Source organism: Myxocyprinus asiaticus, chromosome 34, assembly GCF_019703515.2.
Source record: "Myxocyprinus asiaticus isolate MX2 ecotype Aquarium Trade chromosome 34, UBuf_Myxa_2, whole genome shotgun sequence".
In the NCBI taxonomy this organism is placed as follows: domain Eukaryota; kingdom Metazoa; phylum Chordata; class Actinopteri; order Cypriniformes; family Catostomidae; genus Myxocyprinus; species Myxocyprinus asiaticus.
In genome coordinates this window covers 26,817,485-26,878,432 of record NC_059377.1, presented here as the reverse complement: position 1 = coordinate 26,878,432, position 60,948 = coordinate 26,817,485, and the positions used below count along the sequence as shown (strand labels likewise).

The window sequence follows — 60,948 nt, the reverse complement described above, 5'->3', positions numbered from 1 at the left end:
TTCAACAGCATCAAAATCCTCACATCACACAACACCTGAGCTTATCAAGGGTGTAACAGAAATGTGTAATGCTCACACACGCATGCACGCACAAACAAAATAATTATAGAAAAACAAAACAAACGCATGACACATGAACAGACAAAATTATAATTTACTTAAATAAATGGCTATAATGTGACTGATGCAATAGTTTTGGCAAGTAACCTGACAAATTACATAACAACCACTCACAAAAAAAAAAAAAAGTATGTTTCAAACACGACAAGCATAAAACATCAGATTCACTCATCATGGCATAAGCACACATGAGTAAAAGCCTAATGATAACCCACGCAAAACATCAAGGCAGACTATGCAAAACCACTGCTTTTAAAGAAAGCAAGTTGGTTTGTATGGTGTTGGTTTGATATGTGTGTTTAAATGCAGCAGAGAAGAGAGAGCTGCCTTGTGTCACATGATACACAGGTGTGATATTACAGCAGGAGAGAAGAATTGTGGGTGAGACTTCTCAGTGGAATCTGCCAAACAGCAAAAGGACAGTGTGTTATGAAGAACAGAGTGCTCTTTAAAGAATTTGGATGGCCATACAGATCACTTTGGCATGCAGTCACTTGTCTGCAAACTTCAAGGTTGCAAAACAAACGTGATCTCAAACATACTTTAAACATATTCTATCTTGTTCACTCACAATAAAACCTTTAGCTGAAAGGCATAAATTTGTCTTATAAAGAAAATGCCCCTCGGCTCAATGTAGACTGTTTGAGAAATGTTTTCCTGAATGTTTTTTTTTTTTAAAGGTAATTTTGCTTGAAAACATTTTCATTGCAAATATACAGTATCTCTATAGCATGCAAGAAGTGTTGGTTCTTTGTCCTCCTACTTGTTTATGGGCCTGTGTGTATACTTCTGAGACACATGTGAGTCACAGGCAGGTATGTGAGTGAATGAGTAATGGCTATATTGTATATTCACATACAATGGCTATCTTGGCTGTTTGCAGAAGACATATTTGTGGTAAATTACAAATAATGATTTTTTTTTGTGATGCGATTTGAGTGACATCATGTGAATGTGTACAAAATGGCGAGCTTATGTACACAGCATAAAAGGTAAGTATGCTGCTGTGAATGTGCTTATGAGGAATGACTGTGCCATAGGTGTGGTGAGTGAGTGTCTCTCAGTTGCTGGCACATTCTTCAGGAGGCCGCACCCTTTCTCACACCCTCCCTTACCTGAGCGGTTGCTAAGTAAAACAACACAAGTATACGCACACACACAAACACAAACACACACACACATCCTTACAAACATTCATAATCAAACACACAATCATAAGCATGAAGAAGGAAATTTTTGCAATTTTGTGTGAACAGGAGGGGGAAAAATCTTCAGTTCAAAGAAAGTTTCCCATGGTATGGGTGAATGTCTGACAGTCTGTGGATGTGTTTAAACCTTTTCCTTTTAAGGGTGGGGCAAAATGTCTTTAGACTTACTCCACCCACGTGCATTTGTGCACCTGCTTATACAAATTGCAGTTAAATGACCAATAATTACAAACTCAAGTATGTAAGCTACTTTTTACAAAAGAGCTTGCACAGCAAATGGTGCTTTGATCACTTCAAAAGAAATAACATATTAACTATATTAACTAGTAATATAAATGCATTAAGTGTATGCATTTATATATATATATATATATATATATATATATATATATATATATATATATATATATATATATATATATATATGCACTGCAACACGTGTTATAATGTGGACTTTAGAGACAAAATAGGGAAATAATGTAAACAGGAAGTGTTAAAATATTAAATATTAAAGGTGCTATATGAAAGATTGAAAACAAGCATTTGAAATGGGTACTGCAGTCCAAATTCAAAATATTGGAGAGTTGTCTGCCCCGCCCAAGACTCTAAGCTCATGCGGATTGCCAGAATGTTGACACACAAATTAGCCAACTCAGCATCCCTTTTAAAGGATTTCTGGGCTTTAAGCTGTCTCCATCTTCCAAAGGCATCTCCAGTATTTATCCTTGTTTTACTACGCCTCTGGTCATGGTGGTTTTTAGATGGATGGCGAGGCTTTTTAGGTTGGGTGGAATCTGTTATCTCTGATCCAGTTCGTTTGCTGGCTTCCATGGCTGCAGCACGCACTGTTGTTTGCCTGTAAACTTGTTCAAATCTGGCAACCCAGTGGTGTCGAAATACTTTTGGGAAATCGGCAGTGGGCGGGATCACACAGGCCAAAACATAAACAGAAATTCCGGCCCGGAATGGAAACTTCAAAATAGAACATACTGACTGTAACATTGTTATCGGAGAAGCCAGTATTTCAACTTAGCATGTTTCTTAATTCTCTAATGACATATAATGGTCATTTTATGATTTAGTACAGTAAAAATATTACATTTAGAACCTTTCATGAATAATTTATTATAAATGCTGCTTTTGCCATCAGCAGCATTTATACGGTATATACACTCACTGAGCATTTTATTATAAACAATATGGTCCTAATAAAGTTCCCAATGTGGTCTTCAAGGTTTGATGTGTTGTGCATTCTGAGATGCTATTCTGCTCACTACAATTATACAGAGTGGTTATCTGAGATACCATAGCCTTTCTGTCAGCTTGAACCAGTCTGGCCATTCTCTGTTGACCTCTCTCATCAACAAGGTGTTTCTGTCCACAGAACTGCCACTCACTGGATGTTTTTTGTTTTTGGCACCATTCTGTGTAAACTCTAGAGACTGTTGTGTGTGGAAATCCAGGGAGATCTGCAGTTACAGAAATACTCAGACCAGCCCGTTTGGTACCAACAATCATGCCACGATTGAAATCACTGAGATCAAATTTTTTCCCCATTCTGATGGTTGAAGCTCCTGACCTCCTGATTTTATACATTGCACTGCTGCCACACGATTGGCTGATTGGATAATCGCATGAATAAGTAGGTGTACAGGTGTACCTAATAAAGTGGACAGTGGGTGTATATATACATATATACAGTGTTGGGTTACTCAAAATATTATTCCATTACAAAAAATTACTTCTCTAAAAAATTTAATATGATTACTTTACCAATTACTCAATGGGAAAAGTAATCATATTACAAATTACTTTGCTTTTATGTTACTTTATGAAACCATTTTCAAGGAAAAGTTTTTGTTTTTCCGATCAATGATTTCAAAATAATGTCTATTTTTCCTCCTCCTTCACTGTCATTGTCCCATCAGCTGTCACAGAAACACAAACAGAGGTAGGCCAACATATGAGTGTTTTAAATGGTTTCTATCCACCTTATTTTACAACCTTGAATGTGGACCACTTCTACCGGAAGAACCACTTCTACCACTTCTATAACAAGTTTGTGACCAGTTTTAAGAGCTCATTGATTTTTGATGTACGTAAGTGCAGCCAGTGCTGGGTAGATTACGTCTGAATTGTAATCTGGTACTGATTACAAATTACATGACTAAATGCTAAGTAAATAAATGTAAACTTCCAGCTATTTTAGCGATACAAAAATACTATATTATGCTGCTTTATATTACAGGCTGGCAATATATGTCATCATATTATTATCATTAATTATGATTTTCATAAACTCATTGGTTTTGAACGCATATAGTTTTACCGTATATCGCATTTTGCCATCGTTTTATCACACTGTTGCACAGGCAGAATGAATGAGAGATCAGGTGCTGACAGGACAGTCCTCCATGCCGTCTGACATGTCTCCACAAAATTTACATAACCAGCAGAGAGAAGAAAGCTGCTGGGAAAATGCTGCTTTAACTTTGGACCAAAACTGCATCTTGTTTCATCTTGGTAAATTAATAAACGCATTTTACTCTCCGTTCTTGTCAGAGAGCATTCTCTCTTTCTTAGCAGTGTATAGTAAACAGACACGCAGATCAGCATTCAGCATGGCTTATGAAACATCACCTTTGGAAATAAACAAATAAAAACATCATTGGAGGTTATACAGGTACATATAAATGGAGGTTTACATGGAGAAAAGAAACATAGCATCGTCATGTTCTCGGTAGAGTATGAAGAAGATTTTATTACCATCTCTTCAATACAACAACACAGCAACAAGTGAGCCATTTACTTTTTTACTGTGAATGCTGATGTTAGAAAATTATCCGACATTAGGCCATCATTCTGCTGTACATCCTGTGGTTGTGTGATAGTTTATAAACTTATATCACTAAATTCTGGTATTATTATCCTTCTATTTATTTGTATTGCAGTCAATAACAGCTGAACTTTAACACATTTGCCGGAAATGCAGCTGCTGCTTACTTCTGCGTTGCAAAATAAGGTGGATATAAACAATATTATTTTAGAAATGTGTTTCCCAAGTGATGTACTTTAAAGTAATTAACTTTGAAAGTCACTACGTATAATCTGAGTACATTAATTTAAAATGTAATGCATTACACTACTTTTTTTATCTGAAAAAGTAATTACAGTAATTACACTCAGATTACATATATATATATATGTATATACACTACCGGTCAAAAGTTTTGAAACACTTGACTGAAATGTTTCTCATGATCTTTAAAATCTTTTGATCTGAAGGTGTATGCTTAAATGTTTGAAATTAGTTTTGTAGACAAAAATATAATTGTGCCACCATATTAATTTATTTCATTATAAAACTACAATTTAATAATAAAAAAAGTTTTGGAAATTGACGACTTGGACCAATTAATAAAGAAAAGCAGCCAATAAGTGCCCAACATGGGAACTCCTTCAGTACTGTTTATAAAGCATCTCAGAGTGATACCTCAAGAAGTTGGTTGAGAAAATGTCAAGAGTACATGTCTGCAAATTCTAGGCAAAGGGCGACTACTTTGAAGATGCTAAAATATAACACAGTTTTGATTTATTTTGGATTTTGTTTAATTCCCATAGTTCCATTTATGTTATTCCATAGTTTTGATGACTTTACTATTATTCTAAAATGTGGAAAAAAATAAAATAAAATAATTAATAATAATAATAATAATAATAATATTATATATATATATATATATCAACTTAGCAGTGTGATCTGGGTGTGCCTTTGTCCTCTGAGTAACAATCCACCATCTGTCTGTACTGAAAGAGGAAGAGTGGGGTAATCTGGGATATGGAGTGCTATCGTGACACTCTACAGGGCAAATTTGTACGTTTTGGCGGTTATGCAAACTGACTCTAACAACTAATAAGACTGCTCCAGAAATAGTTTCTTCTATACATCTCAGGCGGTTTTATAACTTTGTGGTTTAAAGATTTTTATTTTTTTTTAATAGGAATTGTCTTCAGAAGGTGAGCGGTGACGCTGGGGATAGTTGGGAGGAGTTACACAACTGAAATTCAAAGAGGTTGAACCATTCTTCCCGAACGGAGCGATGTTATCTTAACGGCACATAGAAGTTCGGGCTGGCAGGTCTCAGCCGAAAGCGAACAGGTTTCGCCAGGGTTGGTTTTCGCCTTCAAGCTGAATAAGCATTAAGGGTGGGGTTTCCACCGACACTAGGAATGTACCGCGAATGCGTTCGCTGAAGAAGGGTTGAATATAGCCGACTTTTTAGGGACAAAAAAGCTTATTCACTGGCGACTGCAAACTTGTTTTCACATTTAAGGTAAGAACGAGCCTTTAAGGGTCTCAACTCCATACACAGACAAGTTACAAAGTATGAAAGAGTCCATGACGGTTGACAGTTCATAAAGCTGGCGCCAACAACAGTAGTCTGCTGGTTATAGTTGATGACCGAAGGGGCCGTTCACACCGAACGTATTTCTGCTTTGACCGCTTTGCCGCGTCTCGCCGTGTTATTTAGTTAAAAACAGCGTCTCGAGACATCAGCATTTTGCTCTGTTGCGCTGGGTCTATTTATTTATTTTTTTTAGGTCTGAACTGCCCCTTAAACGCCATTATCATTGTTAAACGTTGTTTGCGCTTTAATATAATACACAATTGAGCTCGTATACTGACCAGCACCTATTTAAGAGTACATTTGACTAACATCAACAATTGGGTAACACTTTACAGTAAGGCTCCGTTTGTTAACATTAGTTAATGCATTAGGTATCATGAACTAACAATGAACAATACATTTTCACAGCATTTGTTCATATTTGTTAATGCTAGTTAATACAAATACAATTGTTCATTGTTAGTTCATGCATTAACTAATGTTTACACATAATGCTTTTAATTTTAAAGTGAAATTAAAATTAACCAAGTTTAATAAATGCTGTAAAAGTTTTTTTTCATTGTTACATCATGTTAACTAATGTTGTTAACTAATGCTAACAATGGAACCTTATTGTAGTGTTACCAACAATTGAATAGTATACAACCTGTCATTTTGGAAAGCTTTGTGGCGAGACTGGAGAAATGAAGACATTGTGTAAACTAAACAGGGTGGTCAGGTCATGGTTTTCAATGGACTTATGAAAAGTTATAAAAACATAGTATATTTTATCAAAAGACTTAAGTTTTAGACTGCTATTGATCTTTGAAGCGTGAGTGATTGTTGGTGAACATAATTCTGTTCATTTGTTATCGGGTAGGACTTTGGTTAGGGATTGGTTTGGGATGTCCACTCCTTATAGTACCACCAGACTTAATTGGATGAATAGTCAGTTGGTCTTAAAGCGTTGCATAACTCCAAATATAAAATTATCAATCAGTGTAAATCTTTTCTGTACTCAAACTGATTCTTGATGGGTGAGGCCCAGGTAAACACACAATGAACTGACAAACTAAATCTTATTGCTAAAGAATCATCCAAAATAATTGTATCTGTTCTCTGAGCTATTTTAAAGTTATATTCAGAGATTACTGTAAAGATGATAAAGGATTCTTAGAGTTTGCATTAATGCATTATTTCAGATAAAGCATATAACAACGTTATAGTCGACTTAAAGTAATTCTTGTACATGTTTAGGGAAGAAGTAGTTTGGGAAAGATGTCTAAAATTATTTCCATGTTTGTATGAGATTAAAATCTCTGAAACCGTATATGATCTTTACATCCAACAAATTGAACACAGGTATTATTTGTAACATATAAAAATGACAACACTGGGAAACATTACAGAAACATTACAGAAACATTCAAGTAAGATTCTACACGGTGTTTATTATCAAGGAAATCGTTTGAATGGCGGCCTAACACTTTACAATAAGTTTGTACTCATTAGCATTAATTGACAACATTAGTTAACATGAACTTACTGTGAACAAATCATTCACAGTACTTATTTATCTTGGTTAAAGTTAATTTCAACACATGCTAATGTATTTTTACAATGAAAACTTGTATATGTTAATATTAGTTAATGCATTATTAACTAACATGAACTAACAATTGTATATTCAGAAATTAACATATTCCAAGATTAATAAATGCAGTAAAAAATAAAAAAAAAGTTCTTTGTTAGTTCATAATCCGTAATGCATTTACTAATGTTGACAAATACTAACAGTAATGTCATATTATAAAAAAAATAATTTACTCAATTTAATCTTTTAGATTTATATATATATATATATATATATATATATATATATATATATATTTTTTTTTTTTTTTTTTAATTTTCTCCCCTTTTTTCCCCAACTTGGAATGCCCAGTTCCATCTACTTAGTAAGTCCTCGTGGTGGCGCGGTTACTCACTCAATCCGGGTGGCGGAGGACAAGTCTCAGTTGCCTCCGCTTCTGAGACTGTCAATCCGCGCATCTTATCACGTAGCTCATTGTGCATGACACCGCAGAGACTCCCAGCATGTGGAGGCTCATGCTACTCTCCGCGATCCACGTACAACTTACTACGCGCCCCGTTGAGAGCAAGAACCACTAATCGTGACCACGAGGAGTTTACCCCATGTGACTCTACCCTCCCTAGCAACTTGGCCAATTTGGTTGCTAAGGAAACCTGGCTGGAGTCACTCAGCACACCCTGGATTTGAACTCACGACTCCAGGGGTGGTAGTCAGCATCAATACTCGCTGAGCTACTCAGGCCCCACTCAATTTAATCTTAGGTTTTTAACTATTCTTACTAGTTTTAATTAAGTTACTGTTACTCTCTAAATCCTAAAGTAGTCATTAATAAAAACATTTAAGTGGTCCTAATTAAACTACTTAAAATGTCACATTTTGGAATCATAACTCAAATACACAAGTTCTTTAAACTTTGGCTTCGAGTACTGCTAACTCAGAATTACCAAGTACAAAATTGTGGCTATGTGGAATACCCATAAACCCTTGCGATTGAATAAATTATGTTTGTTTGGTCAAAACAAGGGAACTTATGCAGTAAAATAATATTTTTGTATTTAAAAATGTACTTTGTTTTAATTCTTATGACTATTGTTGTTGTTTTGTTGTAGCTGGTTGATAATTGAGATTTTTGTGAAGTCACCATGAGGGTGATTAGTGTTACCTCTGTTAAGATTAAGCCATTCTTCTTTACTCAATTATACTTTACCAATTACCCCCCAATAATAAAAACAAGCAACTACAACCCCCACCCCCACGGTAATGGGTAATGCTTCATGCTGCAGCCCACCCAATGTTCAAACCGAATCTACCCCCTTGGCTAAACTAAACCATTAAAAAATACCTGTTATGTATCAGTTTTTGTGCCTATCGTTAATGATATCCCAGGAATTTGAAGCATCTTTAGCCTAGGTAATTCCCAGTTCTGTTTTGAGTGCAAAAATGTCATGCATGAGTGAGTGTCTGTGCAGAATGTGTATGAACACATAACTTCTCAGAAAGTAAAACTGAATCATATCTAATGATTGGTATTGTATTGGCAGTGCAGAGTCAAATCCTCACGTTCCAACACTGGATCAATAGAATCGATCATTAATTACAAAATATCTATGATTAATTACCATGTGTTTTTTTTTTTTTGTTGTTTTTTTTTTGTTAACCAGCTGTGAAACAAATTCAGCATGGCTAGATGTCAATTGTTATAACATTTTCACAACCCCAAAGATTTTAATAAACAAGTTCAGTCTTAATAAACAGAGACATTTAAATTGAAGCAATGCAATGTCTGGTGAACTTGGTTGAATCTGCTCCAACATGATTTACTGGTCTGGGTGTCACCCTTATAAGGAAATATGCTGACTGCATTGGCTTCAGATTAGTTAGCAAAATTGAATTTTGATAGTACTTAAGACTATACATAGGCAGAGCATATAAATGTCATGTAGACATTCGTTAAGAGCATTTTTTGTCTTTTGATAGATGCAATCAGATAAAATTCTACTTGCCACTTTTTTTCCTCAAGTTTTGAAAATCTTAAAATAGTCTACTGAACTTTCTTTTGAACAGATGGTGAGTTTACAATAACAATATTATCAATATGCAATGAATCAGCCACAACATGCCTTTTTGTAAATTTATGACCTGCTCAATGTCTAATTCCAACTTGCAGAGTTTGAGCTCATGGAGTTTCTTTCACAAGAACATCAGCATAACACTCCCTTCTTTGATTCAGTCACATTTCAATTTTCTCTTTTCTGTTGGTGTCTCTTCTCTTCCCCTCTTGCCCGCAATGAGTCATCCACCAATTGGCTGCCACTGTTTCTATGGTGATGTCTAAAATACAAACAAATGTACTTAAAAGTGTTCACAAGTTTTGTATGTCATACTGGATTCATGGATCCTAACCTTGCTGAGGGGTCATTGTCTGGGAGATCACAGAATGGATAGGAATTCTATATGTACACAATGAGTCAAACAGTTCCTAGAGTTTTGCAGCAAGTGAATCAAAACCATGCCAAGATGCAACACTACAGTAGAGGTTAAGCAACTGAATTTGGATGGTATAAAATGCTGAAGAATTTGCTGTTGATCAAGAAACATTAATTTTTTACATCAACATTTTGGGATAAACTTGGAGTCATTTGTCTGATTCCTGATTTTACTTATTTGTTTGTGGAACATCTCATATGCAAATGTCAGACAGATTTTGCCTTAGCATGCATATTTTGTTTTCCTTCCTGATTGCTTCAGTAACATAGTACATATGGTACACAATTTTAACATGGGTCCAAACAGCGTTATTTTTATTTTTGTTAAAATCAGAAGTTAATCATTTATGTATTTCAGTCCCTGCCCCTATAACATACTGTAGCTACACTACAAACCTGTTTGTACTAAAAATATTAAACTTTTTTTTCAGTGAAAATATAGCACAACAGTCTGGTCCTGGAATACCATTTATTTTTCCATAGGTGAATTGATTATTAATGATAACTTATAAACTTTTAAAGACAGACCTACCATGAGCACCGAGGTTGTTAATTGATGGTATATGCTTCTGCTGAAGCCACCAGTCCACCTTATTTCAACTTTTATTTATATTTTAAAAATCACATTTAATTGCGGAATGCCTTGTGAAGAACTTCAATACCCATGATCCAGAGGGGAAAAGTCCCCAATCAGAGAAATGCAGCAAACAAATAATTTCCTAATGGTGTGAGAACAAGGCAAATAATATAAGATATACTCTGTAAAAAAAGTCATAATATAGCCTATAATTATGATTCTCAGGTAAATTAATCTTGTTTAAAGGATATTTCCATATTTTGATACTAAAACAAGAATTGATTTTTTTTTTTTTTCCAGCACCATCTATTCACATGCAACATGTTGGCTTCAGTGTGTATTTTCTTCTATAGTTTCTTGTACCGTTAAATGCGGTAGTATCACATGTCTGGATGGCAATATATATATGGTAATAATATGCAGGTGAGGTTATTATAGTAAAAACAGGCATTGTAAGCTCCATATATGGTTATTTCGGAAAGGAGTCGGTGTGGGGAATGAAGCTTTTGCATGTATGCACAATCTTCAGCTAACTGGGATTTATAAAGAGAACTTTGTGCAGGTTCTGGCATACGTACAGTTTTATAAATCTGAAAACTTTTGTGTGTATGCAAAATCCGACTTTTCTGTGTACGCACACTTTTAGGATAAAATCTATGCCAGGTTTTATACATGAGGCCCCTGGTTGATTTGGTTCATTGCTTAGAACTAGAGATCGACCGATATTGTTTTTTTTTTTTTTTAAACTGATATTATCATCACATACATGATCATTTGTATGTTTACATATCCGATAACTGATATGCAGAACCAATATTTTAATAAATGTAATGATTTTTTGATGATCTTTATTTTACAGAGAAAATATGAAAAAAATGAGAAAATGTTTTATATTACAATAATAATGACATACACTTTATGGCCAAAAGTTTGTGGAAACCATATGTGCTTGATGAACATTTGATTTCAAAACCTTAGGCATCAATTTCCCCCTTTGCTGTAATAACAGCTTCCACTCTTTTGGGAAGGCTTTCCACTATACTGTATGTAGTATCATGGCTGCACAATTCAGACACAATGCTATCAGTGAGGTCAGGGACTGATGTTGGTCGATGGGGCCTGACTTACAGTTGCTGTTCCATTTCATCGCAAAAGTGATCAGTGGGGTTCAGGTCTGGGCTTTGTGCAGGCCAGTCAATTTCTTCCACGCCAGACACAGTAAACCATTTCTTTATGGACCTCACTTTGTTCACAGGGGCATTGTCATGCTGGAACAGAAAAGTGCTATCCCCAAACAGTTGCCACAAATTTGGAAGCACACAAAGCCCAAGCCATTACATAAAGAAACATTAAGATTTTTCTTTACTGGATTTAATGGAGTAACCAAATTCATGAAGCAGAAGAGGGTGTCCACAAACTTTTGGCCATATAGTGTACCATGTTTTTTATATAACTACTACTACAACAACAACAATAATAGGCAAAATAATTTGAAAACATTTGATTTCAAACGGAGAACATAAACAACAAGGGAGTCTACCAACATTGCATGAATGTAATCTTCGATTTTAAACTGCAGTTGTAAAAGGTTTAGGTGTTGTTTAATAGGCTAAAGGCAAATAGTTTGCTGGAATAAGTAAACATTCTCAGGAAAGTGAAAAAACAATAAATAAATTGCTGCAATTACAGAGAGGTGATTGTAAATGAGATGGCTGGTGGAGTTCATGACACACACTTGTCTTGTGTGGGTGCCTCGTGCCGCAATCCCTGTGGAAAGATTGACTGGGAAAAATATTTCGTGAACGAGACAGCTAAAAAAGGGGGCAGACACTGTTGCACTCAATTACAATGAATAAAACAATATTTCTAGATGCTCTGTTAGATTTACATTTATTGAAAATGTTTGTTTATTAGGTTGTTTTCCCTGCTCCATAATGGCCCATCGGTCCCAGAGTTCTTCAGTGGGAGACAACCCTCTGGATCCCAATTACTTGCGCCCCCATTACCGGGAAGAGTATCGCATGGCTATTGATGCCCTGGTGGAGGAAGACCTTGAGGGCTATTACAGTTTCTTACAAAATGCTAATGTAGTTGACTTCTTGTCAAGGCCAGAGATTGAGCATATTAAATGCACAGTACGGTCACCTCAGAGTGCTGGAAATGTACCAGAACTGCCCTATCATGAAATAGATCAGGATGGGTCTTCTGACACCTACTGGCCACTGCACTCTGATTTGGATGCACCAGGACTAGACCTTGGCTGGCCTCTACAGCAGCACTGTTTTGTAGGGCCAACAGAAGTCACAATGTTGGTAAACCCCTCTGACCCTGAAATGCCCAGCATTAAGGAACAGGCCCGGAGACTCATCAAAAATGCTAATCAGGTTAGTACTCATCTGAAATTTATATGTAAGGTTGGAATTAAGAAAATAATGTAAAATGTTCACGCAGTGAAAAAAAACATGGATTATTCATATGTTGTGTTGAATCATTAGACAAGTTTGGCTGGTTTGTAATGGAAAGGCTATGACTTGTAATTTGGTTAGTTTTAATTGGCTACTCTCCAAATAACCTGATGCACAGCCTGAAGTGTTTCCTTAGTGCTATTTTACATTTTTATTTCCTTTTTCGAACAGGTCATTGCAGTGGTGATGGATATTTTCACAGATGTTGATATATTTTCTGATCTTTTGGATGCTGCAGCACGTCATGTGCCTGTCTATATTCTGCTAGATGAACACAATGCCCATCATTTTGTTTCCATGGTGACATGCTGCAAAGTGAACCTGGATATGATCCATGTAAGATTAACTCATCAAATTGTTTTTTAAACCTCTACAGTAAACAGCTCCCTGGAGTTAAGTGCCATGCACAATAGAACAATGACGTACCCTTGGGTTGTAGATTTAAATAATTGATGAATATTTAGAAACCACAGGCTCATTATACTTATGGTGACTTCAATGATTACAGATGATGCGGGTACGGACAGTGGCGGGCGTTACCTATTTCTGCCGCACAGGGAAGTCATTTAAAGGTCAAGTGATGGACCGTTTTCTTCTGACAGACTGCAGAGCAGTGCTCAGTGGAAACTATAGGTGAGCTCAGTGATATTTGAATGCAGATAAGAACTAAACTCAGTCAAACCCAAGAGAATGTATTGTAAATGCATGCCCACTTTGAAGTGACAGTGATGACATTGTAAACTTTTATTTCCCTCTTTCTTCAGCTTTATGTGGTCTTTTGAGAAGATCCACCGCTGCATTGCCCACTTGTTCCTTGGAGAACTAGTTGCCACTTTTGACGAGGAGTTTCGTATTTTGTTTGCTCAGTCTCAGCCGCTTATTGTTGAAAATGCCCTTGTGCCCATGCCACATGATAAAACAAGTAGTTACCTTGGCAACCAGTTTGGCTTAAAAAGGACTCAGTCACTGAGGAATCCCAGAGGATTTCTTCGCCAGCCAGAACTTACTGCTTACCCATTTGGGGATCGTGTTGAATCTATACTGCCTTTTCGGAGGGATGACCCATTTCGCCATACTCTTGAGCCAGGTGCTATGCAGGTCACAAAATATGCATCACAGCAGTTCAGAATGCAACAGTCATTCTTGGATCAAGGCCGCTCAATGTTAGCTTCCAGGCAGATGGAAATGAATGCATATAAGAGGCATAGTTATGCTGAGGGCACACATGAGACCTACGCGTCCTCTCGGCAGTATATGAAGCATCGTGTAATGAACAATTTGGAGGAGATGGAATCACAATACCAGAGAGAACAACATTACTATCAAAGTGAAGGTATTGGACCTGATCCAGAGCATGGACGATATGATCGCCTAAACTATGGATTGAACCAGACAGATCAGTACTCTGATTCTGCATATGCAACTGAACTCGAAGCACCAGGAAACCTTAATGTTTTATCGTCTGATGACCTCAGACACGGTTCAGAAAAACAATATCATTCTGGAGGGGGCCGCTATGGCCTGCAAAGCCACAAGAGGCCTTCTGTGGGCCACGCATATGCCTGTCAGAGTTCGCCAACACAGCCGCATCCTCCAGATCACAAGCAGTTATTCCCTACTGGAGAGCAGACAAGGCAATCCCAGGACCCCAGTGCGAAGCAGGGATTACGGAGCTGGAGAATCAACTCTTACCTCAGCACCTATGAAGATGTAGGGGAGGAGGGCCTGCATCAGCCCATGGGTCCAGATGCCTTTGATGAGCCACAGCAACAACCTGACCGCAGACCTTATTACCCAGAGGGACCAGGCTCTCATTTCAACACAAGAGAACCTCCAAATATCCCAACTAAGTCAAACTTTGACTTGTGGCCACGCTTCAGTAAACCCATCTTACAAGAGAGGAATCAAGTAAAGGATATTAGCTCTGATCTGGGGCCCACAGGTACTGACACTCTGAAGCCAGCAATTTCAAGTTCATCACTAGCATCATCAACAGATAATGAAAAAGAGGTGGAGTTCAAAGAACCAAAGGAGATAAGCATTACCAAACACGAGTCTTTCCGAACTCGAATTAATCCAATGCTGCAAAGGAGCTCAAGACTACGCTCTTCATTAATCTTCAGCTCCTCTAAGCTGGAGCAACACAGCTCCTCACAGGCTAAGTCTGGTGGGGAGTTGCAAGAGGAGAAAGAGGAGACAGAGCCTATTCGTTACTCATCCATTGTGGCAGAGATTCTGGAGAAGAGGAGATCATTGTCAAGAGAGCCATTTGACTGGAGTAAGCATAAAAAAGCAGACGAAAAAGATGGCATTAACTCTTCAACAGTAGATCTGACAACAATCCAAGACACCACAAACAATAAAGAGGAGCATGTAAAAGAAAAAGAGAAACCTGAAGGTCCTGTACCTGTGGACCAAACCAAAGTTACACAGCCAACAGAGCATGACTTGAATGATCCAGCAAGCCGACTTGAGTACTTCAAAGAACTAGCAGCAAAGAGAAAGTCAAATTTACAATTAAATGTAGTTCCTAAAAGTCAACAACCATCCATGGTGAAGACAGACCTCTCTAATACACAACTAAGTGCAACAGCAACCCAAGTTCAATATGTGTCAATTATTTCAGAGGAGTCCACTGCCAAGATACAAGACCCATCCACTGCACAAACAGATCCCTCTGCAACGCACCCATTGATCCCAGCAAAACCAAAACCTTTTGAGGTCTGTGTTGACAGGCCATGCACAAACAGCAAAACTCTAACTGAGAATACAGCTAATGCAGCAAAAAAAGAGCCAGCTAAGGAACTAATTGTCACTAAGTCTCATAAGCCTTTCTCCTCAGCAAATTTCTTCAAAAAAGACATATTAAGACCTTCCAAGGGCTCTCAAACTCGACGGATCTCATGCGGTGAGGAGATTCACACAGATGCAACAGATGCTGAAAAAAGTGAGCTTAAGAAGTCGCGCAGCCTCAGCTCATCAGGCATATCACGCACAGAGTCCAAAGAAAGTCTGAGCCTCACCCGGCAGGGCTCCAATGCATCCATAAACCTTGTGGGCTCTGAAGGCAAAGATACAAAAGCCCTTGACTTTCTCAAGAAACAAACACAGAGATTGAAGGGTTTCCTTGGGCCAAAGGGAGAAAAAAAGAATTCAGGAGTGTCAGGCTCACCAGAGGACAAGTCGATGAAAACCGTCACTGAGGTACAAGAGGAGCCCTCAGACAAAGGGACACATTCAGAATCCATATCATCTTCAACAACAGTAGAGAACAAAAAACCCAATAGTAAATCAACCCAATCACGCTATCAGTCCTCTACCTCAAATGTGCTGTTCAGCAGCAACCTCAGGGACGATACCAAAGTGATCCTTGAGCAAATCTCTGCAAATAGCCAGAAGAATAGACAGGAACTGGTAAAGCAGTCTGAAGAGTCTGGGAAAGGTGAAGAGGACAAGGAAGATACCCTCCGGTATCAAAGCCATAACCGGTTCAGTCGATCTCCAGTCAACCCACAGGAGAGGGACAATCTGCTGAAGAGAATAGAGAGCATGCGCAAGGAGAAGAAAGTATACAGTCGCTTCGAGGTACTCTTTCATAGCCAAGAAGTGTGTTGCTTGGAACAGGGAAGTGTAGAGAATGCAGAGCAAAGTCCTATTAGATCAATCACATAATTTTCAGTGAACTTTTAGTATTGGACTTGTGAAATATACCAATTTTAGGCAAAGTAGATGATATAGATGATGATGTTTAATTGTACTTATTGTAATACAATTTCCCTTTATTTGTTTATTTATTATTTCACTTAACTTTATTATGTGGTTTGATGCACAAACTATATCTAGAATTTACAAATCCCATTTCATTTAAATTTCAAGCATATTCTGTGCCATTTAATTATCACTTTGTTTGCCACTGACTCCCCACCTAACAGGGAATGTTCAAACAACTTTGGCTAACATTATTTAAAGGTTTGGAACAAATGTTGTACATAAAACGTTACTGGAACATCCTTATAATATTAATAACCCTAAATAACTGGGCATTTTCATGTTCCTACAATCACAATGTAACGTTTGGACATAAATTTACTATCTGGGTCTCCAGTCAAATTCAATGAATTTCATGTTGTTTTAATTCAATTAATATACAGTAGAAATAAACAAAACAATTTTTGGGGATGGAGTGGGTAAAAGTTTGGGAGATTGGTAAGATCATGTTTCACTCATATATCTGTCATCTACCTCTCAACAGATGGGGAATAACCTGGGATAAAAAACATGGAGGAAGGGGCCAGTGTTCCTCACAAAGAACTTTAAAGAACCTGAAAATGTCCTAAAAAATTTCCCCAGTACCGAACATGGCCGATACTGCTCAAAAGACACAGAGAAGCAATTATGTCCCTTCAGATAAAAGCGTCTGCTAAATGACTAGTAACCTAAATAGTTCATGGATCTCATAAAACCAGACCACGAAAATAGCACAACCTCAAATATGAGGAGTCTTGCTGCAGCAAGAGGAATAATTCTCACTCTGTGCCAATCTGAGCCCACAGTGGATTCACTCTGCCCTTATAAGGCATCAGGGCATACCTCATAATAATAATCGGACACCATCCCTGCAGAATAGAAAAACAGAAATGGGGCCAAAGGAGGCTTTGAACTTTGAGAAGCTTTTCACAACTTTTCCTTCTTTTTTACTGGGCCTTTTCTTTCTTTATGATGCATATGTACATGTGAACTGTTGTTTGGCACCATTTCCAACTCTGGTAAAGGAAAGTAACATGTCTGGACAGAAGCTTAGATAAGCCATGCTGAAGGCCCTAAAACACACCCACATTAACATGCACCCCCCCACCCCCCAAGGACACGTCATGCTGAAATTATGCTTTGACATGACTCTTGTGCCAATGGATCACAAACATAAAGGAAACAAGACATAGCTGGAAGACTGGAAGGTAAAGAACACAGAAAATCTGCAACCTGAAACTGTCAGAAATCAATAGCAGGAAAGTATGCAAGGAATATATGGAAAATGTCTTTTACTTTAACAGTATGCTGTCAAGGATGTGGATTGATACCAGGTAATTTTTCTTGTTTTAATTCAACAAGAAATTACAGTATAATGCTTTCTAGACATGCTAGACGTTTCTGCATTAGCAACTTTATGTTGGCAGGAGAAACTGTTAAATCTGGGTTTGATAAAGATGTTCTCAGGACTGGGCTTTGCCCTGTATTTTGTCAATGCAAAATGTAATTAACAGATAGAATGGTATTACTGAACACCAAAGAATTCCCAGAGTGCCATACTGGATGTGTCATAGGACTGATTTAAGCAAACTGGAAGCTGATCAAATGCTGTATATCTGATCGAAGAGAGTGATGAAATTTGACTTTGGTAGTCTTTCTAGTCACTTGTTAAGAAATTAAATGTGTCATCACTACAGTTTATAAATACAAATTTTGGAGGATCTAGACATGTTTACACATTTTTATTGTGTCATAAATTCTGAATAAATGGTCTAGAACTTTTATATTCCATGTATGGGTATGATTTGATTGTAATTTATAACAATATTCATTCATTTTTATATTGGCAACATCAAAACAGTGCAGTTGGTAAAAGTTAAACAAGAAACAACAGGAGAGAAAAGAATATTTGAGGTGCTCTTCTAATTAACTTCTGTAAAGCTGCATAAAATTGGTATTTGTTGAAAGAGGTAAGAACTGATCATCACACAATTCAGGTATGCAAAACGTGTTTGAGATATTCATGATGCTTTATCACTGGTATCCATTTGCATCTCTCCAGTTTGGGTGTGGCTTAACCTGCCCAGCAGCTTGGTCAACTGCTCCAGCTTCTGTTGCTCTGTATGGTTATACACACAAACAGAAAAATATATGATTACTTAGAGTTACTTGTTTGACTGTCAGTTCAAATGTTAAGATGTTCAGTCTCAAGTCTAGGGAGAATTGGGTACCAGGTTATGTCCCTCTACAATCCCACTGTTGAAAGTCATCAAGCCCTACAATGCTGAAGATCTGAATAACTGAACAAATTCGTTTTTGGGAAAATTACAAATGTGACCTGAATGTCTGAATAAAGCAATGAGGTATGGAAAATGTCACACTAAACATGCATTCACACACTTGTCATATTGGATAGGGTCATGAAATTTAAGAGATGAAACAAAATTAACACACCAGCTTTTAGCAACTGCTCAGTGGTATACACTGCAGACTCTATCTCTGCTGGTAGTCTCTGTGGAGTCTGAAAAAATTAAGAGTCAAAGGAGAGAAAGAAACTATTCTCAAATGCTACTCTAGAAAGTGATGAAGACACGGCTGATCTATAATGAAGTAAGCTGTTTACTTTTAACATCCATCCCCTTCATTTGAAGGTCACTTACAAAGACAGTGGACAGGCTTTTGTGCTGCTCCATCAACTGCAGAAGCTGATTCTGAAATTTCATCCTGAAAAGAGTTGTCTGGATTTATAATTGACCTCATGATATGAAACTTTTCAAATATCAAATAAAATACACTCATGTTCATACACATTCTTTTGTTCTAATGATACCTGTGCATGCTGAGGTATTAATAAAAAAAATAAATAAAAAAAAACATCTATTTCTGATATCAGAAAAGAAAATAATAACAAGATGCTAGGGGTTTCCTAGTTTTGTTCTGTGTTAAAATAATGAGTCATACCGAATCTTTCTGTGTTTTAGTTTGGTTTCTTCGATCTGACAGCAGTACTGATTCATCAGTTCCTCTTTCTGATGGTTCTGCTCAAGCTGCCTACAGTACATTGTTACAAGTTAGACTTTGAATCAAATACTATTATGACACCCAGAATGTGACATTTAATTGATGCTTCCACATGTCTCTTTCAGTAGGATATCTCTATTGTTAAATGTACTCACAAACAATCACACATTGCTGTGTTAACAGTACTAAGTAGTAAAATGACACAACAAAATGCTGCTTTTTCAACTAAATTCTATTCTAACATGCCTTGTGTAAGTTATCGAGAGACAGAATACACACCCTGTATATCTGACTTGAGAACAAAGCTCAGTCATGTATAGGTGACACATGTTCTGATTCTCATTCGAGCAACATTCACAAGACATGCAGAGATTCAGAGCAAACCTAAATAAACACAATAGCCAACGTGTCTGATTTGATATCTACAAATATACTAAGGGATGGGCATAATTGAGCAATTTTGTAGTTGAGTACGCAAACCTATTAAGAACGAGTAATCGATTAATTGTAAATTAAAATGTAATTTAAAAATATCACACAGCCTATGATATATGTATATAATATATTTACAAATGTTACCAAGAGCAGTTTCAAAATAAGAAAACTTCAACAAATTTAGTGTTTCTTCTGGAAATTTTTTATAAACAATAAGCATTTTATTGATTATTTCATTTCATTACAATTTTCAATGCAATGACTCAATTGTAATTGCAAGATTTGTTGAGAGATATAGAGAGATGGTACAGTGTAAGTCAGCGTTGCTGGCAGGCCAATGTGCAAAGGAAAATCTATTTGCAAAATTCAAGTAGTATTTTTAACCAGGGAATAAAAACTGTTCAAGGAACGTTAACGAACTAAATTTTTCGCAAATCGTAACCGAAAATGTGGAGGGCCACAGGGTGGCTCAGTGGTTAGCAGTCGCCTCACAGCAAGAAGTTCCTGGGTTCGAGTCCTGGCTCAGCTGGGCCTTTCTGTGTGGAGTTTGCATGTTCTCCCCACGTTGGTTTCCTCCAGGTGCTCCAGTTTCTCCCACAAGTCCAAAAACTTGCAGGTTAATTAAACTGGAGACTCTAAATTGCCCCGTAGGTGTGAGTGAGAGTCCCCCAGCCACTGGGGGTTGTGTCAGGAAGGGCATCTGGTGTAAAACCTGTGCCAAGTCAAATATGCAGATCACAGATGGTCCACTGTGGCAACCCCTAACAGGAGCAGCCAAAAGAAGAAGAACCAAAACCGGGAACAAAATCCCTTTCAAGTGTTCCGAAGTTAAATTTTTTTTTTTTTTTAAATGTTGGCAACCGGTCAATAATTTTTTTCATGAAACCAAAGGGTTTTTGGTTTTCCAGACCAGGTTGCTTGTTTCTCTTCAGAGATCTGGCAACACTGCAACTGGTATATGACCCATCCTTAGCACAGAGTACTGTCATTTTAAAAACAATGTTATTAACTGCTCTTTTATTTCATTCTAACTGTTTACCAATTGGAAAGGAAGTGGCAAATAAATAAATAAATAAATAAACAACAACAAGGTTTTTGCTCAGAACTAACCTAAATGAAAAACATTTCATTTTTAGTCCCTGTTTTTAACAGTTTTAATTATTTGGTGCTGAACAGGTACTAAATTAGTTGATTACTTGTTCACATCCCTAATGCTTACCTTTGTGCCTTTTGCTTAAAGTCCTCGCATGTGAGCTGCAGAGATCTATTTATCTCTATATAACAAGAGTAAATGTGTTAACACTATACATCTGAATAAAAATATCTAGCCTTTTATTTTCACCTAAATAAATGCAATTTATGGGTGATTTCATACATTGTAATGAGCAGTCTTTTAGTATGTTAACAAGTTAGATTATTGTACATTGTTATTTGAATGCAAATGTCAAGTGTATGATTGTCAGATTTTGGTTTTGGAATTGTGCACCTTCCTTTTCATTCAGTAGTCCTTCCAAATGTAAGGCTTCAGCATTTACTGTAACAACAAGAGTACCCTGGTCTTTACAGTCTTAATCTCACGTATAAACTCAAAAATGGTAGTGCATGATGACACAATTCATACTCATTCAGTATTTCAGGGTAATGTCAGTATACATACAGGCATCCTCCTCCTCCATCCTGGTACTTCGGAGGAGCATGGTTTCCATCAGCTCATCTTCAAGGTCTTTCTTGGCTGTAATCAATATATGGGTGTTAATTTCAGATTTTGTAAAAGTACTGATTTACAATTTATAAAGAATCAGCACATAGGCTAAGCCATTTAGGTGGAGCAATCTGGAAAGGACAAATTCACCTTGTTGCAACTTCCTGAGTTCGATGAACAGCTCGTCTGGTTTTGGTTCTGTTCGCCTAACTATAAAAGAGACAAAATGTGAATTAAGAAAGGATGTAGCTTGACTGGGCAGAGATTAAAGATATGGTTTTATATTTGGGTCACTTAATGTATTGGAATATAATGAAAGTTATGAGAACGTACTGAAGTAATTAAAGGGATATTTCACACAAAAATGAATATCCCAGACCATCAAAGTTCTGGCCACCATTCACTTGCATTGTATGGACCTACAGAGCTGAAATATTCTTCTAAAAATCTTCTTTGTGTTCAGCACAAGAAAGAAAGTCATACACATCTGGGATGGCATGAGGGTGAGTAAATGTTTAAAGAATTTTCTTTTTTGGGTGAAATATCCCTTTAATATCGTCTGTTTACTCTACAGTCAATAGCACAGGCCTGTGTTATTTTCATTCAAGTCAATTAACCCGATTCCTGAGATGTAATAAAAATAAATAAAATAACTTGTCAATGAATCATTAGTCATACCTTGACTTTTAGGTATCTTTAAAATGTCCTCCATGTTAAAAGATGACTCTATAAAAAAATAAAAAAATAAAATATTTAACTAGCTGCAGTATTCGAAAATCACCTTGCTTGCTTAGTCAACAACTTTACAAACACACACACACACACACACACAATGAATAAACAAAACAACAACCTACCATGTATCATACTCATTGCGACGTCAGTACTGTATTAAATAAATATATCGTTAAAATATTGCCGTTTTTTTGCGGCAAACTGAGAAGTCGGTTGGAAAAATCTTCCTCGCGCAGTTTTAAACCGTCGTTCACGCGCAGATGTTTCTTTTGTATTCTCTTCGTAAAACTCCATAGCAACGACTATCCCTCAGAAAATAACATCTGATTAATTGTATCTTGAAACATTTCAAAATATATAAACTGCTGAACACGTGAACTAGACGTCACTTGAGAGTAAAAATGATCAGGGAGAACCGTCACTCAAAAAAAAAACAAAAAAAACAAACAAAAAAAAAACACTGGCGCCATCATCTGGCTAAAACGAGAAGCAAATCTGTATAATCATGAAATAAATAACGGGATTAATAAGTGAGGCTTTCTTGAATAGCCTACTTTTGATACGCCTATTTACCTGTGGCTGTGATTGACATGTTTTTAAATTCAAAGCTACTGTTCACCTAAACTAAAGTTTTGGATCAGACTTCTAATGGGTTCGTGTACACAAAGTTGTACAAAACTCTCATTAACGTGTGAATAGCCTTAATGGAATATTTCAGGTTCAATACAAGTTTAGCTCAATCGACAGCATTTGTTGCATAAAGCTGATTACCACAAAAAAATACTTCTGTATTGCCACTCCTTTTCTTTAAAAAAAGCCAAAATCTGGGTTACAGTGAGACACTTTCAATGGTAGTGAATGGGGGCCAATCTGTAACATTAAAATACTCACTGTTTCAAAATTATAGACAAAAGACATAATCAATATGTGTGTTAACGTGATTTTAGTGTTATAAAAACGCTTACTAACCTTTTCTGTGTTATAGACAATTTTACAACTTCGTTGCCATGATGATGTAATGTCACCAAACCCTAAAATGACTGAAAATGACAATTTAAACAACTTTACAGCTCAATTAATACACGCGTTTTAACATAAGAATTAATGTAAGTGCTTTTATAAAATTATAAGCTTCACATTTCTGCCCTTAAACCCTCCAAAAATTGGCCCCATTCACTTCCATTGTAAGTGCCTCACTGTCACTTTATTTTTAAATAAAAGGGACGAGACGAAATTTTTTTTTGTGGTAATTAACATTTTTCCACAAATGCTGTCGATTGAGCTTAACTTGTTTTGAACCTGGAGTATTCCTTTAAGACGTGTCTGTACCCGCGCAGCCTTTTAAAGACTAGTGTAGCCAACATGATAAAATAACTGTCCGTGCTCAACCAAATTTACAGTACAGTATTACACAATACAAATTACTGGTTTTCTAGACCAAACATTTTATTGAAGCAATAGTAATTTACTTTGATTAGTAATTCAGTTACAATGCAAAGAATTTGATATTAACACCTTAGATAAACTGAACTTAAAATTCAATTCTGATAGCCATGACAAAAATTGAGAAATGCTGCCAAAATATTCCTGGCTGATTCACAAGACCTAAAGTTATTCAACTTTCAATAATACAATAAAATTAAACTAATAAAACTTATTTTGGCATATCACCAATATTATATAATGAATTGTGTAGCTAAGTGAAAAGAAACCAAGTGTACAAAACAAAGTAATGCTAATGCATTGTGCTTCTTTGGTGGGGACACATGCCCTGTATTGGATTAAAAAAAGAAGCAAAAACAAAACTGAACATTCAACACCGCTGCTGTCTCCCCAAATACAGTACTACAACAGTCTACAAAAGTACTAATTTTATAGGGGATTGTTGTAATCCAAACCAGATCCATGCCATTTTACATTCATGAGTTCTTATGCATGCATTAATATTTTTACATGAATAACCATGAATTTTACATGAATAACCAAGGCAATGACCATATACAGTACACTTGCTTATTATCAATGACAATAAACAGCTTGTTTATATTATGAAACGGTGTACCAGAAAAAAAGATCTATGTCATTAAATACAGATTCAAAGTCAGGGTTACTGTTTGGAAGTTAACAGATATATATTCACTGGTTACACAACACGTAACATAGAGAACACCTGTATCTGTGAACTGCCATACAGCAATGTTGGCTTTGAATATTATCGAAATAATTGATACAACACAGCTGAGGCAGATTTTCAGCTATAGTCATGCAAAAAATTATCAAGTCTTTATGAAGGAGAATGTTTTTTAAAATTAATAAATGTTAACTAATGAAACAGTGAACTGATGAAAAATCCAATTTGAACAAAATGATGAACATTAAACCGTTGGGGTTTTTTTTTATCTCAAAATATGCATTTCAGTGGATTGGATTAAATAATTTTGATTCAGTAATGGTTTAGTCTCGTTTAATTTTTTATCGACTGTACGAGTTTTGCTGGTTTGAAAGTAATAAATTCTGTTCGGATCAAATCCTGATTAAAAAAAAATGTTGTAGCTTTTCTATGCCAGCATCTTTTGAAAATCAAACTCTGACAGTATTTTGCTACTGGAATACACATTATCATCAGTACTGCGTGTAACTTGCAAACTCAGGGTGATAAATTGTACTGTCTCCAGTGTTTTGTCTCTGCAGGACCCATTCACTGTTATTGAAGGACCAGTCCTGCACTGGCCAGTCAGCACATGAAACAGAGACCACCTCCTCCAGTGAACCATAGTTCTTATGTCTGCGAGAAGGTTCGACCACTGGAATGTCTTGTGCATGGTCACATTGTCCTGTGTATGCATACTGAGACGGTCTCATGACCTGATCCTCATACATTCGACCATCTATGTGTGAGATTACCTCTGTGTGAGTATAGGTCAGCGTGGGTATGTTTGCCTGTGCGAGCATGTTTCCATCATGCTGTGTATTCCAGTACTCGTAGGGGTCACATCCCATGTGTTGGCATCCCTGAACTTCAGTATGCGTGTTATTCCCTAGATCATTCTCGGTGTATGTGGACTTGGGGCTTTGGTGCTCAATCTCAGGTGCCACAGTGGCTGTGTGTCTTAGAGGCATTCTCTCAATGACAACGGGCCCCTCCTGTAGTGACAGGCTTACTTTAAACACAGGCTCCTTTACTGTGTTAGCACACATTACTTTCTTAGCACAACCTTTCTTCTTCTTTCTGGACCTTTGATGGGTTAGGAGTGGAGTTCCATCATTATGAACGGGGGACAGTATAGACTCTGCTGGGCGTTTAAGAGCTTTATTAGGACCTTTAGAAACAGAAGTATCTGTTAATATCTGTCTGTGACGCCCAACATAAAGAGATTTAACAAAAAAGTGGACTCAAAAAGTATCTGGACACTTAAGCCACACTTAATAATGTATGAGTGTTTTATATAACAAAATATCAAGGCAAGTGCCATTTTTTTAAAGCAAGATCGCTGAAAACATTTTAAAATGACAAAACAATAGATACACAGCTCAAAATGAAGACACAAAATAGTAAAACATAGTTTAAGGTGCTGCAAATGATTTTCGTCGTTCTGGAACAAAACACCGCCCTCCAAAAGACAGCGAGGATCATACGGAACCCCTTAGAGGACAGGGCAGGAATCTTTTTGTTTTGCGTTCCCTTGCAATAAATTTACCATAGTTTTATTACAGTAACCATATTATAACAATGATATTCATAGTACAAAAATAATTTTAGTGGTTATGGTTTTACTACAAATACCATAGTTTAACTATGGTTTTACTATAGTAATATTGTAGACTGTAGTAACCATAGCTTTTGCAGAAATACATTTTCTATAGTAACATTGTAGTAACCATGACTGTTGTAGGCCAACTATGATTTGTTTTGTGTTATTTGGCGGAAACCATGATTTTAATACAGTATACTGATATCCATATAGTAACCATGGTTTTACTATAGATTATGGTAATTCTTGTGGTTACCATGGTTTTACTACAAATATCATGGTATTGGTAGTAAAACCATAACCACAAAATTATTATTTTTATTACCATTAGTTTTCAATTTCCTGTATTATTACTATGGTTTTACTACGAATATCAAGGTTAAAATATGGTTACTATAGCAAAAACCACGATAAATATAAATATATAAATATTTGCGAGGGAACGCAAAACTATTTCAGAAAAAACCGCCCTGTCCTCTAAGGGGCTCCTTAAGATTGTCACCGAGCAGTGCCCCCTCTCACGGTTGTCAAACACAACAGTAGCAAAATAGCGCCCTCAGCTGACAACTGTTATGAATCTGAGTATGACATTTAACATGAATGTTTCCCTTTAACTACTACACTATGAGAATGTGCAAAATGATTGACAGGCACAAAGTCTTCTGATTGGCTGATCAAAGAATGTGTCCACGGCCAGCGGTCACATTTTTGTTTGCCGTTTACACAGTCTAGCGCTGTCACCGTCGATATATCTCAGAACACTTATTTCAGCTATATCTTTCAGTGAAAAAGAAAAGTTCATTTTGACAGCATAATTTGCTTTCAGATGCCATTTCATTTGATATTTTGTTTCCAATGCAATGGAAATCATACTTTTATTATAGGGTTACCCAAGTATCCAAATACTTTTTGTGGGCACTGTATATAGGTAGGCTCACCAGTGGTTTTGTCTGTTCCTCCAGTGAAAGACCCCACATTGGCTCCACAGTTCAAAATCTTCATACCTTCGTGGTAAAGTCATGACAGATATAATAAAGAGATGAGAAATATTATAAGACATGGGTTAAGACTTAGTCCTCCCTTAGTCCTCCCCTTTGGTGCTTTCATCTGCTGTACTTACACCAATGATAATCCCTCTGTAGTACTACACTAAAGAGACATGCAGACAACCTCATCACCTACAGAACAACATGAAGTTACCAAACAGCTCTGGAATAGCATGTTTCAGACACAATCATACAACTCCCAAATGACCTCAGACTGTGAAAATCACATTAGGTCATACAGTTGAAGTCAGACGTTTTACATACACCTTAGCCAAATACATTTCACAATTCCTGACATTTAATCGTAGAAAACATTCCCTGTCTTAGCTCAGTTAGGATGACTACTTTATTTTAAGGATGTGAAATGTCAGAATAATAGTAGAGAGAATGATTTATTTCAGCTTTTATTTCTTTCATCACATTCCCAGTGGGTCACAAGTTTACACACAATTTGTTAGTATTTGGTAGCATTGCCATTAAATTGTTTAACTTGGGTCAAACGTTTTGGGTAGCCTTCCACAAGCTTCTCACAATAAGTTGCTGGAATGTTGGCCCATTCCTCCAGACAGAACTGGTGTAACGGAGTCAGGTTTGTAGGCCTCCTTGCTCGCACATGCTTTTTCAGTTCTGCCCCCAAGTTTTCTGTCAGGCTGAGGTCAAGGCTTTGTGATGGCCACTCCAAAACCTTGACTTTGTTGTCCTTAAGCCATTTTGCCACAACTTTGGAGGTATGCTTGGGGTCATTGTCCATTTGGAAAACCCATTTGCGACCGAGCTTTAACGTCATGGCTGATGTCTTGAGATGCTGCTTCAATATATCCACATAATTTTCCTTCCTCATGATACCATCTATTTTGTGAAGTGCACCAGTCCCTCCTACAGGAAATCACCCCCACAACATGATGCTGCCACCCCAATGCTTCACAGTTGGGATGGTGTTCTTCGGCTCTCAAGCCTCACCCTTTTTCCTCCAAACATAACGATGGTCATTATGGCCAAAATGTTCCATTTTTGTTTCATCAAACCAGAGGAAATTTCTCCAAAAAGAAAGATCTTTGTCCCAATGTGCACTTGCTAAATGTAGTCTGGCTTTTTTATGGCAGTTTTGGAGCACTGGCTTCTTCCTGGCTGAGCAGCCTTTCAGGTTATGCCGATATAGGACTCATTTTACTGTGGATATAGATACTTGTCTACTTGTTTCCTCCAGCATCTTCACAAGGTCCTTTGCTGTTGTCCTAGGATTGATTTGCACTTTTCGCACCAAACTACGTTCATCTCTAGGAGACAGAATGCATCTCCTTCCGGAGTGGTATGATGGCTGCGTGGTCCCATGGTGTTTATACTTGCATACTATTGTTTGTACAGATGAACGTGGCATCTTCATGTGTTTGGAAATTCCTTCCAAGGATGAACCCGACTTGTGGAGGTCCACAATTTTTTTGATTTTCCCATGTCAAGCAAAGAGGCACTGAGTTTGAAGGTAGGCCTTAATATACCTCCACAGGTACACCTCCAATTCAGTACACCTCCTATCAAAAGCTAATTGGCTAATTGTCTAAAGGATTGACATCATTTTCTGGAATTTTCCAAGCTGCTTAAAGTCAAAGTTAACTTAGTGTATATAAACTTCTGACCCACTAGAATTGTGATAGTCAATTAAAACTGAAACAATCTGTCTGTAAACAATTGTTGGAAAAATTACTCGTGTCATGCACAAAGTAGATGTTCTAAACGACTTGCCAAAACTATAGTTTGCTAATATTAAATCTGTGGAGTGGTAAAAAATTATTTTAATGACTTCAACCTAAGTGTATGTAAACTTCGGACTTCAACTGTATTATGATACAGTGGAGTTTAACTGGGACAGCTAATTCTATAGGAAGTACCTTTATTTGTCCTCTCCCATCCTCTTTCTCCAGCTGTATGGCAATATTCTCCAGCATCTCATTTATTTTGCACTGTTTATGCTTTTTGTTAGGCAAGAGCTGTGGATGGAGAACTTTCTGCCAACATAAAGATTGTTCACATGAGTAGTAAACTACAAATCTGGTGCCAGTTTGAATAATTCAATGGTAATGAACTCCAAAGACATGCCAAATATACCCAGATGTCAGCAAACCGGAGCATGCAAAATGTTTCAAAGAGCGTTTCTGATTTGGTTAGTTTTCTGTTTGGTTAATTAAGTGTGGGCGGCCCCCTGACTTTTTTATTTTTATTTTTTGCTGTTTACAGAGGGTCTAAGGCCGTCAAAGTGACAGGTTTGAGTTTTCAGCATGTCTATTTTAGCGATATTTGTCAGTAGGGGTGGGTAAAAAATTGATTTTCCGACGCACTGCGATCTTCATTTGAACAATCTCAATATCAATCTTTTACTCTATGTGCAACCCTACACTACAATGAGAGGAAATCGCTCGAATTCGCAACCAAATTTTATGCTATACGACAAAATGTATATATTTAGCAACTGGCTGGTAAATGTTTAGATTTAACTCTCCAGTAATTGTTTAGTATAATGGTGGAGTATTCAGCAGCGAGATCCTTTCACTGCATGTTGAGAGTAAAAGTTGTTCTGTGTAATGTGTGTGTCTCCAAAGACGAGATCCATGTGACCCATTTTTCATTTAATAATCTCTTTTAATACCCCAGGGTTTTACCTATATGCATTTTGCAGCAGCACTCTTGGGATTTTCGAATTATGAGTGCCGCTCTTGGGATTTCACATGGTTCATTTAATATTCTTGATGCAACATAACGCTTGCCAGCCCCAGTCAGCTATGCACTTTGTACACTGTGAAAGAGACCCCACCACACATACACAAATACACGCTCATACTCACAGTGACATCACCGGATACCACTCGTCAAACTCGCTTCAGTTCTTGTGGCCCGCAAGCTCATTTCTGAAACGTAGGATGGCAGGGGATCGCAACATTTCACTGAACAATCAGTTAGCGCTTTCCTAATGAATATTAGTGAGCCTTCCCCTGTCATCTGTATGTTTTGGAGTGTATTTTGCTCGCTTCAAAAGCGCAATGAAACAGCACTACATGGGTCAATTATCAACACAGCTCTATCATGGATAAAGCAGCACAAGCGCATAGCAGGTGCGGTAATTCACGGAGTGGCCTCAACCGCAGACTATTTTAAAATGCACTTGTGAACCAGTGAGATGCGTGGCAGAGACTGCGAAACTCATTTGAATTGTTTGTTGCAAAACTCTTATGTCTTGGTGATGAAACTAGTTTAAAACAAACAGCCCCCACATTCTAAATGACACTGATACTTCTCAATTCTCAAATCACAACACTTACAAAAATGTACCATGGATACTTTAGTAACACTAACTGTATTAATTATGGTAGTTGTGGCAGAAAAATTTCCACATTTATTTAGACTGCTGTTTTTCATTATAAAAATGCCAGAGTTCTTTATATAGAAACCATAGTTACTAATCATGGTAATGAGGAGTCATGCAAGGTTTTGCCTACGGTTACCATCTACATATTACAAATATCATTGTTAAAACTATGGATACTATGGAAGAACTATGATAAATTTTCATAATTATTATGGACCAAGCTATTAGTTTTCCAGCTGTTTAAAATGTGTTCTCTTGTAATGCTCTCTGATTCTAGGAAAATATAAGTTGTTTTGTTTGCCTTCAGAAATTCCAATAGATGACTGTAGATTAATCAATATGAATCTGATGAAAGGAATCTGTAAAGAAGACCCAACTTAGTCACACTGTCAGAATATTTCAATTTAGCCATATAAAAATTAGGTGCTCATTTTTTCCACAGATTTTACTGTTGTTAATATCAGAATTTTTATCTGCATCCCAACCTCAAAATCAATACTGTACTGTCAAATGTGCCTTTCAATGCACATAACATGTAATATTATTGGTAATTTCATGGGTGCTACCAAAGCAGGTGCTGGTGCCACATTTCAACGGGCCCTTTTAGGGCACAAATAAACCCTAATGTGGCCCAGGCTGAAATTGAGTTTGACACCCCAGTTTTAAGCTATTCTTCGCCCAATACACACCACTAATAAGGGTCTGGCGTTGCAGGCTTGCGGACGCGCGCACAACAGCACCACTGCTGAAAAAAATCCAAGGGGAAACAAAAAATAAACATTTAATTCCAATCATGTAAAGCACAGATGAGGTAAAGCCATTCGAGTCCTCTCTCATTAACATGCGCTCATTTACAGATGCTTTTACAGAAATGCCTTAAAGAGAAGGTTTTCTTAAAGAGGCAGTACCGGTTTTTAGCACATGTTCAACAGATCAAATGTACATATCAATGTACAACCTGTAAATAGAACAAATTATATAATTAAACAAAAAACATGTAACAAAAAATAATATATGTAAAATAATATCATATTTATTGACTGAATTAATGGATTTGTTCATTTTTAAAAATCTAAAATGTGACCAAAATTATTTTATAAAAAGTTTATAAAATATATTTAGTAAAATAAATTTGTACCTAGTAAGAAAGTCCCCTGTATAATTAACAACATTAGCTGGGAGAGAATTTCTTTCATATGTAAGCAAAAGGTACATTATAACTGAAATATACCCATATGAATAGATACCGAAATCAGAATCGAATCCAATCAAGAGTATGTGAATCGGAATCGAATCGGGAAATCTGCATCAATACCCAGCCCTATTTGTCAGGTAGTTGGTAAATCGCTTAAAGAACCTTTAAGTATTTGACTGGTGCAAAAGTTTAAAGTTTCAAGAGTTAAAGGAGGCATTATAATCACTCACTAGGTAGATACGCTGGTGTAGACAGCCAGTCAGGTGACTGATAATTTTCTTTTTCTTCAATTTCACTGAACACAGCTGACACAGGTAAAAGCAAGGAGGAGGATCTCCATCCACACTCTGGCACTTAATAACAGCCTGTAGACCTGAAGACAAACATGCTCACACAAAGTTATGTACAGTGAATCTGAATGAGTGCATCATCTTTGATGTTTTCTATAAAGTGATTATAGACCTTATTCACAGCAGCGCCATCTTAGATTTCTGACATGAACGACAGCAAGGCTATGAGGGATAGACGTATAATCTCTTCAATGGGTTGAACAGTTGTTTAAAGTGTTTTTGGATCGTTTCGCTGACGAAACATTGAAAAAATATCTTTCCACGAAATTTCAGTACACAATAAAACTCCAGACAACGAGTTGTGGAAAATTACATGTGGTCTAGGAGCTTTTTTGATAGCTTGCAGTGCATGTTATTGAAGAGATGGTAAGTCTATCCCTCACAGCCTCGTTTTCCTTTCCGTCAAGAATCAAAGATGCCTCTTCTTTTGCCCTAAATTAAATTTGAAGTGTTCAATTTTTTTACACTAGCATCACCAAACAGAATTGCAAAAATAAACTTTGTTTTCAAACAGATTTTAGAATACACCCTCTGTCTTTCATTGGTCAAACTAACAGATATTACCACCCCAAACTCACGTCACTGGTTTAGCCAATGTTGTTGTTTGTTTAACCGACGGGTCGCAGATCAATATTTAAAAGCGCCACAGAGGCAGTGTTTAGACTTATCGGGGAAACCAACCTATGAATAATTTACTTATAGTTGTCTCCACATATTAAACTGGGATAGAAGGTATGTTAACATTCAAACAAATACACATTATCTTTAACTATGTTAATTCATGCAATTCATTATCCTTGATTTCAATGGGACTAAGATCATATAGTTATACACTCACCGATAAGAGGCTTTCTTCCAGTGTAGTTTTCTGGAGAGTCTTCTGAGGACTGAATTTGAGCAGAAGGGGTTTGAGACTGAGTAGATGGGGACTGGAGAATTGAGTTTTGTGAAGACAGAGTGATGTTTTCTTCAGCAAGACTCTGTGATTGAGCCTCCACTGTTACTGTAAATGAGAATGATACAAACACCAAATATAATTATTTATACATTAAATTATTCGCTCATGAAGAGCATGTCTTCGTATTCAAAACTCAACTAGAGAGTGCTACATGTACACTACCATTTGCTTCCCAGCCAGTGCTGATTGGTTCCTGAAAGTCTGGATCAAGGAACTGATTTGATTCATGTGTGAAAGCTGGTTCCAACGCTTCTGTAATCCTTGGCGTTATGATCGGCTCAACAACTCTGGCTAGTTGCAAGGCACTGGTAGGCTCTTGGCTATCAGATAAACTCTCATTTCTGAAAAGTTCTTGCCTGATGGTCAGATTCTGGATTATCTCTGGCACCGTGTGGCTAACAGTAAGAGGTGATGTTCGCAGCTGGGCTTTGTATGGATCAATGGTTGTGGCTAGTTGTAATGAATGCATGACTCCATTCCCATCTTCTTCACTTAAATGTGCAGTGTCATTCTGGCAAGCAATTCTGATGAGGGTCCTGTGTCTTGGTGGTCTAACAACACAGATGTTTCCTGAGATGTGTGGACTCCTAGTTTCAGATGGCATCATACATCTTTGTGAACTCTGGTTTCTGTCATGGATTCCAGGCTGATACTGATTTGTGTGTTGACTGAAAGTTGGAGCCAGTAAACTTTCTAGATTAAGCATTCCAGCTGTAACATGAGAATCCACTCGATTTTGGGGTGTAGATTCCTCCTGAGAAAAGGATAACTGTCGGACAGGACTTGGGGTTCTTGGAGGTGATGGAGCTGGTGTGGGATTCAGAGGTTGAGACAGAGACTCTATTATACTTGAACACTTTGACCTCAGTGGAGTTGTAGGTACACACTGTGTTGGGGTTAAACTTTCCAAGGTTGGGGGTTGTGTTATCTCATGTCTGTTTTCAAACTTTTGCAGCGCTTGAACATTGGTTTCATTACCTTTTACAGAAAAACACAGATGCATTAAAAAATATGAAATACATTTTGAAATCTTATTACCACAGTCTAATATTTCTAAAAATAACTGGAATAACTAAAGCCATATTTAATATTTATAATTAATGGGAGCATGCATACCTTTAACTGGGTTATGAACAAGAGACTGAAGCACATTGGGGTTTTGTTGATTCTTCATACTCTTCAGTTTAGCAAAAGCTGAGATATTGGAGGAAAGAGAATGTGTAAGTTAATAAGTAGATAAGTTAAAAACTATTCATTAGAATGCCTATAAATAGCCATATTTCCATACACTGCTTAATTTCCTCCAGCATTTCACATGGAGACATCACAAACTTGTACAAGTGAAAATATAGTTAAATTTAAAAATAAAACCAGAGATGTACAATACATTGCAATGCTCAACTACACCACATTACCCCAAACTGCTGTTTCAAAAGGCTCTAAATAATATTAAACAAAATAAACAGACATATACTTCTGAAGTAAATGTAACTCCAGAGATTTGTGGCACTATGAAGGTGTAACAAAACAATTGGAAATATAATACAGACCAGCAGGGACAGGACATGATGTCATCTCCCTGTAGATGACTTCATCCACACATAAAACCTTATCAGAGAAAGTACAAGATTAGATGGGAGAACTACTAAACATTTAAAGTAAATGTAGACATGTCACTTTAAGGGCATTTTAATATTTAACATAACTTTTATATTTTCTAGTTGTTTTAACAAAACAAAAAAACATTGTCTTTTTACCTGTACATCACCTGTTCCCTCCCTCTGTTCTAAGGTTTTTGCGAGATCCATGAGAGGGCGAGCCAAAAGAGTGAGATCGATATAGGATCTCCACCCATGAGCATGATGAGATTTCTGTTAAGAAAATGGACAAAGCCAAAACCAAAATAATATTTTAAATTCTCAGAATTTACTGGATGCAACAATAGAAAGATAATTAATCTCCCAGTCAATTTTTAGAGCAGTGTTTCTCAGCCCTGTGCCTGGAGGACCCATCCATGCACATTTTGAATGTCTCCTGCATCTGACCAGACCAGGTTATGGAGCTTTCTGTTTATGAACATATGTAACAGTCATCTCAAGTTGAAGATCTTTTAAAAGAAGAAAAACAGTAACTTACTATGTAATTGTATCGGTGAAGGCTGCCCATGATGTGGTTTCTAATGTCTACCTTGCTTATTCTCAGAAAGCAGACATCGCAAAAGTACACTGCAGGCTGATTGTAAATCCACATCTCTGTTATTGAGTTAAGGCCTGAAGTGGTCAAACATAAATAAGAGATGTTATGTGATATCTTTAATCCAGGGACTAAATTCTAGATGTCGGAATCTTTCTTACCAATGATGGGCTGTGCTCTGTTTTGATTGTGCAGATATGAACGTATGGCATTGTAGAGGCGGCTGTTGCAACCTGGAATACAATCAATCGAGTGGGCCAGTAGGACACAATGACATCATTTTACTGCAGAAGTGTATTTGTGCTTTAAAACGTGACAGTGCAAACCTGCTTGGCTGCTTGCAGAGAACATGATTTGGCTGCTGGAAAGAGAACAGAAAATCCAAAGAAACAACGAGAGAGAGAGAGAGAGAGAGAGAGAGAGAGTGAGAGAGAGAGAGAGAGAGAGTGAGAGAGAGAGGCTACTAGCTGATGTAAATTTACAAGTTTAGCTAAATCCATAAATGACGAAGTATATTTATGAGTTAGGGAAAGCTTACATGCGAACTGTTACACGTCAAAACTTTCACTTCTCACTAATCCTCGTAATATATCAATACTTTCAACTCAACGCTCATAAAATGGCAGGTGAACTCAGTAATTAAATAAGTGTAGATTCAAATTCAGTCTATGTCTCTAGCATACTACTACTCATACCTTTTAAGTTTACTTGTTTGACGAGGCTGAATCCAGCTACAACACGAGCTATAAATCCAACACGACCGCCAATTTTCGACGTACAATCATTACATTTTCATCATAAGAGGAAAAACATCATTAACTTTTTAAAAGTGACATGTTTGTTAGTAATATGACTATCATGAATGAAGTCTTATCGTTTGTAATGGTACCGTTCGTCCAGGCACATGCGATTAGCATATCAATTACATCTAATAAACGCTCAAACTGAAGAACGTTAGAAAAAAACCCAAAAGAAACTGATTAAGAATTGGTTTAACAAAGGGTATAAATAAAAATCTGTTTGCCTACCTGTACTTAATTTTTTAGTAAGAGCTGAAGTGAATACACGTTTGTCTGTCTTCTGCGGGGTTTTTTTTTTTTTTTTTTTTTTTTTTTTTTTTTTTTTGAGGTGTTTTATGTGAATATTCATGAATACGTCTCCATAGCGTCATGAATATATTCATAAAACGTCACAATAGCGTCGTGAATATTCATAAACTCTGGAAATGAAACGTAATGGAGAAACGCAACTTTTCTAGACTTCTCAGAGCAAATAATAAAAAAAAAAGATTTTATAAATATGATTAATAATTAAATAAAGCATTTATGTCAAGGTCATTTAAGGCATCAAAAGGTCAATAACCCTTAGACACGCTGATGGACACAATAGTTTAAAAAAATAGTTGTATATACAGTATATATATATATATATATATATATATATATATATATATATATATATATATATCACACACACATATATTGTGTGTGTGTGTGTGTGTGTGATATATATATATATATATATCACACACACATATATTGTGTGTGTGTGTGTGTGTGTGATATATATATATATATATATATATATATATATATATATATATATATACTGTATATACAACTATTTTTTTAAACTATTGTGTCCATCAGCGTGTCTAAGGGTTATTGACCTTTTGATTATATATATATATATATATATATATATATATATATATATATATATATACACACACACACACACACTACCAGTCAAAAGTTTTGAAACACTTACTCATTCTTTATTATAATTTTTTTCACATTTTTGAATAATAGTAAAGTCATCAAAACTATGGAATAACATAAATGGAACTATGGGAATTAAACAAAATCCAAAATAAATCAAAACTGTGTTATATTTTAGCATCTTCAAAGTGGCCACACTTTGCCTAGAATTTGCAGACATGTACTCTTGACATTTTCTCAACCAACTTCTTGAGGTATCACCCTGGGATGGTTTTTAAACAGTATTGAAGGAGTTCCCATCTATGTTGGGCACTTATTGGCTGCTTTTCTTTATTATTTGGTCCAAGTCATCAATTAAAAAAATAAAATAATTATTACATTTTAGTTTTATAATGAAATGAATTAATGTGATGGCACAATTATATTTTTGTCTACAAAATTAATTTCAAACATTTAAGCATACGCCTTCAGATCAAAAGATTTTTAAGATCATGAGAAACATTTCAGTCAAGTGTTTCAAAACTTTTGACCGGTAGTGTACAGGTGCATCTCAATAAATTAGAATGTTGTGGAAAAGTTCATTTATTTCAGTAATTCAACTCAAATTGTGAAACCCATGTATTAAATCAATTCAGTGCACACAGACTGAAGTAGTTTAAGTCTTTGGTTCTTTTAATTGTGATGATTTTGGCTCACATTTAACAAAAACCCACCAATTCATTATCTCAAAAAATTAGAATACATCATAAGACCAATAAAAAAACACTTTTAGTGAATTGTTGGCCTTCTGGAAAGTATGTTCATTTACTGTATATGTACTCAATACTTGGTAGGGGCTCCTTTTGCTTTAATTACTGCCTCAATTCGGCGTGGCATGGAGGTGATCAGTTTGTGGCACTGCTGAGGTGGTATGGAAGCCCAGGTTTCTTTGACAGTGGCCTTCAGCACATCTGCATTTTTTGGTCTCTTGTTTCTCATTTTCCTCTTGACAATACCCCATAGATTCTCTATGGGGTTCAGGTCTGGTGAGTTTGCTGGCCAGTCAAGCACACCAACACCATGGTCATTTAACCAACTTTTGGTGCTTTTGGCAGTGTGGGCAAGTGCCAAATCCTGCTGGAAAATGAAATCAGCATCTTTAAAAAGCTGGTCAGCAGAAGGAAGCATGAAGTGCTCCAAAATTTCTTGGTAAACGGGTGCAGTGACTTTGGTTTTCAAAAAACACAATGGACCAACACCAGCAGATGACATTGCACCCCAAATCATCACAGACTGTGGAAACTTAACACTGGACTTCAAGCAACTTGGGCTATGAGCTTCTCCACCCTTCCTCCAGACTCTAGGACCTTGGTTTCCAAATGAAATACAAAACTTGCTCTCATCTGAAAAGAGGACTTTGGACCACTGGGCAACAGTCCAGTTCTTCTTCTCCTTAGCCCAGGTAAGACGCCTCTGACGTTGTCTGTGGTTCAGGAGTGGCTTAACAAGAGGAATACAACAACTGTAGCCAAATTCCTTGACATGTCTGTGTGGTGGCGGCTCTTGATGCCTTGACCCCAGCCTCAGTCCATTCCTTGTGAAGTTCACCCAAATTCTTGAATTGATTTTGCTTGACAATCCTCATAAGGCTGCGGTTCTCTTGGTTGGTTGTGCATCTTTTTCTTCCACACTTTTCCCTTCCACTCAACTTTCTGTTAACATGCTTGGATACAGCACTCTGTGAACAGCCAGCTTCTTTGGCAATGGATGTTTGTGGCTTACCCTCCTTGTGAAGGGTGTCAATGATTGTCTTCTGGACAACTGTCAGATCAGCAGATTGTGTAGCCTAGTGAACCCAACTGAGAGACCATTTTGAAGGCTCAGGAAACCTTTGCAGGTGTTTTGAGTTGATTAGCTGATTGGCATGTCACCATTTTCTAATTTTTTGAGATAGTAAATTGGTGGGTTTTTGTTAAATGTGAGCCAAAATCATCACAATTAAAAGAACCAAAGACTTAAACTACTTCAGTCTGTGTGCATTGAATTTATTTAATACACGAGTTTCACAATTTGAGTTGAATTACTGAAATAAATGAACTTTTCCATGACATTCTAATTTATTGAAATGCACCTATATATATATATATATATATATATATATATATATCACACACACACACACACACACACATATATATATATATACTGTATATAACATCACTGTTATTCTTCACATTAAACATGCAACTGTATGTTTTTTTGCTATATGTGATTATACACAAGTGCATATTTTTTATTTGAGATTTTGTTTTTGATCATTTAAATAACATTTTAGCTTTTTAAAAATATAAAAATTTTACATTCTATCAATTTATATGACATCATGAAATTTTATGTATAATAGTGATACAAGCTGTCACTTCCTCTTCAAGGCTGAGGTGCAGGTGATATACTACCACAGCGTTTGGTGGTGATCATCAAGAAAGGCCACAGTGACCTTCTCAGCCTTAGAGTGGAGGAGTAGATTGAAGAAGACTGTCAGTGTCTGTCAGTGCCTGTGCTTGTCTTTATTCATCAGTAAAGGTGGTAAGTTATGCTATACACCGTGTAGTTCTGTTGGAGGAATTTTTGGTAATGTATTTTCCTTGAACTGTCATGTATTATGATACTCAATACAGTTAGAGACAGTTGTTTTTCATTAATATATGTATGTATTTAAAAAGGAAAAATGATACAAAACATTTTATACTCCTCTTTGCATGACATTTCAACATCTGTCTAGGAGGCCAGTACCACTTCCCTCTTTCTCTATTTTTATGACAAATGTTTCAAGTCGTTACATTTATCCAGACAAAACTTAACAGCAGGAAAGAGACGAGAGTATGGTGACCTGAACAGGATTAAAGTTAAAAGCGCAAAAATATTATCAGGTCACTTGAACACAATTCTTACAGATTATTATTATTATTTTTTATTTATTTATTTTTTATTTTTTGTGGTAGAACAAAGCAGATTGTTAAACATTGTCTTTTATGTCGTTATTCTCATTTGAATTTAAAGGGCTGGATTTACCCATATTATTATGCTTTTTAAATGTTTTTGTTTTGTTTATTGATGAGTTGAATAAAATTAGTAACAGCTGCTATTACTAATCCATAGTCAGTCAGTTTTATCAAGTGCATTTATATATGTCATGTTTAAATCATAGTGTCATGTGTGTGTGTGTATATATATGTATCTGAGAGGTGATTAAGGGTCTGGCCCCTTTCACAAATGTATTAACTGTATTTATTCATTCAGTCTAGCTTCCAGAAAGTAAATATGCACTTGTGTTTAGTTATTTATTGAATCTAAACATAATAATCAAATTAATTAAGCATTATATGTGGAAGAGAGTGAGAGTTTTTTGTTTGAGTTTGTATTGTGCTGATGAATGAATGAATGAATGAATGTTAGATTTATATAGTGCTTTTCTGACACTAGACTCAAAGCACTTTACATACTGAACAGGGGACTCTCCTCACCCACCACCAGTGTGCAGCATCCACCTTGATGATGCAACGGCAGCCATAGTGCACCAGTATGCTCACCACACACCAGCTATTGAAGGAGAGGAGAGATTACAGTTATATAGCCAATTCAGCGATGGGGATTTTTTAGAGGCCATGATAGATAAGGGCCAATGGGGGGGATTTGGCCAGGACACCGGGGTACACCCCTACTCTTTGCAAAAAGTGTCCTGGGATTTTTAGTGACCACAGAGAGTCAGGACCTTGGCTTAACGTCTCATCCGAAGGACGTGCCTTTTTACAGTATAGTGTCCCCATCACTATACTGGGGTGTTAGGACCCACACAGACTGCATGGTGAGCACCCCCTGCTGCTGGTCTCACTAACACCTCTTCCAGCAGCAACCTTAGATTTCCCCAGGAGGTCTCCCATCCAGGTATGACCAGGCTCTACCCTGAGTGGGTAACCAGTGTAGAGCTCCAGGGTGATATGGCTGCTGCCATATAATGCTTTTGGTCTCATGCTCGTACAGTATAAGTAGCATAAGTCATGTGTGAGTGTGCATCTCTGTGTCTCCTATGCCTAAAAGGTCAAGTATGCATAGGGTCATAAAGGTCAATAACACACCTAAATGTATCCATTAACACATATGCATTCTTTGCATTTATTACTCTTTTAGATTTTAAAGTTCTATTAGCTGCTTTATGTTAGATGATAGCAATGATTCATACAAACTTAAGTTTGCACTGTTGTTTGTGAAAGTATTGTGCTATCTACATGTTTTGATTCAGTCCCTTGCAGCTGGCTGAGGCTTGCATTCCAGCAAGGTCCTAATGACATTCAACCTTGAAGGGAAAGATACTTTGAACTGTCTGTATTGTTTGTATTGGATAATGGTCTGTTTGCAGGGATTTTTAGGGCTACAAGTGGCATGTGACCAAGTTGATGAAGTCTCCAAGAGGATCTTCTGCCACCCAGAGGGTATTTCAGGGACATAAAGATGAGAGGAGACCTTACAACCTATGACAAACCTATGACACTTAGTTTCCGATTAAGTGCCGGGTTCGAACATGGTAAATTTTAAGTCTCTAAATACCTGTAAGAATTGTCTATGCTTGAAACTTATCAGAAAGAATCTTGGAATCTGTAATGGTGACGTATTGATTTTGCATATGCCTAAAATTAATAGTGTTCTATATTCTTATTAGTTCGTTCTTTAAATTTGTTGGCAACCTGTTTGCTGTATTGCTTACTCTTGCCTTGAGGTGTGGAGGGCACATTGTCTTCACTAGACACTAATAGTAAATCTTTTACCCCTTTCGCTATTGGAAGACATCATATTTCCACAATCTGTTTTGAGGAATATGTACTTCCTTAAGATCTATCTTAAGAAACAGATGTCTCCTGTTACTGTCACTTGAGCTCTGAAGCTATGCTTTCCCTGTTTAACTCCACCTGTTCCACAATTTTAGACACTATTGCTCCCATGAAAGTTAAACATGCTAAACCTAAATCAAAGCCTTGGCTAAATGATGTCACTCGCTCTTAAAGGTGCAGTATGTAAGATTCAGAAACCCTTGTTATTAATGACACCTGTGGCCGTTAAATGAACTGCAGCCAGCTACCTGTTGCTCGTGCTCGCGCACACACTCCACAGGGTCATGAGCGAGCATCGACCAAAATAATGACATAACATACAAAGAGACTGAATGTGATTCACCGACATCATGTTGACAGATGAGGTAGCATAATTAAAATAACACAGTTATGATTGTTTTACGACAAACTTTGAGACTGTATATTATATTTGACTCTCCAGTGCTGCAACAGGGCTAAAACAAAGTGTGGATATTGATCTGATTATGCGAGACTGTAGTTTGAAGTAATCACTTTTCTTTGCATGATACATTGACTGCATTTATACGATAGCCTATGTCAGCATTAGCTAGCTAGCCATCTTTATCAATAGCAGTTAGCTAAATTTGGTGGATGATGACAGTACTTGTTTATAAAATAGACTGTACATTATAAATATGTTGACACAGTTCAGTATTGATGTGATTCCATCACAACTGACATTTTGATATATCGATGCGCTATCATTTTATAATAATAGAATGTATATATTTTCTGTATAACCAAGTTACGTTACCCTAAAGAATGGAGCTTTTTGCATTATCTTGAACATTGTCAAGCATTCATTTCATGTGTTATTGTAGTTTACCTTGCTGAATAATTACAGATTAACATTATATCAGTTACTGTGAATCAGCATACCTGACTTTTAGTATGAAGAGAAGATCGTTGAAATTATTTGAAAGTTACAAAGCAAGGTAACTTGCAATTCGTCAGCATTTGCAGGCAAGATCAATCCTTATGGCACTATATTTCACATGCTTTGCAGTTATGTAAGCTTACCTGTCCAATAAGAAGAATGCCAATTCAGGGTTCGGTTTTGATCCCCAAAACCGGTTTTAGCCCCAAAACCGAACGAAGGTCCCTGCAGGAATCAAATGCCCTGCTGATGTTCACTCTAGTTTTCGCTCGACCACGATCACGTTCCCGCTTAGCCAGATGGGATTCAGTAGATAAATGTTTTTTGTTTTTTTTTGCCTTACTCTTGAGTTTGTGTTGTGCTGGGAGCCAGCCGTTTGCTGGATTCCATCTCTAAGATAACGTTACCTAGTGTTGTAGACTGTTGTCGCTGTTGAATAGCGGAAGAGAAGCTACTGTCTGAGGCAAGGCTCTCAGGAGCGTGCATAAATGTCACATCCTTTGGATTTTCCCTGCAAAAGCGACCCGCTCCCTTCGCATGAAAATCAGTCTACAGGCTTTAATATGCAACCTAGGAAGTCCGGGAAGGGCTCATTTTTTAAGTTGCGTTACAAGCTGTTCACACAATGGCAAAAAAAGTGAATATTACATGAAAAATTTTACATACTGCACCTTAAATGGAAGAAAGACAAGCTTCAGGTGTCTTATGACATTTTAAGGGATTCCTTATCTACTTATCAGAAAACAGTTAAAGTAGTCAAGACAAAGTATTTTTCTGATATTATTGAAAAAACTGTCATAGACCCAGAGTTTTGTTTAGCACTATACATTCTGTTATCAACCCCCCTGATACTGTCTGCTTTGATGTGTCATCTGCATCCTGCGAAGAGTTTCTAACATTTTTTGATAATAAGATTGAGGATGTTAAATCTCATATTCCATCTGCTGCTAATGACCCATCTGGCCCTCCTGTCTGTCCTGCTGCGTTTGGCCAGTTTGAGCCAGTCTCTCTACCCATTCTAATAAATATTGTACAACACTTAATATCTACAGACTGTTCACAAGATGTACTCGTTTACTTAAACAGGTATTTAATATTATTCTGTACATAACCAATAGCTGCCTTGCAACAGGGTCTGTGCCAGCCTATTTAAAACATGCTGTAGTACAGCCTCTTCTAAAAAAAAAACAAAAAAATCTGGATCCGTCAATTTACGCAAATTTTAGACCAATTTAAAAATTGCCTTTTTTATCGAAAGTCTAGGAGAAAGTTGTTCTTCTTCAACTGCAGACTTTTTTGGACAAGAATGCTCTGTTTGAGATCTCTTAATATGGTTTTAGAGCACACCATAGCACAGAATCTTCACTGTTAAAAGTTCTGAATGATGTTTTGCTAGCTGTAGACGCTGGAGACTCAATACTGGTGCTGTTAGACCTTAGTGCAGCATTCGATACCATTAATCACAATATACTTATAGCCTGGCTTGAACATTCTGTGGGCATCCGATGAACTGTTCTCGAGTGGTTTAAGTCATATTTGAGCAATAGAAGTTTTTCCAGTTAATATTGTTGATATCTAGCATTGCTCCTCTTACCTGTTGGATCCCCCAAGGCTCTATCCTTGGCCCCATCCTGTTTTCATTCTATATGCTTCCCATTGGGTCTATTTTTAACAAGCATTGCATTTTTTTCACTGCTATGCAGACGATACTCAAATTTATCTGCCTTTGAAAAAAGGATAAACAATACTATAGGGCCCCTACTGGCTTGTTTGGAGGATTTAAAATCTTGGATGACTCTAAACTTTTTACACCTCAATGAAAACAAAATGGAGATTGTTGTGTTTGGGGCCTCTGATGGTGTTTGCACTTCAAAAAACTAATTGACATTTCTCTTAAATTTGACAAACAGATAAATTCTGTTGTCAAATCGAGTTTTTTTCCACTCAAGATTACTGGCCAATATTTTAATGATTTTGAGAGGGAGATGCACGCATTTGTTTCTAGATTACTGTAATTCCCTTTATATAGGATTCAGCCAGTCATCTTTGTCACGACTGTAAAAGGTTCAGAATGCTGCAGCTAGACCCCTGATTGGAACTTGTAAACGAGACCACATCACCCCAATATAAGCATCTCTTCATTGGCTGCCGGTCCATTATAGAATTGATTTTAAAATCTTAATGTTTGTTTTTAAATCTTTAAATGGGTTAGCACCCTGCTATCTTTCTGACCTTTTACACTTACACAAGCCCCTTAAATCTCTTAGGTCATCTGATCAAAGGATTTGCAGTAGTGGCCCCAAAGCTTTGGAACAGTTTACCCCTGCATATTAGAACAGCTCCAATGCTGTTATCTTTTAAATCTCAATTAAAAACTCATCTTTTCTCTGAGGCTTTTAATTAACCGTAAGCTGAGATTTGTTTGTCCCCTTGTCTAGTGTGCTTATTTGATGTATTTATACTTATGCTTGTTATTATGTTTTTTTCTCTCCTCTACTTATTTTATTGTACAGCACATTGGTCAACAGTCCGTTGTTTTAATTGTGCTTTATTAATAAACTGCCTTGCCTTATTATGCTTACCCTAGCTAGTGAAAGTGAATGTTAGCATACTGGTTGGAAGCACTACAGATGGTAATTCAGTAACTTTGCAATGGTTAGCACTGCATTTACTTAATGAAGCAAGCAATCAATTTCATGTGCAACATCCACCTGTCCTCATCGTTAGCTGAAGCTCCACTCTTCTCCATAATGGTAAAAAAACTCCAACATAATAGAAACTCTTCTAAATCTCAACATAACAAAACATAAAACACTATCAAGTATCCCCATTTATATTCATCTTGCACAAACATACACAAAAAAACACTTAATTTTAACATTTAAAGTCTCATGTAAAGCATGCTGGAAATGGAAATCCCCAGGATTTTATCAATGATACATTAACACCACAAAAAGTATTCAGTCCCAACTCAAATGGATTAAGTAAACTCACATTTTACAAATGTAAATGGATAGAACACAATGAAATCAAGTTGTGACAAAATGTTCTAGAATTGTGTTGCTTTAGTTTAGTTTAATAAGGTAAATTGAACAGATATTGATGAAACACCTAATGTTTCAGCACCTGGATCAGTTTCAGGGATTTCTGAAAAATTCAGCAGTGTTGTATATGATATTTTCTCCTTTCTCTGTACAAAAATCTCTCAAAACAAAAGTGGCGAAAGCCATCTTGCCACATCTTTAAACGTCTGGATCACATCTTCCATGTTAACATAAATAAACGATTGAAAACAGCGAGGATGGGATGACCAGAGATCTTCTAATCAGATATTACAACCTCCACGCTATTACCATAGGAGAGAGTGTAATAGCAAAATCTTTCTAGCCAGTCAATCCACAGTCATGCATGTGCACCTAGTTGGATGGGGGAACACTGAAATCTAAAAAACCTTTGGTCAAGATTACGATCAAAGAACATATTTCAAATCAGCAGTAAAATCTGACAACACTGGAATCATAAATTGTGCTTCTTTACCTCAGATTATGCTTAAAAAAACACAAGTTTGCTGGCTGTAATCAGTTACTGTAATCTAATTACTTTAGGCACAAAATTTTGTGTAACTCATTATATTTTAAATTCTTGTAGTCAGATTACTGTGACGACGAGGAGGGCATGGCAGCGCTGAAACAGTTGATCAGCGGGAGAGTGAGATAAAGGGGAGCCGGAGGCGCCAGTTCAAGAGAGAGTGAGAAGAACTTGCTTGCCACCTCCCGGACACGCTGTCACCTCAACCTCAACAGCTCCTCCGCCCTCTGGCGGACAGCAGTTCGCTCCTCCCCCGGTGGATGGCAGCAAGTCCTCCAGCCCCTGGCTGACGGAACTGCTCCTCCCCTTCTTTGGCGGATGGCATCTGTTCCTCCGGCTCTCGGCGGTCGACAGCGACCCCTCCGTCCCCAGGCGGACGGCTGTGGCTGTCGCAATGGCAGCCGCGAGAACTCCGCAACAGCGCATCCCTCTTCCCACTCGTGTTTCGGCACCACTGTAACAGTATATGGATGGGCAAGGAGGAGGCAGGAACTGGCTTAACGGTCAACATAAAATGGTAAACATAAACTTAAACTAACATAAAACATAAGGACTCACATGCAACGTGGCCGCGTGTGTGTCTCTCTCTCTCTCTGAAACTGGTGCCTCCAGCTCCCCTTTATCTCACTATCCTGCTGATCAGCTGATTCAGCGCCGGCCGTGCATCATCACGGCCCGGCCATGCCCTCCTCCTCGTCACTCTCCACCCCCTGCCTGATTCATCTCCCGGAGGGGAGATGCTGCCCTTCCGATCGTTCTGTCAGCCGGTGGTCCACCCCGCCTCCTGTGACCCTGGGGGTGAGACGAGGCATGGGGAGAGGGAAAGGGCACGTGGAGACACACAGAGAGAGAGAGGAGAGAAGAACTTGCTCAATGGCTCCCGGATGCACTGTCGCCCATTCCTCAACCGCTCCTCAGCCCTCTGGCGGACGGCAGCTCGCTCCTCCCCCCAGCGAGTTCTCCGGCCCCTGGCAGATGGAACTGCTCCTCCCCTTCTTCGGAGGACGGCAGGGACCCCTCCGTCCCCAGGCCGACAGCGGCTGCTCCCCTGGTGGATGGCAGCGGCGAGGACTCCGTGACAGCGCATCCCTCCTCCCTCCCGGGTTTCAGCACCACTGAAACCTTTTTTTTTTTTTTTTTAAAGTAAACAATGTTTAATCAGAAACTTAACTTAAAACAAACACAGACACACACGCAACGAGGCCACGCCCTCCTCCTCATCACAATTACATTTACTAACTTTCAGTGAAAGTAATTACTTTTAAGTACATTACTTGGGTTATAATTTATGTGTAATACAGTTAAAATTTAAATTCATATGTACATCTGTTTGCGTTTCTGTGAGAGCTGAAGTGTGTGCGACAATGGACAAGGAGAAAATAGACTTGAATTTGTTGAACTAAAAACAAAAAATTATTTGTGATAAGTGTTTTAGAACATAACTTAAAAAGTAAAGTAATTAGTAATGTTATTACTTTTTCAATTAAGTAATCAGTAATCTGATTATAATTTTAGAGATATAGTCAGTAATTTGTAGAGGATTACTTTTTTAGTAACTTACCCAACACTGATCTCAAAGGTGATTGGTTCTTTTACCTATAAGTCAGGACTTTTTTCTATATCCTTTGACTATATCCTTCTTTCAAAATTATCCCATGCATTTTAATAAAAGTGGCCCGTCTCTGCTAAAAACCCTCTGGTAACGGTTAACTAGCGTGATACGACAGTAAATCACCGTTTGCGGATACCATACAAATTAATTGTGAGAGTCGTAAACTGACACCTACCTGTCGCAAAACTGTCGGCGTCTTCATTTATAAAACAGCAATTGTATCGTAGTAAACTCCACACATAATCCATTCCAAAAGGATTGTTTAGTGTAAAACATGTTTAGGCGGTCAGTTCATTAAATGATGAGCTGTTTCCTCTGAAAAGCAGTTTGTTCAGCATCTCCTCTAGACATCCATAAAAAAAGGCCTCTGCTAACCTTGGAGGCTAATTTGGTAGAAGGGCTCTGGTGTAACGACCCTGACGCTGTTCTACTTTTTGTCGCTCATGTGTGCTCTTCCGCTGCCTGCATCACACCAGCACAGGTTAAGCAACTTTCACACCCCTTGCCTTGGGAGTATACCATGACAAGGTTGACAGGGGATAACATTTTTTTTTTTTTTTTTACAATTTAGGCAGGAATCATAATAACGTTCGCAGAAGAAAGTAACAAGGGTCTGAAACAAATGAGGGTGAGTAAATGATGAAATAACTGTCCTTTTTGGGGTAAACTATCCCTTTAAAAATTGGATTCTACTGACACCTACAGACGTAATGGTGCATACGTCCCTGAAGAAAGTGCCACAGAGTCTCATCCCTTTATTGCTTCATAAACAAAAAGGAACAAACTCAGGTAACTACCAATAAAACAAAACATTTTATAAAAACAAATAAAAGTGCATGCAATTATTCAAAATATTACAAAGAATATTTCAACAATCTGTGCTATCAAACTAATAAACAGAAGCTGAGACAAACCATAGATTAAAAAAAAGAGGTAAATCACCTAAAAGAACACACAACGAAAGAGACTATCATAAACATATACTCAGATGTTAACAATCCTCTAGCATATTTGTCATATAATATGTATGTATCATTCTCTTGTCACATCTCTATCTAATGTAAACACACACACACACACACACACACACACACACAAAGTGTTTGTAATAAATTAAAGTTTTAGGGCCAACAAAAAGAAAAAAAAAAGTTTTTTTTAACACTCCAATGTTGCATCCATCCCTCTGAAAATCCATTTCTCTTTCTTTTTTGCTCTGAGATTTTCTGTCCCATTCATGACCCCTTTACTCACTGAGGTTGGTCACTGTGAGAAAGGATAAAATAGTTCTTAGAATGTGTCCACGTTGTTAGAAAATCACTTTTTTTCTCTATAAATGCCATCCACAGAGTTGATCCCTCTGAAAAGTACATGACTTGTCCCAGTGCACCACATTAAATATTGAACTTAGAAGGACACAGTTCAGATCAGCTTGATAAATGCTCTCTTAAGTAATACTCACATAGTTTCATAGGAGCTGTCTTTGGTTTTGAGGAAGCGCATGACAAAAAAATCCCCCGGCTTGCAATACCAGCACTAAGATGATTCCCCCAATGAAGCTGGACAGGTCAAATGATGCTTGAGAGAACTCAGGGGTTGTGTTATCTGTGTGTGTTATAAAAGTGAATGGAAAAGCGACTGCAGTAATAATGTTCAGAATGTCCACACACTTTGACCAATGAATCTACATGGCTTTTCCACAACCTTTCCAGTTGTTAGCGATTCCTAAATAATAATGCTGCACAATGAATCGAACTGAGATTACAATTACAGTTGCGACAACTAACTAATCGTGAAAAATGTCAATTATTGCAGTCCATATAGGTCTGCTAACTTGTGTTTTGTTGTGTTCTATGTAATTTAGTGTGTTTTTGCAGTGGCTGAGCACTGTAACCAGTCACAGATATGTCCTTTGCTCGCTTCTGTGTACAATTTTTTCATTACAGCTTATTCATAACAGATTTGTGAAACAGATTTGTTTAAATTGACCGTTAACACAACAAGATTTGATTTACTGATTCAATGAACAGCATTACAGTCACTCAGGAACAAAGTTCTCAGCTTGTTTTGGATGTGTACCTGACATAAAGAATACAGCATGCAGTTGACCCACTCAAAATAAGTATATTAAGTATATTAGTACTCATTTGGATTTATCTGGCTAATGAGTGAATCGATTTCGATCAGTGGATTGGACATCATGCTATGGCTTGCAAGCAAGATTTAGTCTTCACAAGAGTATTATTCAACAAATGAAATGTTTGAGCAGAGCAAAACAAAAAAATTTAGAAAAATTTACATTCATTACCTAAGTTTCCATGATTTTTAGATTGTATTAAAACAGCATATGGCATGCAGTTGATCCAACCAAAATAAGTATATTAATGTAAATACTATACATCGAAAATAATCGCAATCACAATATCAAAGGCAACAATCAATAATCATTATTTTTGTTATAATTGTGCAACCCCACTGAATTATTTTTCTAAATCATTCAGAATCAGACTGATTACATTAATAAATCATTCAGACCAATTTGTGAATCGTTTTGGCCAATTCATGGAAAAGAACAGACTAAAAAGAATGATTCTCTCACAAAATGGACATCACGTTATGGCTTGCAAGCGAGATTTACTCTTCACAAGAGTAATACCCAACCAATAAAATATAAAATAAAATATTTTGGAGCAGAGCAAAACAAAGAATTTAGAGAAATGTATATTCATTATCTAAATTTCCATGACTTTTAAGATTGTATGTTGCTGTTTCCTGGCAGGAAAAACAATTTTTAAAATCTCTGATATTTCTGATAACTGTATAGATGAACTGAAACAGTGAAAATAAAAACCCTCACCTTTGCCACCATCATCAGAGGTGCTGCTGTCAACTAAAAAAAGAAATAAAGAAACAAACAAACAATTCCATATACAGGTGCATCTCAATAAATTAGAATGTCGTGGAAAAGTTCATTTTCTTTCAGTAATTCAACTCAAATTGTGAAACTCGTGTATTAAATAAATTCAATGCACACAGACTGAAGTAGTTTAAGTCTTTGGTTCTTTTAATTGTGATGATTTTGGCTCACATTTAACAAAAACCCACCAATTCATTATCTCAAAAAATTAGAATACATCATAAGACCAATAATAAAAAAAACATTTTTAGTGAATTGTTGGCCTTCTGGAAAGTATGTTCATTTACTGTATATGTACTCAATACTTGGTAGGGGCTCCTTTTGCTTTAATTACTGTCTCAATTCGGCGTGGCATGGAGGTGATCAGTTTGTGGCACTGCTGAGGTGGTATGGAAGCCCAGGTTTCTTTGACAGTGGCCTTCAGCTCATCTGCATTTTTTGGTCTCTTGTTTCTCATTTTCCTCTTGACAATACCCCATAGATTCTCTATGGGGTTCAGGTCTGGTGAGTTTGCTGGCCAGTCAAGCACACCAACACCATGGTCATTTAACCAACTTTTGGTGCTTTTGGCAGTGTGGGCAGGTGCCAAATCCTGCTGGAAAATGAAATCAGCATCTTTAAAAAGCTGGTCAGCAGAAGGAAGCATGAAGTGCTCCAAAATTTCTTGGTAAACGGGTGCAGTGACTTTGCTTTTCAAAAAACACAATGGACCAACACCAGCAGATGACATTGCACCCCAAATCATCACAGACTGTGGAAACTTAACACTGGACTTCAAGCAACTTGGGCTATGAGCTTCTCCACCCTTCCTCCAGACTCTAGGACCTTGGTTTCCAAATGAAATACAAAACTTGCTCTCATCTGAAAAGAGGAATTTGGACCACTGGGCAACAGTCCAGTTCTTCTTCTCCTTAGCCCAGGTAAGACGCCTTTGACGTTGTCTGTGGTTCAGGAGTGGCTTAACAAGAGGAATACGACAACTGTAGACAAATTCCTTGACATGTCTGTGTGTGGTGGCTCTTGATGCCTTGACCCCAGCCTCAGTCCATTCCTTGTGAAGTTCACCCAAATTCTTGAATCGATTTTGCTTGACAATCATAAGGCTGCGGTTCTCTTGGTTGGTTGTGCATCTTTTTCTTCCACACTTTTTCCTTCCACTCAACTTTCTGTTAACATGCTTGGATACAGCACTCTGTGAACAGCCAGCTTCTTTGGCAATGAATGTTTGTGGCTTACCCTCCTTGTGAAGGGTGTTAATGATTGTCTTCTGGACAACTGTCAGATCAGCAGTCTTCCCCATGATTGTGTAGCCTAGTGAACCAAACTGAGAGACCATTTTGAAGGCTCAGGAAACCTTTGCAGGTGTTTTGAGTTGATTAGCTGATTGGCATGTCACCATATTCTAATTTTTTGAGATAGTGAATTGGTGGGTTTTTGTTAAATGTGAGCCAAAATCATCACAATTAAAAGAACCAAAGACTTAAACTACTTCAGTCTGTGTGCATTGAATTTATTTAATACACGAGTTTCACAATTTGAGTTGAATTACTGAAATAAATGAACTTTTCCACGACATTCTAATTTATTGAGATGCACCTGTAAACAACCACACTCATGCATATGCAAATACACATAGATAGTGTTGTGTGATTATGTTTTTATCTGTATTTTGCTCACTTTGGCACATGCCAGTCTTATTGAAGACAGAACAGTCCCCAAAGTCTTCAGTGTCAGATATGCATCTTGTGTCATTCCCTGGAATTCAAACAGAGAATGATATTCAGTCACAGGTGTGTGTGTGTGTGTGTGTGTGTGTGTGTAAAACTGGTTGGGGTAGAGATTCTATGCATATAAGCCTAATTCTAATTTAAATAAATGGGTTTAAGACAGAGAGGGAGAGAATATGTTGCAGAGTTGGTTGCCTTGGCAACAGAGTATGAACAGACTGAAATATCTCTCTCTCTCTCCCAGACACACACATTTCCAGGAGGGTAGGTAATTGTGTTGAATTATTTACTAAGACTGATGTCTGCAAAGATGGCAGCCGTAACTATGCATGTGCCTATGTTTGAATAATTCACCAGGTTGTTCCTGAGATCACTCTCCATGGTCAGGATCACATGTCCGTCAGTTGGATCTTCTGTATGTGCGTGTGAATAAACAACGACATTGCACAGGAGAATACCTTTAAACTCATATGATACATGTGTTCTTTTACCTTTATTACAACTTTGCCAGACACATCGTGTGAGATTGAGGGTCGGGTCTCCACTGATGCAGCTATCACATGAAGCAAACTGAGAACAGTCCCCACTAGGTGAATTATCTGTCAATACATCAGATAGATACAAGAAGTGAAGCCTATATTCTCGACACCTCACATAACACACAAAACAACACTTTTGTGTGCATTTGCTTGAGAACGAAAGAGAGAGTGGAAGGTAGAAAGGTTTCAAATAATTGAAAATGAATCTCATTGTAATAAAAAACGAGAAAATGTTATAAATTATATTGTGAATTCAAACAGAATTACCTGTTAATACATTTAAGTCTCAGTTAGCAGCACAAAGCAACAAATGCAATGGAATCAGACACAACTTTGGATCCACCAAAAAAGCTTTTTTTTTTTTTTTTTGCCATTTACAAACTCCACAGATAATGTTTTTGTACAGACATTTGATCGGTTTTAATGTTTTACATTGTTTGTAACCAAATATTTATCTTTTACGAGCTAAAGTTATAAGCACTTAAAAAAGTTGCAATAGAAATGGATAATCAGATGTCATGGTTGAGAGACATTAAAAATGTCCAAGGATCAAAAGAAAGTTACACACACAAGGGAAAACTAAGTAAACAGCTCAATGCAAACTAAACATAACATTTTTAGGATTATGATACTTCAGCACACAAACTCATTTTTGTATTGGCACTCACCTGAGGTTTGTGAATTGGTTATCATAACATGCATTAGCAGCACAATCCCACAAAGCACAGCCCGTACACACCTCATCCTCAAAAATGGACAGTAACTCCACCTATTACCAACACACACCATTAGCACAAGCTATAATTGTGAATTCTACACAACTTTAGATAATTCTACACTTATCTCTCTCAATAAAGTGACTTTCTACCTTCTTTCTAACTTTAAACTATAATGAATTAAGTCCCTCAAACATTCTAGCTAAAGACTTGCTCTGAGAAGCACTGACCCCAATAAAGCAACTAATGGCTAATACAAGAACTAGATGCCAACAGGGCTGAATGTCACATTGACAGCGAAAGACCAGTTGACATCACAGAACTGAGCAAAACAAATAAGGCATATGAAGAGGAATATATAGGAAAATAGACTTTGCCTCACCTCAGCCTAAAACTAAAAATGTAAAGAGCAAGAATAATAAACGCACACATGTGCCTGCCAAGCTAACACCTAAATGTCTAAGCTATGTCCTCCAGACAGAAGGGCATTGTGAACTGTGCATGTGGTTGTGTGTGTGTGTGTGTGTGTGTGTGTGTTGACGTCATGCACTCTGATTCAGTGAGACTGGAAGGTGTGAAACATGAGTCAGGTAACCTGGCAACCAAATGGCAAATGACCATGTCTTGATCCACATTACTGAAGATGTTCTGCCTTTTTACAACTAGAGAGCAGAAATTTGTTACACCTCACTCCACACCACATACTTTTAGAAAGTTGACGTACACTCACTGAGCACTTTATTAGGAACACCTGTACACCTACATATTCATGTGATGATCTAATCAGCCAATCGTGTGGCAGCAGTGTAAAGTATCAAATCATGCAGATACGGGTCAGGTGCTTCAGTTAATGTTCACATCAACCATCAGAATGGAGGAAAAATGTGATCTCAGTGATTTCGATCGTGGGGTGATTGTTGGTGCCAGACAGGCTGGTTTGAGTATTTCTGTAACTGCTGATCTCGTGGGATTTTCACACACAACAGTCTCTAGAATTTACTGAGAACGATGCCAAAAACAAAAATTATCAAGTGAGGGGCAGTTCTGTGGACAGAGATGTCTTGTTGATGAGAGAGGTCAACGGAGAATGGCCAGACTGGTTCGAGCTGACAGAAAGGCTACGGTAACTCAGATAACCACTCTGAGTAATTGTAGTGAGCGGAACAGCATCTCAGAATGCACAACATGTCGGACCCTGAGGCGAATGGGCTACAGCAACAGAAGACCACATTGGGCACTTTATTAGGATCAAAGTGTTGCTAATAAAGTTCTCAGTGAGTGTATACTAGCATGAACTTATTAGTGTCTTGTTCATTCTTGTTTAATTAAACTTCTTCCTGTTTGTCTCTCTCTTCTGGTGGCCCAAGCAGAGGTTTTGGAATAAAACTCAGTATATTGTCAGGGTACATGACTGTGTGGGTTTGTGCCAGGACCAGAGAGATAGCAGGAGAGAGCGTTGGGCATAGTTATGTAACAAGTTCCCTTTTCTCTATCTCTCCAAACCTCTGCATCCTGACTGTCCCACAATATTATGAAATATTAAAAATCAATAACTAGATTATAAACCGTGCAGAGGAGGTGATGATGTAATGAATGTTTATGTGTAGGTACAAGAGTGAATTCTTATTTAGGAGGAATGGTTGTCACAACAATTATTCCCACGTAATTTCCCACATCTGGGGTGCCTGCAAATCCATATGAAATCAGGTCAGCATTTGTTTATGCAATTGCAGACATCTCCCTAGCCTACACTATCTTGCCGTAAACTGTTTTTTAACGTCTCACGACACACACAGCTCAATAGCTAGTGCCAAACTGTGTCTCGTTTGGAAGGATGCGTCCTCCGGAGGTCGCATTTGTCGGCCGCATACGTCATTGAGGCTGTCTCGTTTTAGAAAAGCGAGTAGGGCACTTCAAATGCAACCTTCTTTCACGGGAATTCGGAGGATGCATGAGGTGTATCCTTCGTTGGCACTCACAACCCACAATTCTTTGCTTCAACGGAAATGTCTAAAATAAATGACGCCAATTTGCCCGTAAATATGATGTTCAAACGCAAGGAATGTTAATCCCCAAGTTGAAGTACCTCAGTAGATGGGTGCAGAGTATATAATATGTATAATCATATTAATATATAATTAAAATAAAGTATTAGACTAAAAGTACAACTGTAAAATCTATTTTCATTTCTCTTTACATCATTATAACTCTCCTAAAATTTACCTCATATATTCCCTTCCAGAGGGACTTTGTTCCCTTCTCACTAAAAGCGCTCGCGCTTGTTAAAGAGTGGCGTGCTGTCATTGCAACCATGTTCCGTTCCGTTTGTCCTATGAAGGCCGTCTCGTTTAAACGAAACTTGTTTAAAGGAGGACACTCGGTATACTGCAGCCTTCAAAGGACGCGTCCTACCTAGCATGCAGCCTTCCAAACGAGACACAGAATAGACAGTGAAGGACGAGGTGCAGAAATAAAGCCGCGCATGCGCACTGTAGAGCTGATGATATTAGGTAACTAAGAGAAATTCCGCAGTATCCCATGAACCCCCCCCCCCCCCAAACCCACGCAAGCGGACTTCCCGCCAAAAATGAGCACAAGGAGATACGTGTGATGTTAAATTGCGTCTGTACTCATGTCTGCAGGTAATTTTCGAAGGATTATTTCAATGTAATAGTCTCCCCAAACCATTAAACCTCATAAATGAGATTCTGATGGGTGGAGGCACGTGAAATGATTCAGATCAAGTATTCTTTATTTACTTCGAATGCATTCTGAAGCTTTTACAAAAAAAAAAAAACAACAAAAAAAAAACAGCTTTCAGTTAGTAAACTATGAGTCGACATTGCTCAAACACTTAAAAATACTCGCCATGATCTTTGAAAACTTATGGGGATATTAGTTACTAATTTCCCCCAGCTAGTGACCACCGGAAGCGCATATCCATATATAGAGAACCGGAGAGTTCCCCTGTTGTGTAGAGCTGGCGCCCACCTACTTCATTAAAATGCGGAGCCACGCGAGCTTTGCGACGCCCACGCGCTGTATCTGCCGGGAAGCGCTCGAAAATCTCCATCACCTGCAGTGAAATGATGTCATCGTTATAACCTCTGTCTCCAATCCTTCCAATAGTTACATATCATCAACAAGTGACAAATTAGGCCGACGTGCGTGCATGCATTTTTTTGCGTTAGAATTGCACACTAGGTTTGTCACTTAAACAGGGTTATAGATAAACACATGGGATTTTATGTTAGATGTGAAAGTAATGATGGTACATCACTGTGCCACGCACCCCAATAGTGCAGCAGAACTGACGTCACTATCACAGCGAGTATCGTTCACTGTTTTCAGCACCATGGACAGCAGTGACTCACACTCACATTCCCTATCAATTTCGCTGAGCCTAGACTTAAACAAGCTCGATTTAGCGTGCTTTTGCATAATGATGATGGTTAACGTGATATATCATCATTAATACTTGTAATTTCCAAAAAGTCCTCCTTTTTATGAAGGCCTAGTCTCTTATGGTCCATTTCACAAGGCCAATTGATTACACTGTCCTCTCTCCAGTCGTCGCAGTGGGCGGGGTGAAAGAATGCGGAATTTTTATGAATGAAATTACGACAGAGGATGGTGTTCCTGTGAGTCTCCTGATTGGTTGACCGGGGCAGAATCGCCCCTCATCATCGTACCTCACGTCAGATGGGAATCAGTGAGGGTATAGCTCGCAGCCCACCACAGCTGAGTGTTATACAGAGGCGCTCGAAGGAAATTTGCTTTGCAAGAGCACGCATTTCATTTTCTGAAGAACTGCTTTTGCACGCACATCGAGCTCAGATTTCAGCGTGCACTCCGAGCGAATTCCGTTGGATGGTACACTGTACCGTGAATAATTTTCCCTTTGCAATCCAATAGAGCTTCCGTAAGTTTTCTTTTTTTTTTTTTTTTGTGCTATTTTATTGTCTGCACGTGAACCAAATGATAAATAAATAACTAAACCAAAAGAAAGGGCAAGATGTCGAAGCTCTGGCGAGAGACTATCATTTTGGTAATGTAGAGTGAAATATACACCAAAGGGTCTTCTTGTATATCAATATGTAAATTATGTATTTAGAAATCTTTTTATAACGATTGTGCTGCGCAGGCTCGAGTATACTTACGTAAAGCGCGTGAAGAGCACGCAGCTATTTGAGATAGACGAGAAAAGAGTTAATATAGTGCTAAAATAGCTAGAATCCGTTAGTAAAACATTGCAAGTTAATAGAAAAATGAGAATAACTAGATATTTTATCATTTTAAGGTGCAGGGACGAGACATGGCAAGGACCGATATTGCATACAAATGTGCAATATATGAATGGGATGTGACTGGCTACTGAACTTGACAGCATCTCCACTTAAAGTACTTCTGATGGTCAGGTTGAAAATATATTAGGATGGAGTGCATGAGTTCTACTCAAAAAATTATGTTCAGTTTACTCAATTAAAATGAACTAAAGCAACACATTTCTAAAACATTTTGTCACAATTACATAGCGTTCTATCCAATTAAATTAGAAACATTTAAGTTTACTTAATCCATTTGAGTTGGGACTACATAAATATTTTTTGTAGCATCAAATGAAACTGGGCAGGAGATTTCCATATCCCAGCATGCTCTGCTTGTGACTGGATGGGGTGAACAAATGTAGAAATTAAGTTTTATTTTATGAATTTTTGAGCAAGACAAGAATAAGAGGAGATTTTGTTAATGTTTAATTTTCTGTTATACTGGTATTTTAAAAGAGTGTCTGTTAGGCTGGAGTTTTGCAGGTTACCATTGTGGTGAAAACTGGCACTTGTGTTTAGTTTGAAGATGTACTTTCACTTTCAAGTGATACTCAATTCGAGTTGCTATTAAATTGATAGTGCAAATGTTTCACTCTCCTTATGCTTGCTCACCTGGCATATGCTACTGATTAATAAAATAAATTAAGTTGGACAAACATAAGAAAATTAAATTAAACATTATTTAATTGTGTTTGATGAACTTATAAAGTTGAGTTAAATCTACTATAGTACATTGATTTGACCTAATTTAACTAAATTATGTTGAGTCAATGAAAATAACTAATTTTTTTGTAAAAAGGTTCTCAAATTCAATTAAGAAAGGGTAATGACTTCATTTTTTGAGTGCTGTGAATTGCATGACTACAATATTTTTTCTTTCCACAGTAATGGCCCTGAACAACTCTGAAGTGGGCTTAGAAGTCATCTTGGCGATGGAGCAACTGCTGGAGCTCTCGCCTTCCCATGTTACCCCAAAACCCCTGGAGGCCACAGTGATGACTCCATGGGATGTAGCCCTGTGTGTATCAGGTGCCCTGATCTGCTGTGAAAATGCAGTCATTGTGGTCACCATCTTCTTGTCATCATCTCTACGGGCACCCATGTTCCTGCTAATTGGCAGCCTGGCCTGGGCGGACTTCCTAGCAGGAGTGGGGCTCTTATTGCACTTCCTGTCTCACCGTTGTGTGTACTCAGAAGCTCTAGAGTTGGGGAGTGTGGGTCTGTTGGTGAGCGCACTCACTGCATCTGTTTTCTCTCTGTTGGGTATTACTCTGGACCGCTTCCTCTCTCTGCATCATGCACTGACTTATGGTTCCCGCCGGGCACACACCCAAACACGTTGCGCTCTTGCTGTTGGCTGGACTCTTGCTGGACTTCAGGGCGCACTACCTGCTCTGGGTTGGAACTGCTTGCGCGATGTTGAATCTTGCAGTGTGCTTCGGCCTCTTACTCGGGTGCACCTGGCGACCCTGTGTGGTGGTTTTCTGCTGACCCTGGCTCTGATGCTGCAGCTGAATGCCCGTATCTGCCGAGTTGTACTCCGTCACTCACACCAAATCGCCCTCCAGAGACACATGCTCCCATCTGCACGCACACACACACGTCGTCGGGTACACACTCTTGCCCTCTTCCTTGCCACATTTGCCAGCTGCTGGATACCCTTTGCCTTGTATGGGCTCTTAGGTGATGGATCATCCCCAGCTCTGTATACGTATGCCACCTTGGTTCCAGTCACTGGGAACTCTCTGCTTAACCCTCTGATCTATGCCTACAGAAACACACACATACAGAGAGTGCTGCGACAGGCCTGCTGCTGCTGTCTACCAAACACACCCAATAAACACACACACACTCCCAGTGATGTCTGAACATAGTCTTCTTAAAGCTCAATGAAGAGCATGTCGTGCCATACAAGAAACACACAGTCTCTCACAATATCACTGTGCCAGTTGCCATATAACCGGTTTGACTGGTGTTAGGAAGACCTATAATCAATCTCTTCTGCAACATTTTGTGTAACTGTATCTCTTTTTTACACTATATTGAGAAAATACTTTTTTCATATTACAAATCCTTTGAGCTACTTGCCAACTAAAGGGAGTAAAGCAGAGCAGAAACCCCCCTTGTCCGCTGTAATTGTCTGAAATTTGTGCCTCATACGTTTACGTCCTCTGAAATTCAGAGTTTACTGATGGAATTAAATCATTTGCACTTTACAATGACTTGACTTTGAGATGAACATGTCTGAATTTTGTTTGTACTAGAATCCTACTCGCATATTTAAATATACAATTATTTGCCATTTGGTTTTCTGACAGAATGATGTTTTTATACTTTACATATGTCCTGTTCGCACTATTAATGTATTAATGTTGCACAAAACATCCAAATGTATGACTGAATGTGTTCTTGTTGAAGTTTTATGGAAAATGTTTATAATTAATAAATTGTAATTTTTGTACATTTACTCTTGTTATTGTTTTGTTTATATATATATATATATATAAAAATTCAGTTACCACAGCTGCTGTGGGAGTGACAGAAAATGTGTCCTGTTTCTCTCTTCTTACTGCTGTTATCCAGCGCTCTATATTTTTATCTTCTTTTGCAAAGCTGTGAAAGCGTAATCGTTTATTTTTTCTTTTGCTGTTGGAGCAAACGGGTAAGCAAAAATTTAATTGGCTGTGGTGCCCCATTGACCACCATTTAA

At 37.6% G+C, this 60,948-nt stretch overlaps 5 protein-coding genes and 1 long non-coding RNA gene across 9 annotated transcripts in view; 2 read left to right on the top strand and 4 right to left on the bottom strand.

The window, feature by feature from the left end:
• Positions 1-5,432: 5,432 nt before the first annotated feature.
• On the top strand, positions 5,433-18,976 carry fam83hb (family with sequence similarity 83 member Hb). 2 transcript variants are annotated; one of them, XM_051671383.1, is made up of 6 exons: positions 5,433-5,662; positions 12,288-12,757; positions 13,010-13,174; positions 13,347-13,471; positions 13,603-16,423; positions 17,091-18,976. In XM_051671383.1, exons 2-6 carry the CDS (start codon positions 12,308-12,310, stop codon positions 17,109-17,111), a joined length of 3,582 nt encoding a protein of 1,193 aa, XP_051527343.1. In that variant the 5' UTR covers positions 5,433-5,662; positions 12,288-12,307; the 3' UTR covers positions 17,112-18,976. The 2 variants fall into 2 exon arrangements, with proteins under 2 accessions (XP_051527343.1, XP_051527344.1); XM_051671384.1 differs by lacking the exon at positions 5,433-5,662 and having other exon boundaries at positions 11,173-12,757.
• On the bottom strand, positions 18,556-22,883 carry si:ch211-199g17.9 (uncharacterized protein LOC108180085 homolog). 3 transcript variants are annotated; one of them, XM_051671472.1, is made up of 10 exons: positions 22,601-22,883; positions 22,422-22,469; positions 21,894-21,953; positions 21,699-21,773; positions 21,528-21,575; positions 21,261-21,315; positions 19,547-19,636; positions 19,246-19,309; positions 19,040-19,106; positions 18,556-18,704 (listed from the first exon to the last, which is right to left on the bottom strand). In XM_051671472.1, the coding sequence occupies exons 1-10, from the start codon at positions 22,614-22,616 to the stop codon at positions 18,607-18,609; spliced, it is 621 nt and encodes a 206-aa protein (XP_051527432.1). In that variant the 5' UTR covers positions 22,617-22,883; the 3' UTR covers positions 18,556-18,606. The 3 variants fall into 3 exon arrangements, with proteins under 3 accessions (XP_051527432.1, XP_051527434.1, XP_051527433.1); XM_051671474.1 differs by lacking the exon at positions 19,547-19,636; XM_051671473.1 differs by lacking the exon at positions 22,422-22,469.
• Positions 22,884-23,991: 1,108 nt separating this feature from the next.
• si:ch211-199g17.2 (uncharacterized) lies at positions 23,992-36,410 on the bottom strand. Its single transcript, XM_051671399.1, has 14 exons — positions 36,359-36,410; positions 35,657-35,691; positions 35,492-35,563; positions 35,274-35,407; positions 34,895-35,008; positions 34,688-34,745; positions 34,254-34,331; positions 33,300-34,115; positions 33,018-33,182; positions 32,060-32,202; positions 29,163-29,279; positions 27,351-27,408; positions 27,169-27,234; positions 23,992-25,798 (listed from the first exon to the last, which is right to left on the bottom strand). Exons 2-14 carry the CDS (start codon positions 35,679-35,681, stop codon positions 25,101-25,103), a joined length of 2,544 nt encoding a protein of 847 aa, XP_051527359.1. The 5' UTR covers positions 35,682-35,691; positions 36,359-36,410; the 3' UTR covers positions 23,992-25,100.
• Positions 36,411-45,645: 9,235 nt separating this feature from the next.
• On the bottom strand, positions 45,646-48,637 carry LOC127425456 (uncharacterized). Its single transcript, XR_007894620.1, has 3 exons — positions 48,190-48,637; positions 46,961-47,524; positions 45,646-46,856 (listed from the first exon to the last, which is right to left on the bottom strand). It is a non-coding gene; the product is annotated as an uncharacterized LOC127425456 (long non-coding RNA).
• A 255-nt stretch (positions 48,638-48,892) lies between these two features.
• LOC127425452 (uncharacterized) lies at positions 48,893-54,860 on the bottom strand. Its single transcript, XM_051671479.1, has 6 exons — positions 54,293-54,860; positions 53,863-53,963; positions 53,147-53,254; positions 52,606-52,683; positions 50,869-50,901; positions 48,893-48,956 (listed from the first exon to the last, which is right to left on the bottom strand). The coding sequence occupies exons 1-6, from the start codon at positions 54,340-54,342 to the stop codon at positions 48,904-48,906; spliced, it is 423 nt and encodes a 140-aa protein (XP_051527439.1). The 5' UTR covers positions 54,343-54,860; the 3' UTR covers positions 48,893-48,903.
• A 2,781-nt stretch (positions 54,861-57,641) lies between these two features.
• gpr3 (G protein-coupled receptor 3) overlaps positions 57,642-60,948 on the top strand; it is a 3,915-nt gene continuing 608 nt past the window's right edge. The window contains exons 1-2 of the mRNA XM_051671455.1: positions 57,642-57,832; positions 59,124-60,948. The exon at positions 59,124-60,948 is cut by the window's right edge and continues 608 nt beyond it. Coding sequence (XP_051527415.1) covers positions 59,126-60,106 — 981 coding nt within the window. The 5' untranslated portion in view covers positions 57,642-57,832; positions 59,124-59,125 and the 3' untranslated portion in view covers positions 60,107-60,948. The remainder of the gene's footprint in view (positions 57,833-59,123) is intronic.

What these genes read in the sequence shown, in the direction of transcription:
- si:ch211-199g17.9 (XM_051671472.1), bottom strand. An exon ending in AAAGATACCTAAAAGTCAAG is followed by an intron (nt 21,954 to 22,421) that starts GTATGACTAATG and finishes TCTCTTTTATAG; the next exon opens with TTAGGCGAACAGAACCAAAA. An exon ending in CTAAAACACAGAAAGATTCG is followed by an intron (nt 19,310 to 19,546) that starts GTATGACTCATT and finishes AACTCTTTTCAG; the next exon opens with GATGAAATTTCAGAATCAGC.
- LOC127425452 (XM_051671479.1), bottom strand. Translation starts at nt 54,342, where the DNA reads ATGTGTGCGTTTATTATTCTTGCTCTTTACATTTTTAGTTTTAGGCTG. An exon ending in ATTTTTAGTTTTAGGCTGAG is followed by an intron (nt 53,964 to 54,292) that starts GTGAGGCAAAGT and finishes TGTTGGTAATAG; the next exon opens with GTGGAGTTACTGTCCATTTT. An exon ending in CTCTGATGATGGTGGCAAAG is followed by an intron (nt 48,957 to 50,868) that starts GTGAGGGTTTTT and finishes GTGTTCTTTTAG; the next exon opens with GTGATTTACCTCTTTTTTTT.
- si:ch211-199g17.2 (XM_051671399.1), bottom strand. Translation starts at nt 35,681, where the DNA reads ATGTTCTCTGCAAGCAGCCAAGCAG. An exon ending in CTCTGCAAGCAGCCAAGCAG is followed by an intron (nt 35,564 to 35,656) that starts GTTTGCACTGTC and finishes ATTGTATTCCAG; the next exon opens with GTTGCAACAGCCGCCTCTAC. An exon ending in AGGGAACAGGTGATGTACAG is followed by an intron (nt 34,746 to 34,894) that starts GTAAAAAGACAA and finishes TTCTCTGATAAG; the next exon opens with GTTTTATGTGTGGATGAAGT.
- fam83hb (XM_051671383.1), top strand. Translation starts at nt 12,308, where the DNA reads ATGGCCCATCGGTCCCAGAGTTCTTCAGTGGGAGACAACCCTCTGGAT. An exon ending in TGAACCTGGATATGATCCAT is followed by an intron (nt 13,175 to 13,346) that starts GTAAGATTAACT and finishes CAATGATTACAG; the next exon opens with ATGATGCGGGTACGGACAGT. An exon ending in AAGTATACAGTCGCTTCGAG is followed by an intron (nt 16,424 to 17,090) that starts GTACTCTTTCAT and finishes ACCTCTCAACAG; the next exon opens with ATGGGGAATAACCTGGGATA.